This window comes from Taudactylus pleione, unplaced genomic scaffold (assembly GCF_031769625.1).
Source record: "Taudactylus pleione unplaced genomic scaffold, aTauple2 ptg000064l, whole genome shotgun sequence".
NCBI classification, from domain to species: domain Eukaryota; kingdom Metazoa; phylum Chordata; class Amphibia; order Anura; family Myobatrachidae; genus Taudactylus; species Taudactylus pleione.
Genome location: NW_028284466.1, coordinates 6,346,489 through 6,418,577, shown reverse-complemented (window position 1 = coordinate 6,418,577; position 72,089 = coordinate 6,346,489). Strand labels below are relative to the sequence as shown.

General features: G+C 43.2%; 1 protein-coding gene across 1 annotated transcript; it reads left to right on the top strand.

Annotated features, from left to right (window-relative positions):
- The first annotated feature begins 33,360 nt into the window (after positions 1 to 33,360).
- Positions 33,361 to 35,466, top strand: GPR101 (G protein-coupled receptor 101). Its single transcript, XM_088465855.1, has 2 exons — positions 33,361 to 33,438; positions 33,699 to 35,466. Exon 2 carries the CDS (start codon positions 33,957 to 33,959, stop codon positions 35,226 to 35,228), a length of 1,272 nt encoding a protein of 423 aa, XP_088321981.1. The 5' UTR covers positions 33,361 to 33,438; positions 33,699 to 33,956; the 3' UTR covers positions 35,229 to 35,466.
- Positions 35,467 to 72,089: the final 36,623 nt, after the last annotated feature.

The window sequence follows — 72,089 nt, the reverse complement described above, 5'->3', positions numbered from 1 at the left end:
ACAGCAGCCCCTGCCCTGGATGGACACAGCAACCCCTGGATGGAAACAGCAGACCCTGCCCTTGATGGACACAGCAGCTGCTCTTGGATGAAGCACAGACCTGACAGCCCGGGACTCAGCAAGCAACTGGCGCCGATCACCGTGGGGAGGGACTTTTATACAATCCAAAACCCGCGAGAATCCGACAGCGGGATGATGACGCTTTGCCTCGCTTTGAGTTCTGAGTCAGGAGGGAAAACCTGAGCCGGACTCAGTTCTCGCTTCGGAACTGGAAGTTCGGGTGGATCCGGGTTCTCAGGGAACCGGGCCCGCTCATCTCTACTTACAACACAGAAAAGATTCTCTGCCTACCATTACATGCAGGATATACTTGTTCGGTCAGAATAGGCTTTTCTTATGACTGGTCTACACAAAGCTCTCAAAATGAAATCGCTAGTATGCATTATTAATTTGTTAAAGGGGCGTATTTATAATGGGTGCAGGGTATGCAGTACTTTCACTTTAATGATTTTTTATTTTATCTCTCATGGGCTCTATTTATTAACATTATGTTTACTAAAATAAAGTGAAAAAGGGTGTTTTCACAACCTTTTCACATTATTTAATATCACCTAAAGTTACTACAGGGCAATTGGAGTAGAATTTGTAAAATTCTACTCCAAGCCCTAATTATCACTTATTTTTAGTAAGCAGATTGTATTTCCCATAATTGTAATGGGAAATGTGATCTGGCCAAAGTTACTAAAAATAAAATGTGAAAAAATACCGGGGAAAGCCCTGTAATAATAACGCCACCTGGTGGTGGCATTATCCAGGGTCTCCCCCGGTTACCGGACTCCTGCTCTGCTCTAACAGGCAGAGCAGAGCCAGGAGCAAGCCCCAGTGATCAGCTGTGTGGTCTAAACAGACCACACGTTGATCTCTGCTAAAAAAAAAAAAACTTACCTGAGTCCAGGGACCGGTGATTGGGGCTCCCGTGATGTCCTTCCTCCAGTCAGCTGGTCTCCCAGCTTTCACTGGTGCCCGGTCATCACCTGACTGAGTCCCAGTGCAGTATGGGATGTCAGCTGACTGGAGCCACGGAGGATATCACCGGAGCACTGATGACTGCAGGTAAGTGTAATTAAGGAAGGGGGGGTTGCGGGAGTTCCGCAATCACGGGGGCGGGGCTTAGACCGGGGGCAGGGCTTAGCGACGGTCGGTCGGCGCATGCGTCTGCACGTGTTACGGTATTTTGATAAGTATGCGGAAGGGATTCGCAGGGACAGAGCTTTATCGCAAGCTCTGTCCCTGCAAGTAAATAGAGCCCATAGGAACTGAGGTATCAGTAACTGGAAAAAGTCATTTATGAAACAAAAATATTTGTTTGTTACATTTATTTATTCCTATTTCTGGTTTATCTTTGCCTTTACTCTTTTTCTATATTCCTTCCCCCTGTTGCTATTTTCTTAAATTTTTCGGCCTTATCTTAATTTTTCTGTTTTACATTATCTCTCTCTCTCTCTCTCTCTCTCTCCAGACCCCCCCCCCCCCCCGCAAATACCACACAAACCCCCTCAGCAGGGTGGGAGGGGAGATGACATGACACGCGCTGAATCGCGTCATCATGACCCTGCCCCCTACTTCACAATGCCGAAAATATCGGCATTGTGGCGCACGGGCGGGGCCAAGATGACAAGCCCTTTTGGCCATGCCCCCAATACGTCCACAAATGCCAGGTAATATGATCGGCCACGACCTCCCTGCTATGCCAACCTGGCTGCTCCCTCCTGGAGGGGGCAGCCAGAATGTCAGGCCCCATTACCGGGAAGTAGGGAAGTATCCCTGGCCACGCCCCCTCTATCGCATTACACACACCCATTCCGGAGGGGGCTGCCAGAATGTCTTAAAGCATGCTTTGAGTATTTGATGTCCATCAATTTTCTGCTGCTGGAATTCGCAAAGTGAGTGATTGCACTGAAGACTTTTAGCTGCTACAAGGTGGAATGGCTCGAATAGGAGCAGTTCCGTGCTTCTGCAGCTCAGGCAGGTAAAAGTGTGCATCAGGTTATGCTGGAATTTGTGTGGAGCCTTAATACTCAGGGACATTCATTATTAAAGCTTGTTTTAGCAGAAGTCTCTTATTTATCTGCATTTTTATTGCTGGGGTGAACCTTTCAAGTCCTTTCTGGTGTCAGGAGCTTTGAAGAGTTGGTCCAGGCTGGCACCTTCTTTTGTCGATCATAAGCATCAGATCAATTATTTTGCTTTTACCCCATTTGTTATACTTGGTTACATCAGTTTATATTTCTGATTTCAAAGTTTTGCTGTTTAAAAAGAGTTTTGCAATGGCCTCTCATGGTGCCTTCCAGGATAGTGAGCTGGTTGCTCCTTCTAAGCATGCCAAGTCGTCTCCCTTTATTTCAAATTTATTAATAAAGCCCAAAGTCGTTATGTGTCACAGCGTTCCAAGAGGCAGGTAAGGGGCGCTGGCTGTCATTATGACCAATCTTTTACAGTAAAGCTGCATACACACGGTACAATCTGTTCAATGAACGATATAGTTGAAAGATTTCCCTTGAACTTTCTGTAGTGCAGGACAAACGATATTGGGTGTACACACTGATAGATATCTTTCAGTGAAGTCATCTTGCCACATCTCTTAACAGGCAATTCTTGATGATATCGTCCAAGTTGGCCTGCATGTACAGACGACCAAATACATCTTTATCGTCCATGTGGGAACGCACATCGTTGGTCTTTCGTTGGTCGTTCGCTGCATAATAATGAACGATATGAATGATTTATCATTGAACGTACCGTGTGTATGCACCTTAAGACTTTTACAGTTACCTTTGCCATGAGCATGTTTGCAAATTAGAGTGAGGCAGGAGGGAGCATGGTTGAGGCATATAGACGGGTCTCCTGTTAGGTTTTTTAGTGGGTACTCTGGGTACTCTTTGGAAGTCACCTTTTTCGTTAGCAGCTTCCATGGGTCTTTCTGATACAGAGATACTATCACTGGGTCAGTTGCATTCAAATTAATGTGGTCACTATATTTTCCTGGGTTTATTTTTTCCTTCTTCATAGCTAACTATGAGGCTTAACTACTTGCCGACATACTGTGGGGGGGTCCATGAGAACTTTTGTTTTTTTTCCCAGGGGTCTAATTGGCATAACAATTAAATCTATTATGGCGTTATTTAATACACCCTGGTTTTATTTTATGTTTTTGCCTCAGGTCCGGTTATTTATGCTTCAATTCACCACCCACCTCCCCGTCTATGTCTTTCTTTGTGTTGAATGCTTGTTTGTATGATTGAGGCTGCTTTAATTCTGTTTTTCATTGTGGTTCTGACTTGGATTTTATTTTGTTTCATTTGGATTTGATAATAAAGTGGTATAGGGGTTTTGGACCACTGCTATGTCTTTTGGGCTTTTAATTTGCCCATGACCTACGATTGTAGTTCATTCGCACACACGTTCAGTGGTTGTGTTTTTTCGTTGTATGTGTTGGCATGCAGTCTTTTGGAGTACCTCAGGTTCTGATACTGCATTTCAGGGGCAATAATATGTGATTTTCATTTTGACCCTTCTGTATGTTTGGAGCATACTTCCGGGAGGGAGCTGAATGCCTGCACACAGTGGGGGGCGTGGCCGGGCAATGGGTCCGTTTTGGGGGGGTGTCCAGGGGCGGGGCCGCACGATCTCGTCACCGTGGCCCCGCCCCCTCCTCACAATGCTAATAAGGGCATTGTGAAGAAGAGGCCGGAGCCATAATGACGCGATTCAGCACTAGTCGCGTCATTGGGCCACCTGCTGCAGGAGTTTCTAGTAGATAGTCGGGATGACATGCAGCAGCCAGGAGGCTAGCCTGCCTTTCGGGGGGGTCGGGAGTGGCACCCAATATTCGGGAGGCTCATGACCAAATCGGGAGGGTAGGCAAGCCTGGTTTGGAGGGGTGTTGGTTCTGGAACAAGTTTGGATATTGTCAGGAAAACATTTAGAATTGTGAGGTTACTCATTGTGACATTTTAGACGTGACACAAGAAATACACTGTTAGTGAGTTTAGTTTACTCTCATTTGTTTACAATCCGTCACTAGCATTATCCATGAACGCCCTTCCAAATTCCATAAATCTTGTCTTTGGATAATCAGCTTTGCTATTTTCCTGTAAAGTCCCCTCAATATGTTTCCTGAGCAGCCAACTTGTCCCTTTACCTGTCATCTCCAGGGGCAGATTGGGAACTAAAAGTGTCCCTGGAAAAATTTCTTGAAGTGACCCCACGTTGTCACCACCAAATCAACTCTAGACAGAGCCACTTACCAAAGTAGGTGGGATTAATAAAACACTGTACCTGGAGACATCAATGATAGGCAAGTCAAAAACAACAAGTAATGGTAGGTAGAGCTACACCAACAAAAGGCGGAGCATGTCACAGTAGATGAAGCATGTCATTGTGTTGTACCACAAGTAGTACTCACCAAGCAATAGAAAAGAAATATTAACGATTAAGGATAGAAAGGGCACACTTTTAGGTGCCAATTTACCCTCCCAAAACATCCGGGATGCTTCCAGAATATTGGAAGACCTCACAAACTCACAAGACATTAGCGGCTAATTGCACAATGGCCAAGAAATGGGCTGAATACATACTGCCAAGCAGCTCAAATAGTGAGTCCAGGAGAGGAATCCTGCAGGAAGAAGTAGGAGCAACTATTGGAGTAAGCAAGTCACGGAGCAGCTGCACAACAAAGTGGGGCACTGATAGGGGCGTAACCAGAGGTATGGGGCCCTATAGCAAAATTCCTGCGTGGCCCCATAGGTCTAGCTATGTACCCCATTGCCCCACCAGGCTCCGTGACAGGTTGAGCTCGACCAACTTTGTGCAGTACTCCATCCGCCGTGGTAGCTCCTGTAGCTGTTTCCAGCTAACTTTCAGGCTGCAGAGTTCGAGCAGTTGACTCACCTCTGCCGGCAGCTCCTACAGCTAGTTCCCAGACACATATAGCACCCACAGGCCGTGTAGCTGCCCCAGGCTTGGGAGGAGGCTCTGCAGCACGTTTCGGCAGAGGATCAGGGTCTACAGGTGGGAGACGAGGCCGAGGCTGGCTGGCACCTCCTGCAGCTCCGCACAGCCGCTCACCTCCAGGTAGTTGAGGAGGGTGAGGGAGAGGAGGCCAGCCGGTAGTTGTCCCACAGACAGCCGGAGCCACTCATCTGCCGCCTGCAGCACCAGTTCCTGCCACCTTTCCCGCTCCGGTTGCTGGATCTCCGACTATTCTGCCGCCATTGCCACATACAGCACACATGGTGACCGGCAGCACAGCGCGACCAACCACAGGCACAGGCCAAGGTAGCAGTGTTGCCAACTCTGAAATGGAAAACAAGCAACCTATGAGTAACAAACAAGCCCAAAACAAGCCTAAACCAATCCTAAAAAGCCCAATTTATGGGGGTGTCTCTTTGTCCTCACTCTCTACCTGCCTAACTTCCTTTATTCCCCCTCTTCTCTAACCTAAATATTTTAGTGTATGCACAGCCTTATCTGCGTATATTGCTTTTCTCCCTCTACACCAGCCTCCATATTTTTACCTCCTCCTTCTTTTCATACCTCATTCCTTTGCCAGTCTTCAGCTGGGTACACACTTGCCGATGTGTGTGTCCAGCGATGCAACACCTGACCACGCAATATATATCGGGTGGTCAATACATACTGCATGATGTGGTGACCAATCGTCCGATATGTCGGGTACCGGCTCCATCCACTATGCCGGCGTCGGCATCTGGGTTGTTCCATCTGCCCTACATGCAGGCCGACGGAACGTCCCCCATGGACAACCCACGGGAGTGCGCAGGGTCTTGCATAGCAGTTACATGCTGGCCGATGTGGACGATATGTAGACCCAATCAGCAGGATCAGGCGACATATCGTCTAGTGTGTACCCACCTTTCCTGACTCTTCTTCTCCACATTTTTCTTACCCCTCTTCTTTACCTCCTTCATTCCTGGCACCTGTCTAATTCCATTATCCCCTCTTTTTAACAGCCTCAGTAATTTTAACTTACCCCCATGTACCTGCCTCATTTCTGTCATCTAGTTAACCTCTCCTTCATGCCTGCCCCCTCCAACTTCACCCTGTCCACTGACTACTGCCCTCTATTCCCCAGACACAACATTCTCCCCCTCCCTCACACACACACACACATTTAGTAAACCTCCAGGGGTGCCTCGGCAATGCACACAACAAAAACAAGCTAAAAAACTAGCAACCATAAAAAAAACAAGCCCAAAAACAAGCAACAAGCAACTTGCAAAAATAACAAGCCCAATTCTGCTTGTTATAAGCAGACTTGGCAACTATGCAAGGTAGCATCTTCCTGCAACATGGCCAGGCAATCACAAAACAGAGCAGCCTCCAGTCTGCAGAAAACCAGCCAGAGAGCAGGGCAGCCTTTTCCGGGAATGTTACCAACCAATCACAGAGCGGGGTGGACACTTTCCACCACGTCCAGACAACAACATTACTGCCGCTGAGGTGAGCTGGGTGCAGGGGGAGGCGGGCCCTGGAGGAGCTGCGGGCCCCATAGCAACCGCAACCCCTGCACCCACGGTAGTTATGCGCCTGGGCACTGAGTTTGGTGGGGGCAGAGAGCAGTCACAGATCTCAGACTGTAATGGTGCTCCTTATTCAAGCTAGAGAGGAAACATAGCTGACCACCAGAAAAATGAGAGGCACAAAAAACAATTGGCCCAGTATCAGAGAACAAATAGTATATGTCTATAAACAGTGCACACTGAATTTTACGCTTGATGGTCCTAAGTGTGGCCATTTTAGATATAGTGATTTGTTTAGCGCTGGCTGAATGCTTCACACATGTGTCCATGTTGTCTCTCCTGTTATCTATGGATAGATTTACTGCACAACTGCTGCAATAATCTTTCTGTTCCTGCGCTTCTTGTTTAGCTCTGGAAATTGCTAGAACTTTTACAGTAAAATAAAGTAATCTTCTCTTCAGTCCTCCTATGCTATACAACCTCTGGAGGGGTGACACTCAAACCCCTCTGGCAGTGTGCCACCCATATGAAAACACTGTCTGGTGGCATGACACTTAGGAGGGGGGATTTATTAAAGCTTTCAGAGAGAGAAAGTGGAGAGAGATAAGTACCAATCGGCTACTAACTGTCATTTTTCAAAACACAGGGCCTATTTCAGAGATGTACACTAACCCAATGGTTTGCAGTAGCACACATCTCCGATGTTGAGTGGTCAGCGCACACACAGGACCTGTTCTGTGCATGTGCAGAAGCCACAAGCCTCTACCTGATTGACAGGCAGAAGCATTTGGGGGGCAGTGCCGTGCTGGGGACGGCCTCCGTTCCCGGAAACAGGGGCATGTTCCGGGAGGGACGAAACCAGGGTCTGGGTCAGTGGAGGGGCAGTCAGGTCGGCACTGCAGGGGCGGCGGCAATGGCGGGCGGTGTGAGAGCGTGGTGGCATGATTGCATCATCATGGTCCCGCCCCACGCTATACCTATACAATGCTGAGCAGTGATGTGCGGTCAGGTGAGGCAGGTGAGGCAGAGCCTTTCCTGACATACTTCATGCTCAAAAGTTTTACCTATAAAAATTATAAGAAAATATTATAATTATCTTCTTTGTATTATTCTAATCATTTTTATATTCAAAACTCTGGAGTAAAATGTGTATGGCAGGTGAGGCACTGCCTCCCCTGTCTACCTTTTCCACACATCCCTGATCAAAGCACACCAAATTTCCAACACTATATACTGCTGCACCTTTGTATAATGCCCACAAGAACCCTCGGGTTCATATATGTATCTGTAAATCTGGCTCTGATATTAGCCAGTGCCTCCCCAGCCATTTACCTCAGCGCATGTCACTGATGCTGAGAGTACCAGTATTGTAAAGCAATGGGCAGGGTTACAATGATGTATTTCAGTGTGGATCGCTTCATCATCCCCGGGACTGCCCACTTTCGCTCTATACTAAAGTGGGTAAATCACTGTAATTACCTAAATTCTGAGTCCCTGCAAATATCCTTCATGTCTTGTGGATGAATAAAGATCGGCCTTCCCCAGTGAACTTCTGTCTGAGACTATAAGCATACCTAGGGGCGTTTACATGCGCTTTCTGTCAGGCCCGCCTAGAGCCGCGGCGGGCCCGGGTAACAGGGGGCATGGCCTAATCGCGAGAGGCATGGCCATGCCCCCTTCCCGGAAAAAAACAAAACCTTTTGCAGCGCCGCAAAGGGACGGGGGTGCTCTGAGCCCCCTCAACCCGGCTCAAAGCCAGGGGGGGTGCGATCAGTGTGATCGCTCCCCCACAGGCATAGGAGACTGCTGTGGCTGCTGCTCAGTAGCCACGAGCAGTCTCCACTGCAGCTCAGCACACGTTGTGTGCTGGGCTGCTGTGAGGGAGGGGGGGGGCGGTGCCGGACCCGGGCCCCGCTGGGCCCCTCAGGAAGCCCGGGTAATCTGTACCCGCCCCCCTCTTGGCACCCCTGCTTTCTATACATTGGATTGCTATATCATCCCTTTTATTCAGGATACATATGGAGTACAGAGATTCTGTGGCTGGCTGACTTCAAGTTTCCATTTCACTTGACCTTAATCAGCCACGTTGTTTAATTCACATGTCCAGAATTAAAGGGATGATTTGGCAAGCCCATAAATACATAAAAAATGCTTTCTTCAAGATAGAAAGCATTTTTTAATGATTTAAATTTACTAGAAGAACAGGTATTATGGCAATACAAGTACCACCTTCATACTTGTGCAGTTCAAATGGGAAAGCTTCACTGGTGAAAACTGGCAAAATGTTACTGCTCTCAGGGTTTTCGCCAGCGACAGCAGCGTAATAGGGAAAAAATAATTGAAATTGGAAGATTGTCATCCTCAGGTTTCTCCACGTTGCTTCTGATCATTGGCCAGCCTGCGGGGCTCCATCGCATTCAACTGAAGTAAAAGAGGAAGGTGAGGGGTGAAGAAGTGACAAATGGAAGAAGAAAGGGGGTGGTTGAAGGAGGAGCAGGGAGTAAAGAGTAAGAGTAAAAGTGGTTTGAGAAGGGCACAGGGGAAAGGTGAGTGGTGGGGCCACATGAAACAGATTGGTCATGGGGGATAAATGATATAATTAGGTGGGGTACAGAAAAAAAGAAAAAAGTTTCCCTCCAGCACACTGCAAAAAAACAGCAAAAAGGATTGCATGCTACATGATAATTGAAATTCAGAGGTCTTTGTGGCATATATTTGAAAATACATGGTTAAGCGCTGGGTCGCGTCAAGGCTCCTCTATATCGGCATCCCTAACGCTACATAATCACCCACTCTAGGTCATAATTGCATACTGTGCCACCTGATAACTACACATACATAAATATATTTAAATTGAGAGCCAACTCACCTAGGACATACACCAGAAATAGCACTACAGGATCCAGCACACCCTCCCAATGCTGGTCCCATCCATGCCTCTCAGAATAGAGAGGAGCCTTGATGCGGCCCGGCGTTTAAACATGTATTTGCAAATATATGCATCAAAGACCTCTGGATTTCTATTATCATGTAGTATTCAAGCCTTTGTGCTGGTTTATTTGCAGTGTGTTGGGTGGAATTTTTTTTTTTTGTAGTCCAGAAATAGCAAAAATATGACTGGGAGAGACAGACAGGCGTAGAATGTGAGGTATAGAGGGCAGGGACAGAGGAGGGTGCTCAGACAGGAAGCACAGAGGGGAGGAGGAGGAGCACAGCACAGGTCAGGAGAAATAAAACTTACTATAGAGTGTGGCCATCTGTGGATCTCGAATGGAGGAGCCCCGTCATTTTAAGCTGTCCCTCCATCCTGGGGGCAAAACTAAGGTTATACATCACTGTGACAACTCCCCATCAGCACTGGTGGCTCCGACCCACACCACACCCCCACTTAGAGGATTAATGTGAGCCTGCTTCAGCGGCCAGTGGATGAACCACCCCCAATCAACACACCTGCCCACCTTGCTCCTGTACAGCGGCCCTGTTGGCGGGTGGAGGCTATAATTGTTGATTAAAAATAAAACTTTTTTTTACATATTTTGATGCATTAATTGCTTCCACCTCTGAATCAGGCCCTCTATACAGATCATTCTATCCCCAGGAAAAGGAGAAAATTGAAGTATGCATTATTACACTTTGTTTTTGTTTGTTTTTTTACTTCGCAGAACCTTGTTAAACTCTTGTTAAAAATACATTTGCGGTGTAGTTGTCCTTTAAATGATAAGTTTGACCCCCAAAAAATTGTGAGAACCTATCACCCTACCAATAACCTGTTTTTAACTATTCAGCATTGGCCAAATTAATTTTGAATGGCAGATGAGAAAAGATGTAGAGATGAGACAAGACTAGATGTCACTTATATCAGTCTGTGGTGTGAGAGATGAAAGAAAGGAGTGTCGGGTGAGGATGTCAAACAGATGTAATAATGCAACTGAAGTGACATAGCATGCCAGAGAGTACCACCTGCTGAGCCCAGACAAGTGCAACAAATGTGCTCAACTGTTGTCTGGAAGAGCAGGGAGAATGGTAAAACAATGGCGATTAGATTGGTAAACACTATAAAGATTATATATATTGTGCTGTACTTGAAGCTGTATAGCTCTATGTAGTCTTATCAATTTCACGTGAGCGATATACTGTATGTCAGCAGAGAAGAACTTGTCATGACAGAAGATGGATACATTAAAATTGGATACATTAAATAGATGAATACATTAAAATTACCAGTGAATTCATCAGTAGCTCCAATTCTCAGCTGCCTGCTATAGCATAGAAATAGTTTATAATTAATTTTCTATGTCTCAAAATGGTAATGTATATGTTTGTATATAGTTATTTAAACGTTAATATCCATCTATTCTATACTAAATATGTAATGGCGTATTCTATTAGCATCGCACTGAAGTCGAGGACCACTAACATTGGGGAACAAATCAGCTTCCACATTTATAAAGATAACAGTCTTTGTATATGTCCAGAAACATTGCCTTGCTCTTGTTCTACAGCAAGTCTGGCCAGCCACAGGAAAAGTGGTGAAAATGCACATTGAAACAACATAGCACCTATATATTATTAAACATATATGTGTGCTCGAAGGGCTGCAAGGTAACCATTTTGCTATTATTATTTCTTCTTTAAACATTACATTATAGCATTATATATGTTTGATACATTTAGTGACATATGCCTCAAGGTTCTGCCTGTAAATCTTTGCACCTCGCTGTCTGTTGGTGTTTACGCCTGCAGCAAAGTGTCTGTGTTTTTCCACATGGAAAATTCTTCTCACTCCAGGGTAGAAAATACTTTCTGGGACTTCGTTTAAAAAGCAAAGCTTAAGTCAACCCATCAATATTTATGGATGGACTCACAATCCTGCTTAGTGACAGAATAGAGCTGACATGCACCAAATGTTGTTTGCATTTTTAGGCAATGTGCTCAGCTGATTTTAAGAAGTTTGTTGGTAAAATACATAACTGAGTGTTCACCTGACTTTCCAGTGCAATTTTATTAAAAAGAAAATTATTACTTCCTTACTCCAGTATAGGCAGCTAATGATTACAGACCCTCCAACATGACCCGTACCATTAGGTACAAAATACTTTTCTCCTGGACTTCATTCTAATGGGCCCCATCCATCTGTGATGGATTGCTGCAATCCCGTGATGCTGCAACCCTGCATCGCGGGATCACAGAAATCCAACATGTTGGATTTTGCCGATTTGCCGATCGCAATCAAAAAATTATCGCGATTGTCAAATCGCCGACATTTAACTTGGCAAATGTCTGCAATCCAGCGACGGATCGCAGAACATCGATGGTGGGCGATCAGAAGTTTCCGATGGGCGATCGGAAATTTCCGATCGCTTCCCTGCACCGCGACGATCCATCGCAGATGTATGGCCTTTAGTTTACGATTACAAAACACCTTTCTCATCAATTAACTAGTTCAACACAGGTGGCTGCAATCATAAATTAGGTGGGAAGTCCAGGAGCAGAGCATTTTGTACCTGATGGAACAGGTCATGTAGGAGATTAGGCTAATTGCCCTCCATAGTTTCTGCATATTGTCTTAATGGAATCTTGTGCTGGTCAAAAAGCTGTGACAGCAGTACCTTGAACTGTCCCTGTGGCATCACTGACCCTGCCCCTGTGTATGCTTCCACCAATTCAAATAAAGTATTTGTGTGTGCAGAGTTGTCATTCCCTAAGCTGTAATGAATCCTACTGGTGACTGTGAGGCATATATTTGGGGTTCCAGATGGAGTATGGCACACCCCCCTCATGGTGACTCTTCTGCTTTGGCTATGGCGTGGGTATGGTATTCATGAATTAGAAGGTCCCCTGAATGCCCAGGTGCTTAGCACATAGTACTTGGTGGGAGAGTCACATACGGGCAATAGGTGCAGTGCAATCAAATAAGTGTTGGACTCCTGACCACCTTAGGAATGAACAATAACTTTATTTACACTATATCCTCCAGATCAAATGTCTTAATGGGTGTCATTAGTGGCATAACTAGGGTATTTGGAGCCAATGGCAAATTTAAAAATGGAACCCCCCATCCCCCCCGCCCCATTGGCGGATGGTAAAAAATGGGTGTGATCACTTAAAAATGGGGCGTGTCAACTTGACACACACCCCTATCTCATTATTCTGAACATTCCTTTCCATATGCACCTTAACCCCAGAAGTGCCTCTTATACAGTACACCCAGTATGCAATGTCCCCAGTCGTGGTCCCTCTTATGCTGGCCCCTAGTAGTACCCCTTATACAGTACCCCCAGTAGTGGTTCCCCTTATGCAGCCCCCCATTAGTTCCCCTTATAAAGTGCCCCAATAGTGGTCCCCCTTATGCAGCCCCCCATTACAGTGCCCCCAGTAGTGGTTCTCCTTATGCAGCCCCCATTAGTTCCCCTTATAAAGTGCCCCCAGTAGTGGTCCCCCTTATGAAGAGCCCCTTATATAGTGCACCCAGTTGTACTCCCCCCATACAGTGACCCCAGTAGTGGTACCCCCTATGCAGTGCCCTTTATATAGTTCCCCCAGTAGCAGTCCTCCCCTATGCAGTGCCCCCAGTAGTGATCCCCCTTATGCAGGTTCCCATTAGTGATCCCCCTATCCAGTGCCCCTTATACAGTGCCTCCTGTAGTGGTCCTCCCTATGTAGTGCCCCAGTAGTGGTCCCCCCAGTGCAGTGCCCCTAGTAGTAAGCCCCTTATATAGTGCCCCCAGTAGTAGTCACCAGTAGAAGTCCCCCCTCCAGATGCAATGCCCCCAGTAGTAGTCCCCCCCAGTAGTGCCCCCAGTAGAGGTCCCCCCTCCCGATGCAGTGCCCAGAGGAGTAGTAGTCCCCCCCAGTAGTACCCCCAGTATTAGTCCCCCCCCAGTAGAAGTCCTCCCCCAGTAGAGGTCCCCCCTCCCTCCGATGCAGTGCAAACAAATACAAGTTTAAAAAAAAAAAAAACTTACCTGAATCCCCGCTCCAGCTCCAGCTACTGCCCCTGCCGCCATCCGCATGTCAGTCCTCCCAGGCTGGCGCGCTCTGCATTATTACCCACTGCAGGAGCCAGAAGGCAGAGCTCATGAGTGAGCTCCAGCCCGGCTCTTGCAGTGTGCGCAGCAGCCAATGAGAGTCTGCCTAACTCTCATTGACTGCTGATTTAACACACACATCGCCGCCGTGTGGTGGCGATGTATGTGCAGCAGCCAATGAGAATCTGTCTGACTCTCATTGGCTGCTGGTTAACACACACATCGCCGCCGCGATGTGTGTGTAAAAATTCACCAGCCTGAGTCCGCCTCCCACCCTCCGCCTGGCACTATTGGGTAAGCGCTCAGGGGGAGGGAAGGGGCTCAGCTGTGCAGCACAAGATGGCGCTGGGAACAGGGAAGCCTAGCGCCGATCCTGTGTAAATGTGTAGTGCTGGCTAACTAGGACAGGCCACTACCGTGGCCGGCGGTGGGGGCTTCCCCTCAAAACGCTGCCGGTCCTATGGCACCCAGGGCACATGCCCTGCTCGACCCCCCCTTAGTTACGCCACTGGTTGTCATAGACATAATTTTCAATAGTTACCCCAACAACTCCAGCACAGTCTACACCTGTCAGTTCTTTCAGTTTCCACCATACAGCATACAGAGGACTCCAGATCCAAAGTTCTTTGCACCTCTTTTCAACCCACAATGGAGACTCCTAATGCATACCTCACAATATTGGAGGTATTGTCAGCAGGAGGCAGTGTACAGCAGTGCTAACAACCCCAACTCACACCCCCCTCCTCCCACCCCACATTTCGGGACAATTGTCCTACACCCAACGTGAGGCAGTTCTCAAAAAATGGGACTGTCGTCTGCATATGTTTCTTCTGACAGACATAGCAACTGTCCAAATATCCATAGACTTTCCTCCATCATGCTGACAACTTTCTGCAGACACGGCTATCTCATATGCAGACACAGGTATCTATAATTAAAAGGTGTGGACTTGTTTTTTATTTTTATCAAAAAGGGGGAAATATTAAGGAAAATGCCTACAAGGTATATTATAGATGGCACCTGGTACCTGGCCGTTTGCACAGAATGTATCATCTAGCCTCTGACCGATGTTGGAGAGGTTGTGGCGAGATAGGTAATTACTTACACATATGGTGGTCATGCTCCAAAATAGCCCATTTCTGGGATGGGGTTTCCAGTCTCCTTCCAGAAATTCTGAAAGTACCACTGACTAAGTCTTCCTGGTCTTTCCTCATTGGCTGTCCACTTGAGGGCCTTAACACATATGCTGATAAGCTCTCTTCTCATATTTTAAATGCAGCTCGATGTCTAATTGCAAGACACTGGAAAGATATTGACCCTCCTTCTCGCCAACAACACAGAAATAAAATTTGGCACGTGGCGGCCATGGAGAAAGTATCAGCTTATATCCACAATACCTCTCATAAGTTTCTCATGGTTTGGGGTGACTGGTTCCTAAATAACAGCACCACGCCACTTGGGACCCTGCCCTCAGGCTTTTAGAACCTCCTACTCTAACGATCACAATTTATTTATATTATTTATTTGTTTATTTTTTTCTCCATTTTGCTATGGCAAATTTTATTCAGGTTTTCACAATGTACAACATAAACCAGGATTTGGCCTCCTTCCTACTTCCCCTGTCCCCCAATACATTCTTGCTCTTCTTTTTCCTTTTCCTCTTTTTCTCTCTCCAATTTCACCTTCTCTCTTCTATGTCTTCTTCTGTTTCCCACTTGCCCTTTTCTTATATTTTGTATTGTTATCTACAATCTATTTTAATATGTGCTTTGACACATAACAGTTTTAACTTTCTCTATATTTTATCTATTTTTCAGATTAGTTTATTGCTATATGTGTCAGTATGATACCATGCTATTCTGTATTTTTGCTTTTGTATATTCCAAATATTTTTTCTTTGTCTATGCACATAAAGTTGTACTATTTTTTTTTGTAAAATGTAATGTTTTTAACAGGTGCACTTTTTTTTTTAAAGGCGGCAATAATATTTAATATTTTATTTACAGGATAGTATTTTTTATTTTACACATAAGGCCACCAATAAATATATATAATTATTATGGAGGCACAATATTATTATATTACTGGTACCCAAAGCATCCCCTCCCTAGAGAACTGCACCCAATGCTGAATAGCCTTGGTCTATTCTACAAATGGTGGGTAAGTGCAATTTGTTTGTTTTTTAGGGGGTTTTTTTTACTCTTGATGGTACAAGCCTAATAACTGTGATCTCGCTATTGTTCAGTATTTCTTTCTGGGGATTTTTAATCTCTCATCTCTAATCTTATTACATATGAAGACTTGAACATAAAGAAATAAGTGTTTTAATATAGAGGTTTTCTGGCAATTTTATGGCTAGTTCTTCACTATTACATATGATGATTGGCAACTTAATGGAAAATTTACATTTTCACAAAATCAAAGGCTCTTGCATTCCGGCTTCTACATCAGTAACTCGCTTACATTGTGCTCAACAATATTTACATGCTTACATTTGTTCTATACGTGTATACATAGCAAACATGTGCAATTATGGAACACATTCTGATTGACTACAATTTACGCTATACTGAGATATTTATCTAAAAAGAAAGTTGGGATTGCCAATTCATTACATATAATGAAAATGTTAGATTTAAATCACAGTGAGGTAACAGTTTTAGAAAATCTTACTACAAATAAGAAAGCAAAATTCAGCTATACATTGAATTTCTGTTTTCTTGAGCTGAACTATGCAGTTAACAGTACAAGTACATTGACAGGAATTGCAGCAAACTATTGCAGGGGGCTAGCCTGTTTTAAACTAGAAATCCCCATAGAAGTTATTTCCTGGTGATCAGTGTTCCCTTTTCAGATGATGCAGATCCCTTTCAGCTACTTTCTGTGATTACCAGCCAATATTATCCTACACTACAGAAGTATGCTTTACGTATATGGGTCAGAGACTACTGTGTGCCCTCTTACACCAATATGTAATTGCAGTAGTTTATGAAAGGACATCACATAAGAAAGAGGAGAGTCTGCTCCCTCAAATGATGTGGCCGTTAGCAGCAGTCTGGTGATCACCTGTGATCACAAGACAATATCACCCAACTCTATGGCAATAGTTCATTTTCCATAAATGGGGAGGTACAACAAAAGAAAGAGGCCCAGGCTGTTTTACTGGGTGTAGTCGGCATCCCAACAGTCAGGATGCCGACAGTCATAATACCGACAGCGGTATCCCGACAGATGGTGGAGGTAAGTATTAGTGTCAGGGGGAGACATAGAGTTAGGGGCAAGGTTAAGGATAGGCACTAGGGGGGTGTTAAGCTGCAGGAGTGGCGGGTTAGGGTTAGGCTGCAGGAGGGGTGGATTAGGGTTAGGGGGAGGCTTAGAGTAAGGGTTCCAATACTTACACAAATCTGTCAGGATTCTGACTGTCGGGACTCACTCTCTATATTCTGACCATCAGCATCCTGATCGTCGGGATCCCGTACCCAACCCATTCTACCAGCAACAGAAATATGCACCTTGACAAAAACCATGTGGGTGTGCCGATATATAGCCAATATATAATATATGAAAAATATCCCACATAGCTATAATCAACTACAAATCTATGGAGAACACGTCCCACAGGACTGAGATCTCGAACGTCACACAATATAAAGAGCATTGTTGTGACAGCCATGGAATACAGAGCCCATAATTGTGACACCACACAGTACTGCGATTATGCTCCATAGCCAAATCCATAGCATCAGAGCCCTAACTAGACTTTTTGGTGCCCTGTGCCAGAAAGAGCATTGGCGCCCCCCTCATTTTTCAAAGGACATGATGCACCCAAAAAAGGGCCATGGCTTCATGGGGAAGGGCCAGGGAAGAGATAGGAGAGGCCAGGAGGTGCTGGGGATGAAATAAGAGGAAGTTACAAGCAAGAATGATAATAAACTGGAATTTGACAGGCCCAAACAGCGCCCCCTGACCTGTGGTGCCCTGTGCGAAGGCACCGGCCACACTACCCTAGCTACGGCCCTGAGTAGCATGTGCAGTTGACTCCGGGCACACTCTAGAGTCTAGTGCCAATAGTCTATTTCTGCTGTCAGTTCGCTGACGGGGAGAGAGGAGGGGGCCCCAGATGGGGAGTGAACACGTGCCTCCTCCTCTCTTAATATGCCCCTGCCGGGTGTAATGTCACAGCCAGGGTACCCTTTCACCGGGTCACCCCGGTCAAAGCATTAACACCCCAAGCTAGTCAGCCCAGGCTAAGGATCTCAGGGGAGGTGGGGATCCCCCAATAAAGGGGTCACCCCTCTCCTAAGCAACCCAGGCCTAGGCTGAAGCCCGGGGCTCTTCCCTACACCCCTGGCCAGTGGGTGCAGGGTTATTAGTGTGAATAATAAATGGATACTGTTGTTTTTTGCAGTGGGACTACAAGTGCCAGCGGGCCTGCTCTTTGGCACTTGTGGAAGTACAAGTGCCAAAAGGCGGCTGGCACCCGTACCCCCACTGTAAAAAAAATAGTAAATTACCCACAGTACACAAACACTCTAGCTATCTCACTGATATATGCAGGCTGCTTATTCGGGCATGTGTTAAGCTAGGGAAACACGGGGATGAAACACGGGTAGGAACGATCACATACACCATCGGAAAACACGATCCTGTCAAACACGAGAGCTTAGTAAATTTCCAAATTTCTTTAAGAAAACTCCCTGTGTATGATCGTTCCTACCTGTGTTTAATCGCAGACAAACTCAGGCAAAACACGATTTTCAGTAAATTTACCCCAAAGTCCTTAGACAGTTTATATAATTAAAATCATGTTTCTTTTGGTTCACTTTCTTGACATTTCAATTAAAGAAAAACATTTTTTGCCCATTTTTGTAACATTCTATTTCAATGATATTGACTGGATGAGTGCAAGCATAAAAAAATGGCCTCAGCACACAAGTGAGAAAACGCTCAGCAGCTAAGGAGGAGTTAAACTATACTATTATTATTATTATTATTATTATTATTATCAACATTTATTTATAAGCAACAATAATTTTCACAGTGCTGTAGATAGTGAAAGTAAAAAAGAGGGTAAACAAAAGTAAAAAAAATAAATAAATAACATTTTACATAAAGTAATAGTTACAAGTATACATTCAAGTGAAGGCATAGTTGTAACATTCATATTGGCTGAGTTAGTGGGCCTAGATCTAGGAGGGGACATGAAACAAGAGGAGAGAAGGCCCTTCTTCCAGGATGTAGGGGGGGAGAAGTTGGGGTAAAGTGGAGAAACAACAGGTAATGGTTGGTGAAGGGAAAACCGAATCAGGCAGAGATCCGTTAGGCTACCGTAAATAATTGTGTTGTTAGGGAGCGCTTGCAGCAGTGGATGGTGGGTCAGAGTCTACTAGATAGTATAGAGACTAGATAGTATTCTATAGACTAAGGGCAGTACAGTAGAAAAGAGAGGTGGTAATCAATTGAGTCATGAGGCGGTGGTCCCTGGCTGACCGTAGAGACTGGGAGGGGATGTGGAGGGAAATCATATTGGAGATGTAGGAGGGAGAGGAAAGTGAGAGAACTTTGAAGTTTAGGGTGATAAGTTTAAACTGGATAATGTAGGAGATTGGTAGCCAGTGGAGGGATTGGGGGAGAGGGGAGGCAGCGAAAGAGTGGTGTGATAGAAATATCAGTCTAGCCGCAGCATTAAGGAGAGATTAGAAAGGGTAGAGGTGTTTGAGAGGAAGACCAGAGAGTAGACAAAGTTTGTAGTAGTCCAGACAAGAGATATTGAGGAAATGGACAAGTGTTTTGGCATTGTTGAGGGAAAAGGGCAAATTCTGGCAATGTCCTGGAGATGAAATTAACAGAAGTGGTTGAGTGACTCCATATGGGGAGTGACTGAGAGAACAGAATTAAGGGTGATGCCCAGGTTTGTGATACCCAAAGGATGGAAGACATTTAGCTCAGTCTTGGACATAATGAGCTTGAGAAAGCATTGAGACATCCAAGAGCAGATGATGAATATACAGATAGAAATGCATGAGAAGAGGGTTCTGAAGACCAAAGGAGCAGATAAGTTCACCAAGTGAGGACATGTAGAGTGAAAACAGTAGTGGGCCTAGCAGCCTTGGGGAGTGGGGGAGGACAAAATGGTTGTTGTGATGGAGAAGGAACAATTAGGAAATCAAGAGATGACTATGTCATTTAGACCAAAAGAGTGCAGAGAGCAGAAAAGAAGTGGATGGTCAACTGTGTCAAAGGCAATGGAAAGGTCAAGAAGCATGAGGATAGAAAAAGGACCCTTGCATTTAGCAGAGAGGGGGTCAATGGTGTCTAGAGTAATGGCGGATTCAGTAGAGTGAAGTTGATGAAAGACAGATTGAAAGGCCTAGGTGGAAGTTAGCAGAGAGAAAAGTGGAGTGACAAGAAGAGACCAGCCTATAAAAAATGTTAGAGGCAAAGGGAAGGAGAGAGAGTGGATGGCAGTGAGACAGGGATTTGGGAAGAAGAGAGAGTTTTTGGAGAATAGGGGACATGAGTGTATGTTTTAAGAAGGGGAAATGCCAGAGGAGAGAGAAAGGTTAAAAATGTGGGCAAGCTGCAAGCAGATTTGAGATATGGAAGGGAATTGGATCAAGGAGGCTGGTGGAGGGGGGAGAAACTAAGATAGGAATAAGTAGGAATAAATTAGTTTAGGGAGGGGGAGTTGCAGAGGACAGGATGAAGGTGGTGGAAGGGGTCGGGCAGGAGGACATTTCCTGGCTAATCGAATCAATTTTGGAGATGAAGAAAGAGATGAAGACAGAGGCAAAGAGGGATGGGGGGGATTAGGAATGGTGTAGAGAAGGGAGTTGAAGGTGGTGAAGAGCCATCAGGGGATGGAGTATTGGGAGGGGATGAGGGCCTTGAAGAAGTACTGTTTGGCTAGAGTGAGGGCAGAACTATAGTAAAAGAGTATACTGTACATTTAAAATTTAAATTGAGAAACTCTGTAAGAAAGTACGATTTCCATCACAGGCGCTGTGCCATTCGTGAGCATTTTTTTGAGGAATCTGGTCAACTTGAAGTTACAGGGTTGTAGTTTGGTCTGTCGGAGGCTAACCAAGTTGACAAGACAAATGATTTAAGGGCAGAGGCAAGAAAATGGTTGTACGGTGTAACAGCTTTGGTTTTGCGCTCAAGGTTATTTCTCAGCAAAGTTAAACAAAATGGTGTTTATTAAAATTACATTTAGTCGAAATACCAAACAGACACTTTATTTCATTGTTTAGATTACATTTATACAGATTAAAACCACATTGTTTGTTTGATTATATGTTAATTGATTGTTGCTGTTAACTGCAAATTTCACTATTTGATGTAATGTGAATGTTGAAAATGTTTGTTAGTTTGTATGCCACACCAGGCCTACTTTTATTTAAGGATATTAATTCTTTCGAAGTTGCAGATTTTCTGTCCTATTAAAAAAATATCAGGAATAGAACTTTTGTGAATTCTGGGAGTGATGCAGCAAGGATCGTAATTGCAAAGCTGCACCCCCTGCTGTATTTGCAATCCCAGCACTGCGACGGTAGTCGCAGGCTGGGATCACCATCGCGACCAGCTAACTTAGGCTGGCCGACTTGCGTGCACTGCTGAATCAGCCCCTCTGTCTACAGTAAGAAGAGTCTAGGACTCTATATCCTGCATCATGGTGTGATGCTAGAAATCTATTCTTCCTATGACCTAGACTGATTTATCGGATATCTGAATTATGCAACCTGATGTTTCTTTAAGCCGTAGAATATGTTTTGCCATAAGGAATATATAATTAAAGTGTTCTTGCCAATATTCAGGGGAGCCAAGAGGGGGTAGGGAAGCGTGTACTAATTACCCGGGCCTGGGCTTGTTGGAGGAGTTTGGCGGGTGCCTGCGTCCGATGCCGCCCCCCCTCCCTCTTAGCTGTCAGCAACCCAGCCCATGCTGCTGTGTAATGGGCTGCAGTGGGAGACGAGGAAGGCTGATCACTGCAGATGAGCAGCAGCAGCAGTCTCCTCTCCTCTGCCTGTGGGGAAGCAATCACACTGATCACGCCCCTCCTGGATTTGCACTGGGCTGAGGGGCTCACAGTGCCCCCCTCCCCAGCATACTTTGCAGCGCTGCAAATAGGTTTTTTTTTCCTAAGGGGATGTGGCCACGCCTCCCACAATTAGGCCATGCCCCCATCAGTAATGGGGCCTGGGTGCAAAGAAGTGGTGCAAAGACAGGGATAGGGCTCCATAGGTGTTATTTATTAGGGGTCCTATAGTAAAACCGATGATGTCGGTATATGACATAATGGGGTTCATGTACTAAGTGGAAATAAGAGGGATAACTAAAAAAGACAGATAAAACTCCTGTACATATAACTTCTCTATATATACTAAAGGCTTGTCTCTGCTTGCTGCATACTAGCGCTAAGAGCAGGCTAGAAATTGCTTTGCCAAAGGCACTTATGGCAGCACTGTGGCTCTCATTCAGAGGCGGTCGGAGGATGCAAGCGGTCGCTCAGAAACTGGGCGGCCGCTTGCATCCTGACCGGCCGCCTCTGTTTCGGTCGTTAGGCTGTGGGTTAACACCCACAGCTCTAACGACCGCTAGGGTGATGGTCGCAATGGTCATTGACCATAGGGGCTTACGACGAGACCCTAGGGTAGGGTCTCACTTGTCATAAGCTCCGGAGAGCTTCTGGCTCTGTCAGAGCCGGAAGCTCTCCACTGACATCACTAGTGATGTCAGTGGGGCCTCCGCCAAATGGCAGGCATTCCCATGGGAACGCCTCCGTTTGGGCTGCCACCCCCCGGCCCGCCTTCCAAACGGGGCGAGCTATCAATCAACATTGACAGCTCGCCCCCTTTGGAAAGAGACCCGCTACGACCGGCGCTGTCGGCCGTAGCGGGCTCACGCATGCGTGTACAGCCCCTGTTTTGCAGGTACAGACCATTAAAAACTGGTACTGTACCGGCCAAATCGGTATAGTTGGAGGGTCTGCCCCTAGCTGCCGTTATCTGCTTCTCCTCACTGGAGAAGCAGGAAGTGACCACTCTGTCACTTTGGCCGCTTGTCAATAAAGTTTTGATAAAAGAAAATTCTCTCTGTTGCAGCTGCATGGGACGAGAGAGAGGTGAGTTACACACAGTGCGGTCAGCACAAAATGTGTCCCTGCTGCCACCGGTGGTGCTATTCCTAGTAGCAATCGCAGTAGCCGCCTCCTGGTTTGCAACCATAGCAGGAGCTATTTTTTGCTCCACGATAAGTGGAGTTTTAGTACTTGGACCCCAATGTTTCATTGGTCCCTAAAAACTAAACATTTCATAATGGTTAATTTTATTAATATTATTATTATTATTATTAGTAGTAGTAATATTGCTTTCTTATACAGTGCATCCGGACACTATTCACAGCACTTCACTTTTTCCACATTTTGTTATTTTACAACCTTATTCCAAAATGGAATAAATTCATTTTTGTCCTCAAAATTCTACACACAATACCCCATAATGACAACGTGTAAAAAGTTTTTTTTAGATTTTTGCAAATTGAATAAAAAAAAATCACATGTACATAAGTATTCACAGTCTTTGTCATGAAGCTCAAAATTGAGCTCAGGTGCATCCTGTTTCCACTGATCATCCTTGAGATGCTTGAGATGTTCCTACAGTTTCATTGGAGTCTACCTGTGGTAAATTCAGTTGTTTGGACATGATTTTGAAAGGCATACACCTGTCTATATAAGGTCCCACACTTGACAGTGCATGTCAGAGCACAAACCAAGCATGAAGTCAAAAGAATTGCCTGTAGACCTCCGAGACAGAACTTTCTCAAGGCACAAATCTGGGGAAGGGTACAGAAAAATATCTGCTGCTTTGAAGGTCCCAATGAGCACAGTGGCCTCCATCATCTGTAAATGGAAGAAGTTTGGAACCACCAGGACTCTTCCTAGAGTTGGCCGGCCATCTAAACTGAGCGATCGTGGGAGAAGGGCCCTAGTCAGGGAGGTGAACAAGAACTCGATGGTCACTCTTTCAGAGCTACAGCATTCCTCTGTGGAGAGAGAAGAACCTTGCAGAAGGACAACCATCTCTGCAGCAATCCACCAATCAGGCTTGTATGGTAGAGTGGCCAGACGGAAGCTACTCCTTAGTAAAAAGCACATGGCAGCCCACCTGGAGTTTGCCAAAGTGCACCTGAAGGACTCTCAGACCACGAGAAACAAAATTCTCTGGTCTGCTGAGACAAAGATTGAACTATTTTTCATCAATGCCAGGTGTTATGTTTGGAGGAAACCAGGCACCACTCATCACCAGGCCAATACCATCCCTACAGTGAAGCATGGTGGTGGCAGCATCATGCTGTGGGGATGTTTTTCAGCGGCAGGAACTGGGAGACTAGTCAGGATAGAGGGAAAGATGAATGCAGCAATGTACAGAGACATCCTGGATGAAAACCTGCTCCAGAGCGCTCTTGACCTCAGACTGGGGTGACGGTTCATCTTTCAGCAGGACAACGACCCTAAGCACACAGCCAAGATATCAAAGGAATACTTTCCGGATGCACTGTATAGCACATTTCTCGGAAAGGACTCAGTGCTTTACATTTGCAAGAAAGAACCCATTACAAATGAGGATCCCATCTAAATTACAATGGTTACAGTGGGTAAATGCAAACTATGAGCTACAGGATTTAAAAAAACAAATTATGAAATACAAGGTATAAGATAGTTCTCACTACCACAGATTATCCATCCCATCCACAAAAGTGATAGACAAGGCAGCCATCTTGGGCAGAGCCGTAACTAGACATTTTAGTGCTCTGGGCCAGAAAGAGCACTGGCAGAGTGCGCGGTACACACAGGGTTGGGGGGGCACACTGCACACATTGCACCCATATTTAATACTAACATCTCTGGAGTCCCGAGTCGGTGCTGTGGTGCTGTAGCCATGTTTCCAGATATTTGCTCATGTACAGTAGAGAAGACTCTTGGACCATGGTGCGGACACCATGTTACCGGAGACCTGTGCATGTGCAGTAGACTCTGGCACAATGTGGGAAGATGGCACCATGCAGTGAAGCAAACACTCTGGCACCCTGCTAGAGCTTTTGCTCTTTTCTGCACATGCGCCATCTTACCAACTGCCTTCACAAGGTAAGATGTTGGTCTACGTGGGGGGACACTGCTCAGACAGGGGATCTATGCTAATATGCCCCTTTTGTCAAGGAAGTGTTGTGGGCATGTAGCGTGCTATTCTGACTTGTGCGTACGGAGAAGGGAAGCCGGTTTCAGATGGATCTCTTCCGCCTAGAAAGGGGCTGGTGCAAGTGGCAATACTAATGATGATGGTTGCGGCTGTAGACGGAAAAACAGTGGGCGCAGCAGCTTCCCGCTTGAAGCCACACAGATCCTCGCATTAGCCCTATGGGAAATCACATTAGCATAAGGTAGCAAACACGCCCACTTTGCACCTGACCTAGAATCAGACACATAAGGAACTCAGGACGTGATTCAGACCCGCTCGCTCGATGCGTATGCAAATTCGGGAAGTAAGGTGATCGCACGGCAAGGCATTAGCACGCCCACAATGTCTTGGCATGCAATCGCTTTGTGTATACAGATGCCCACCAGCCAGTCTAAAGACGCCCACTTGCGCACGTCATCTCAATGAATTTTATGCAACCATCGGTACATCGGGTACCATCGCAAGTGATTGCAGCACTTGTGGCTGACCATACCCTACCGCAAGCACTGCGAACACTTCAGTGTAAAATTCAACCAAGTGACGTGTACTATGACTCTGCCTCTTAATTATGTACGTCTCTGAAACGGCGTTAAGACGCTCAGCAAACCAGTGGCCAGCTCCTATTACCACCCACAAACGGCTTCTCCTATCACTCATTCAGCCGGGCTGTCTATGCGCAGGGAGTGAATGCTTCCCGATCACCTGCACTGGTTCGCACACGCGCACTGCGATGCACACGTATGCGCACAATGCAAACATTGGCAGCCTGCGTGCGAACGCTTCCTAGCGAGCAGGTCTGAATCAGGTCATCAGTGTAGGGATCTCTAGCCCCATTCATCACAGTAGGACCCTGATAACAAAGGAAATTGTCATACTTGTATATCTGTAACATAAGCATATGTGGAGCATAGTTTTATTGTCAATTTAAAATGTTTCATAAATTGTATGATCTGAGAAATACATATGTACAATGCATTCTGTTCTTGGGTCATTTTTTCACATTTTGAATTTTTGAGTATTAGAGCAAAACCCTCTATGGCACTTAGGGCCTGATTCAGCAAGGAACGCTGCCGCAAATTTGCATGCAACCGGCCGATTGCTTCGCACTGCACATGTGTCCGCATTGCAGTGCGCGAACATTTGACTGAGACGGGGAAGCGATCGCAGTGAGCACGCAGCATCATCATACAGTGATTGACAGGAAGTGACTGTTCGGGGGTGTGACAGGGGGTTGGTCAGTGAAATTCAGGCGTGTCGGTGCGTTTGAGCGCCGTTACAGGAGCGTGCATATTTAAGCCCATGCGATTGTATTTGCAGCCAGAGGTCTAGATGGCAACAGGAAGATTAGCAGTTTGTACGGGAGGTCATGATCAACCACAACTGTGCGAATGGGTCCGATGTTACTTGATGTTACAGATGTTTTCGCTGAATTGTGGATGTATGCAATGGGAAGTGGGCAGCATTATACAGTGGTGTGCGTCTTGGTATAGCACTGCGGTTGCTGTGCGGTTACATTCATTAACATATTTTGCAGCGGGTGCGTGCAAACGCAGCCTTGCGATTCTTGCTGAATCAGGCCCTTAATGCTTCACTCTACTTTAATATTCCTGTTTAGCAGGGCTGACACATGTGGTCATTCTTCCAGTACCAATAGCATGGGGTGGCTATTATGCTAGAACACTACTTTAAGGAATCTGATGTCAGCCAACCTAATGCGAGGAGCTTCCATATCCTTTTTCCTGCCAAGTCAAGTGACATTGGGAGGAGACCATATTAAATGGTCTTTATGGGTCTATTTACTAAGCAGTGTTAGGAGACAGAGTGAAAAGTGAAAAGGTGCCAGCAAATCAGCTCCCAACGGTAATCTCACAGACTGTGTTTGAAAAATGAAAGTTGGGAGCTGATTGGATGGCACCTTATTATTTTTCACTGTCTCCTAACACTGCTTAGTAAATAGACCCCTTTGTCAGAGGTCCAAAAGTCACAGTCAACTGCAGATACCAAGATTGATCCTACATCAGTGATAACATTCGGTACAACTAATTCCCTTTTATTTTATGAGCTAAAGGTTTCTCATGTTTGGAATCTGTATCTGGCACTATGAAATTCAATAGAATTCAGCAAGCTCTGCTAAACTGTACTGTACTCAGCACTTACATTCTCTTGGGGCAAAGTTGTATGCATCTATACACCACCCCTCTGAATACCCTAGTGAAAGTAGCTGTCATTAGCATATCTATAATGGGTGCAGTGTGTGTGGTGCACACAGACCCCTGGGAACAGCCGGGCCCACACCGCACACCCTGCAACCACATATTTATCTTACCTTTCTGGAGTCCTGCCAAGCCGGTTGGCGCTGCAGGCACAATCCACCAGAGAAAGTCGTTGCCATTTTCCGGGAGATTTGCACATGTGCAGTAGAGAAGACTCCGGAAATATAGTGCGTGCGCCATGTTCCCGAAGACCTGCTTGTATGTGAAGTAGACTCTGGCACAAAGCCAGAGTCTTTTGCGCTGCTGGAGAGGAGAGGGCCCTTACAGAAGCTGCACATGGACCTTCTCTGCTTTTAAACTGCCCCTGGTGGTCATCACTATCACTATCAGAGCACATTTATACCAGCCATATACCTGGTGCAAGAGATCCATACCAAATCAGACAGATCTCTGCGTACACTAAACTCTCCATAGCCTGCAATACCATCTACACACTCTCATAACACTAAGGGGTATATTTGCTAAAGTGCAGGTTTTTAGAAGTAGAGATGTTGCCCATAGCAACCAATCAGATTCTACTTATTTATCTAGCACAATCTAGAAGATAATAACTAGAATCTGATTGGTTGCTATGGGCAACAACTCCACTTCTAAAAACCTGCACTTCGGTAAATTTTCCCCTAAGCCTGCATGCAAACGTCCCATTACCGTCCAGTTACACCCAGTCAGCCACATATGGAGATGCAACTGAGCTGCATACAACCTGGAATTGCTCATAGCTGCGTATGCTCAGTGTGAAAAATCACAAGATGCAGCTGCCCGTTACTATTTCTTTAGTCCTGTATGTTAGATACAATTGTTATTACCTGCTATCACCCTGCCTGGTAAATCAGCTAAGATCAATTCAATGCCTACTTTAAATTTAAATAGCAACATATTTTTAATATGTTCAACAAGTCATACCTTCAGGTCTTATAACCTGCATTCATCTCAATGGTAATGTGTGTGATGTGTACAGGTTTTCCTGACCAGCCTCAATGTATCCCTGGAAACTGTATCTAAATGTTGGAAACTATTATCTAATTACATTGTTACATGATCCTGGTATTTTATATCAGTGGTTTTCAATTTAGACACTCTCTAATAGCACTAAGGTTATAGAATCATTTTGTTTAGCCAGACTATTCATTAAAAATACAATCCTTACATCAGCTGTGGCACAATATGTAGGTGTGTGCACACAGTGTTATGGGATGATTCATCCGGCTCTGCAGTTCTATTAACGTGGCCACCAAGCTCTAATTTGCATCAACTAGAATAGAATTGTCCCATATTATTATGTAGAATGATGACAGATCACTGTTTGCCATACAGTGGAAACCCAATACATATGGGTCTTATTATAATAAACCACAAATAGTTGTAGTTTAAAAGATAATTCCAATTTAATATGTTGTAAAGTTATTACCGCTCAGTGCTGCATGCTCATTTACCTGGCCATAACTGTTAGTGTAGCTCTAGCTACTATACCATCACAGTAATGGCCAGTGACCCTCTTCATGTTGTTCTGGTTGCCAAATCGCATCGGGATAAAGATAGGCATCGGATATAGAAGGACGCCAGCCCAAACTAGGTAAGTCTGGGGCGCCCATATTGTTAGCCGCGTGGGGGGGAGGGAGGCTTAGGTTTAGGCAGTGTAGTGGGGTTAGGGTTAGGTATTGGAGGGGAGGTTAGGGTGAGGCACCACTGGGGGGGTTAGGGTGAGGCACTAAGGGGGTAGGGTTAGGGTTAGGCACAAAGGGGGGAAACTTAGGTTTTTGCAGTAACGGGGAGGGTTAGGGTGCGGGGTGGGGAGGGTTAGGGTTAGGCTGCAAAAATGGAGGGTTAGGGGGAGAAGGGGGAGGGTAAGTATACTTATCCGACCCCTGTCGGCATACCAACCATCGGGATGCCACTGTCGGTAGTGTGACAGGAGGCATCCCGACAGCTGGCATTACATACCCATTCCATCTATCCACCCAGATCATGATAAAGGGGCACAATAATAATTTGTATTTAATCACCACTAATTAACATTTAACTAAGTGGCTCAAACAATAAATATATTTAGGGGGAACATGTTTTTATGACTTTATCACTGGTGGACAAATGAATAAAAAATAATAAAGAGCAACATTTTTATTACACATTCAATATAATATTAGTAGATACTAATGGGACAATATTATTTATAAATTAAATAGTGTGGGCAAAAATATTTTTATGTTAAATGAGGCCATCTTATTTATTTAATGAGGGAGGCACATGCATGCTGGCACTTGTAGTGCTACTAGTGTACAATGTAATTGGTGCCTCCATCATTAATATACTGGGCCCGATTCAGTCAGACGCATTCACGGATGCTTTTCCGTTTGCCCTCGGGAGCCTACTGACTTCCTTATGCTAATGCGAGAATCTGAATATGTATGCTAAAAGTCTGTGCGCCTGCGTGTGGAAGCCTATCCCGCCCACTGCTTTTACGTCTGCAGCCTCATCCATCATCATTAGTATTTGTACTTACACCCTCCCCATGCTGGGTACATAACATCCATCCAATTTCTATCCGCACGCTATGATGAAGCATGGAAGCCACCACCATACATTCCTCCGACACTCCCATAACACTCCCATGAGACAGAAGAGCTAGTGCGCTCACATTGTCACCGCCCAGAAACACCCATTTCTTGGACAGTGCGGTCTGTTGACAAATGAGTCAATCCGCATGCACTAGCTGATTCTTATGGTGCGTACACACGATACGATCAGTTAGCAATACCGCTGACTGATCTCCCTGCACCTTCCCGATGTGCTGGATGATCGATATCGATCATCCAACACACCACCATATCACCAACGACAAGCCAGCGACCGACGATCAACGATTGCGGGTCCCTATGTAACCTGGTCGATATTGTCCATACATGCCCGTGCATCGCTGGTCGTTTGAAGGTTTGTAGGCACCATAAAATGAATGATCTGAACAATAACCATATGAACAATATAGTTATCATTCATATTGTGCATTTTTATCATACCTTGTGTACGCACCATTACTGTGGCGCTTGCGCAGGATGCTGAAATCTGCAAGATCTGTGCTCATTACAACTTGCCTGTGACTCAGAATAAGCCCTCAGATCTTTCAGCATGTCACTGAGATTTGCCTACAGGAGAATGCCCCCTGAAAGCCCAGTTACATCTATTCGGTCAGAACTATAGATGCAATGGAAATGCATGCTATGGAGCATGAGTAGTGCAAAAACACAAATACAGGGGAAAGAGGTGCTACCATGCTGAGAATTGTAGTGCCAAGCAGGAAAAATAAGATGCCCATTGTAAGCACTAAAAGCAATGATAAAACAGATATAATAAACTCTGCAAATAACATGGAGTATAACTGAGGTTCTTAGCTTATGTTTGGTTAAACACGTGGGTCCATCCACCGCAATAAAGTTGAATCCCATCAAATAGGTCCCTAACATTACTAATACTAACACAATATGCCAATATATCAAGGACTTACCATGTGCTCCAGTCAGCGCTGTAACTTGTGCGCCCATTGCAGACCACATTCCCTCCGTGTGATGTCACGTGATTACAGCAATGGCTGGAGCATCCTCAGGATACTCCGAGGGTGCCATTCTAGGCACCCTGCTAGCCAGATGCAGGGAGTCGTGGGTGAGCGGCGGTGCCGCCCATAGAGCAATGCGCTCTGTGCAGCCACACCGCTCGCACACTCCTAGTTATGGGCCTGGCTCCAGCATCTGTTTCCTACTGTTCAGGTTTTAGAGATATCCATGGTTGAGCAAAGGTGACTTAATTAGTACCTCAGACAAATTGATTTAACCACCTGTTCTCAATCATGGACATCTCTAAAACCTGACCTGTTGGGGAGCCTTGAGGACTGCATTTGGGAACCTCTTGGCTACATAGGTCTCAAATGGAGCACACCTGAACAGACCCTGAGAGAGCATTTGTATATGTGTTCCTTTCTGGGATTGTTATGTCTTATTCATAGAGTGCAGGCTGCAATCACAGAAGTGCAGATTTAAACAGCCATGTGTTTGATCTGATATAGATGATATTTTTCTGTTCCACTTTAATGTACATGAAGTGCATGAAAAATGTGCTCATTTATATCTATGCATTACACATCTATAATCCTGCATTGGACAGTAAGAATAAATATATTCAATATACATATTTGATGGTAGCTTTGTACTGTTCTTGAAAATATTTTTACATACAGATGTCTGTATGAAATCTATGAAGTGCTAATGAAATTTGTAGCTGTCACATGGTAAATTTGGTAGCAGCTCTAGGCTTCAGAATAACACTTTAAGTCCCCCATTTAAAAATGATCGCTATTGCAATGCAATCTGGGCATGACATTCCAGAGGAACCCTCCGCCGGCTAATTATGCGCGATGTCACCTATAGGCTACAGTGGCTAACGTCATCTTCAGATGGTGTTAGCTGCGGGAGCCAATATCTGGAATGCATCGCATTCCGGATATTGTAAATTTGGCAGCATCGCGTCCCCCATAGAAACCTATGGGGGATGCGGCTGCCTGCGGGAATGGAGGAATGCGGTCCCTCCTTGATACTGTACATCCGGGGGGATACTAAATATTTGTGGTTAACCCGCGAAAACTGGTGTTTTCAGGGATTATACCTCAAATATACAATGATAAATGGGCCCTTAAGTAAGAAACTGGTGGTGTTGCCCACAGCAACCAATCAGATATTAGCTAGCATTTGTCTTTTCCATGCTGTGCAATACCACTACTTGTCTGTTTTAGAAGCTTTAATAAATTTACCCAGACTATGAAGGACTACTTGGAATTACTAATGCAGGGCATACACTATACAATTATCTGTCAGATACCTGTCCAATACGGCTGGTTGGAATGAAATTCTGGTAATGTATGGAAGCAAATGACAATCGATTATATGGTTTTAAACACCAGAATACAGACAAAAACGATTGTGCAAATTGGTTAAATTTGTTTTATTTAACCAATTTGGCTGAACGTCCATTTTTGTCTGTTTTCCATTGTTTGTGAACAATGTTCGATTGTCATTTGCTCCCATACATTACCAGATTTTCATTCCAACCAGCCAGATTGGACTGATATCTGACAGATAATTGTATAGTGTATGCCCAGCATAAGTATTACCTTCCTTGCTATACTTAACAAGATGCCTACGAAACATTCAGGGAAATATTTAATAAATCTGTGCTTTGTGCATAAATGTTACCTTAACAACCAAAAGTAACCAAATGTTTAATGTCATCCTCTAGACGCACTAAGCAACATGAAGGAATCTTATTGGTTACTATGGGTTACACACCATTTGTGCACATAGTACCTTTTTTATTACATAACTGTGTCTTCAGTACTGTGTGTATTTTTAATAAAATGTACAGGCCCGTAACCTAACAAAAATAAATCCTCTTTATTACAATCACAGTAATGATTACAGTTTGTCCTCTTCAATGTCCATTTAGCCATTTAGCTGTATTGGTATAAACACACGATATCTATGTAAAATTGCTTTATTGGCAATATTTCATATCCATTTGTGTAAAGATTACAGTCTAGTAATACAAAAATATGTCAGAAGATAAGTGCTGTGGGAAGCGAGTGCTTACAATGAGCCAATCCATCCCCAAAATGACAGCGCTAAGGAGTACATAATGAACCAAAAACGTACTTTTCCAGGCAGTTGTGAAGACCGACGTGTGATAATAATCTGTGGGTTTGTTGGTATCTGTGAGAAAATGAAATAAAAGTAGAAATTACGCTGTCATGGCAAACGACTTAATTATTATATGACTGCTGGTACTCCTAATGGCAATGTGTGTGATAAGTTATCCGCTCAGATGCAGAACATCACATGTAATTAGTCCCAGTGTCGTATAGGGCACATTTATTAAATATGTGTCACATTAGCCGGGTGCAGGCACACATTGGCACGGCCTGATAGACAATGAGACAAATCTGTACTGCACAATGGCTACCGCCAGGGGCTGAGGAAACCCTGCCAACTTCATTATTTAACATTGAAAGTCATTAGAGAAGGAAATATGTAAAATGTTTTAATGCAGCAATCTGCTGGTGGTGAGAGAAAGACTCTGCTCCCTCTGCTTGCTAAAAAGCATCTCCATAGCTTCTGAGTAAGGGAGCATTGGGGGGAGGGCTGGAGAGACAGGGGAGAGGAGGGGGAGGAAGAGGAGGGGGGGAGAGGGCTGATTTCTCTCCAGCACCACTGAGCTGTCCAAACCACAGAAATAGACACAACGGGGAGGGGGTATGAAGACAGATCTATCATTGTATCACCTTCCTCAGGACTACAGGGGATAAGACAATGCTCATCAACAGGTAAAGAGACTCTTGTAGGTTTCCTTCTTACCCTTATTATAGATCAACAATGCACGAAAGGGAAGTTCTATCTAGGTATAGTGTATAGCCCTTACCATTAGGATATATATATATATATATATATATATATATATATATATATATATATATTTATTTATTTTCATCAGTGACACTGGCATTGCTTTTTAGAATAGTGCAGATGTATATATCCTCAAATCCCTGCGTTTCACAGTTTTATAATGTCTGCATTCATTACATAGGCCTCTCTGGAGAAGAAATGACCATGGGCACCCTGTGAAGTACCGGTGTATGTGCTCTAAGTGCTCCTGATGCAGTGGAAAGGATGATGGATGTACACAGCACATGATGGACGTACACAGCACACTGCGTGCCATAGAGCATGTAAGGATAGAATAAGCCCCATCGCCAGCACTCTCCTGTCAGCTGCGGCACACAGCCCGTCGCCCCTTACCAGATGATGGAAGAGGAGGTGTGATCGGGGGGCTTTGGGGTCCACCATGCAGAGGCTGGCTGAGCGGAGGGCCACCGGGAACCAGAGCCATGACTACCCAGCAGATGCAGCAGCATCACCCTCCATGCCGGACACGGTGCTCAGGATCGCCCTGATTATCTCCCTGCTCTGCCTGTCTCTCTTCGGGAACATTATGTTGCTGGTGGTTTTCCATCGCAAGCCGCAGCTGCTGCAGGTGGCCAACCGCTTCATCTTCAACCTGCTGGTGGCCGACCTCCTGCAGACGGTGCTGGTGATGCCCTGTGTTATTGTCACCTCCCTGCCAGACATCTGGCCCCTGGAGCACGGCCTCTGTGGGGCGGTGGTGGTGCTCATGCACCTCTTTGCCTTTGCAGGGGTGAACACCATCACGGTAGTCTCTGTCGACAAGTACCTGGCCATCATCCACCCATTGTCCTACCCCACCAAGATGACCCCAAAGAGAGGGAGCCTGCTGATCTTCTTCACCTGGCTCCTCAGCCTCCTCCAGAGTACCCCTCCCCTCTATGGATGGGGCAAAGTTGAATTTGATTTCCAAAGCCACTACTGCAAAGTCTTGTGGGCTTCAAGTTACTCCTACACCCTGCTCAGCGCCTTATTCTCCTTCATCCTACCAGTGGGCATCATGCTGGCCTGCTATGGCATGGTGTTCAGGGCAGCCAGGAGGCAAAATGCATTAGTTCATCCAGTGCAGGCAAATGGATGTGACAGGTCAGATGGGACAAGATCTTCTGCATTAAACACACACGACAAAACAAATCACCACAGACCACTGTACCATTGCAAAGCAGCTAAGGTGATCTTTGCTATTTTGTCATCCTATATTATTAGTATGGGTCCCTATAGTGTTCTGAGCATTGTCTCCTCTTGTGCCGGTACAATCATCCCCAAGTGGGTCACCTCTATAGTCCTGGTTCTATTTTTCCTACAGTGTTGCATCCATCCCTACATATATGGATATATGCACAAGAGCCTGAAAAAGGAGTTTCTTTTGTTACTGCATGGGTTTTTTTGTAAGCAGGTGCATCCTCAAAATGCCATAGTAGACAGTTATATTATTCTCACAGATGGCAGAATATTTCAGTCTCACTTCTCCACTGGCCCTACAGTAAAATTCCTGGAGGAAGAAACTACTGTATCGGTAATCACTGGGAAAAGCCTAAACAATCTAAAGATAAAAGACAGCAAAAAGGAAATCAGTTCTGCCAATATATCTCCAGAAAAACAAACGACTGAGCAAAAGACAGACTTTGATTTACCACAACTCATTAGCTGCTAAACAATTGGCTTGAGTGAAAAGTTTCTAAACTATGTAATGGAGTAAATATGTTGGGATTTCTGTATTAAAAAAGTGGGTATAAAATGTAGTGGTACTGTGTGCAGTTTAACCACTTCATTGCTGGCAAAAAAGAAGACTGTAGTGCGAGGCATTACATGTGGGGTTTTTCTTGGCAATGAAAGAGTCAAATCTGTTAAATTGTGGGGGCAAACATTGTCTTTCATAGTAGGTGTATTAAATTGACAAACTAGTTTTGTAATAAAAAGAGAACCAGAAAATTCTAGCTATATAATAAACTTGATATTGTTACAAATTCTGAATTATAAAGGGAATCTGTCTGTTTGCAACATTTAATGGTGCCTGTAAATACATGGTAGAAATATGTTCTTCCATAGTATAAGTGCTATATTTTATTTTTGTTAGTTTTTGTCATTTTTATGTATTTTTACTAATTATTAATGCCTGTGAGATGGAACATAATTTAACTTCAAGCCAGAAACTTTTAATTGCAGCATTACAGGGGCTTGTTCAGATGAGCATATAGCAAAAATGTACTTATGTCATTTTCTAAACGCAATGTGAGATGAGTAAACTGCTCTTCAAAATGTGCAGAAATTTAGATTATTGTTCACTATATATGTACCCGTCTGCCTAAATCACAGCAAAAAGATGGAAAATTGTCGATCAACAAATTTCGGGGCCTATTTATCAAAGTGCCAGACCCATAAAACATGCAGGAATAACAGCTTCTGCATGTTTGCTTTATCTTCAAGTGTAGTATCTGTTTACCAAGCCATTAACGCAGGAGATATCATTGATATTTGCTATGTAATTTTAGACCAGATGGGAATGTTGTAATTATGCAATTTATCAAGTTCCGAAAGCTGAAAGCTTTCTGAGCTTGACTACAGGAACTAAGGCAATAGTCAGATGATAGCATCAACCTGCTGTGCCCTGCGCCTTCCTATAGAAAGAGGGCTCCATTCGGATTCCTCTGCCTTCTCCAGCCCTCACAGAGCACATGTGACCTAATGTCATGTATGATCAGTACCACTGGTTGGATGGACCCTGGCAGTGTACACATTCACCCCTAGTGTTAGTGGCAAAACTATCAGAGTTAGGCTTTGCTGTGACAGCAGCTTATCAGAGCTGCTGTCCCAGCATAAGAGCAATAATACATTTCTCCAATGGATTAGTTAAACTTGGGTTTGTTTGATAAGTTGTGCAGCCTTATTGCGTATTTTGATAAATAGACCCCTTAGTGTTTTTATCTTACCAGTAGATTATGCAGATCAGGTTGGAATGCAACAATGAGCTTATTCTTGTAATAACTCATCAGAACAAGCTCCAAGTAGTGCTTTAAAAGTGTTTGCTCAAGCTGTGTTGTATAGTAATAGTACAGTGATACAAGCAAACTTCTCTGAAAATCATGCAAGTAATGGGGTCGTTGTTTCCTGTGCCCACATGCATCTGCTGTTTACACAAGAAATAGCCAGGAATATTGATCCTAATAGTTGCATCTGTCTGATGTTCACATGGGCGATAGTGTAAGCCACATATCTAGCTGAACATTGAAAAGCCATATATTTTGGCCTGACTGTCTATGTAGATAACAGATAGTTGCAGTCAGCGGTGTAACTATTAAGTAGCGTGTGGACCATCTTCTCTGGAAGCCCTCACTCTTGTCTTTTCAGCATGAGCGAGTATCAGGGTACTCACAGTGGGGCCCATGTGGGCTTTCAGTTCCACTGCCATGAAACCTAATGCCTAAATGAATCTCCTATGTGCAATAATCTGGTCCCTGAATATATATAGAGGGCCCTTGGAGCAGTGCTGGGTACCCCACCATTAGAATTTGCTGTGGGGCCCTGTGACTGCTAAATCTGACTCTAGGTGCAGACACTGGGATCAATATTCTTGGTACTTGCACAATGTTCCATTGTCTTGCTCTGACTGTGAGTTACACTAGTGCTCATGTAAAGCAGACTCAATTAGGCACTGGGATCAATGATCAATGATCCCAGTGCCTGCAATATTTTGTAAGCAGTTTGCCTTTGTAGTAGTCAATTTAGATCACAGTACTTTTTTTTCTAAGTGCTCCTATGAATGATACCAGAGACAGGCCCACTGTACCTGGAACAATGTGGAAATTCTAGGACTTGCTAGGAAAAGTCCATAGTGCATGGTTGTACTGAACAAAAAAAACTATCAATGTAGCTGTGCATAAAGGAACTATCTTTAGATGATCTTTAAACCAAAGATGAAGTTTTGACCATCTTATTCTACTTAAAACTTTTGGCTTTATAAAATGATGGAATATGTGTATTCTTTGTGACATATTCAATTGGGCGCAAGATTTTTGCAACAAAAAATTTGGATTAACATGGCTATGCGTGCTCCCGATTCTCATGTTATCCAATTGTAAAAAAAATTGTCCGCATTCATTTTACCTGCAAAAACCCGCGGGAAAGTAAAAAAAGGGGAAATAAGCCTGTACCGTAAAAACAGGCGTATTAATATTGGATAACATTATGGATATCTTTTACTGACCAAAACAAAACTATTTGGTGCTTTTAAAAGCTTTAAAATGGATGATTTTTAAATTTTTTAAGAACAGTTAAACAATCAGAGAAATATATTTTTTAAGCAAATAATTGTTATTTTAGGGGTGCATAAGTATACATGTAAGCTAATTTTTAGTAATTTTAAATCACTTAAAAAAATTGTTAAAACCTCTTGTCCCATCCATACAGCACCCCCATATACCCTGGCTCACATCTTTGAACCCATTATTCTGCACTTTGCAGAATTTCACCCCAACAACATGTAATTATGACTTAAATGCTCACACGCAGAGGGAAAAAAAATAATAGAGACATTTGAATATGCTCCTTGGTATATACCACAGAGACAGGTTCCAATACCGCACATTGCTTAGTGATTTGATCCCCCCAAACTTCAAATGCTGACAACAGAAGACTTAAAGTTAAAATTAATGAGAAGTAGACCCTAAAGGACTGAACTAAGGGGGTCATTCAGACGGAGGGAGCTCCATCGTGCGCATGCGCGAGACCCGGCGAGCGATGAGAAATACGTCGCTCGGGGTCTCGCACCAAAGGGGGCGTGCTGTTGATGGTGACTGACAGCACGCCCCCTTTGGTGGGCGTGCCAGGGGCATGGCGGCCAGACGGAGGCGTTCCCATGGGAGCGCCTACCGTCTGAGTCCGGCCCCACTGACATCAGTAATGATCTCAGTGGGAGTGACTTTGGCTCTGATAGAGCCAAAATCACTCCTGAGCTTGCGGCAGCGAGACCCTACCGCAGAGTAACGTCGCAAGCCAGATGGTCGCGATGGTCTTTGACCATCGCGACCATCATCATGGACGCTCGCATAAGCTGTGGGTGGTAACCCACAGCTATGCGAGCATCCATGAGGACGCTCCAAAAACAGGTAGGAGGGCCCTGATTCAGAGCGAGCGCTCTGGTCAGAGCGTTCAGCTCTGAATCAGGCTCAAAGAATCCGCACTCCAGTGCAAGCAAGTACAATGGACTTTCCCTGGAAATTACATTACATTTTTCAACTATAATTTCCAGATCAATAGACTCAGAGGAAGCAGTGCTCACAATAAGTCAGGTATTTGTTGGCACTAATGAGCCTAAAACAATCCATCCCGATTAGACAGAGTGAGATATTTCCGAAACACACAAGATAGTAGTGCAAAAATAAAGTAATAAGACTTTAATAAGTACATTTCTTATAGGACAGCTGTCTTCAAATCAATTGATAATAAGATTATTTGCAGATGTTTTATTATGTATTTGCAATATGGGTGACAATCAACATTTAAATTCAACTTCTTTGCAGCTTTACATAGAACATAGAACTTACAGAGTTGCAACAAAGAATACAATTATAATAACAAATTTTATGTACATTATTTAACAATGTAAGTTTAAAGCGGTCGGCATTCTGACCGCATCCCGTTTAAAGTATAACGCCATCTAAAACTAAAAATATAGTTTTGTGAGTTTTGCACAGGATAAATAAATGAATGCTTACATGCCTTCCACACTCCGTCTGCCAGAACTGTGGGGGTCCCAGGTGCGTCTGATTGTCTCACTTTATTTTACATTCTCAGCAAACTTGTACCCCTTTTACACCGGAGCTAAAACCTGGGTTATTTCAGGGTTAGCCCGGGTAGCTCCTTGGTGTAAAAGGGGAGAGAGTTGGATCGCCGGGTTGAGTGACCCGGCAATCCAACCCAGGTAACTAGCAGGGTTTAACACGGGAGTAACCTATGAAACCCTGCAGTGTGAATGGTGTGCTGCGGCTCACGATGACCTGGAGCGCGCCGCATGCCGGCCGATTGGTCCAGCATCAATGGCGCTTGAGATGACATCATCTCCAAACGTCCACTTCAACGCTGGAAAAGCCGGGTCTATGCAGACTAGCCTCCGGTGTGAATGGCGCCGACTCGGGAATATCCTGGGTCGGCGCCGGCTAATTTCCAGGTCTGATCCGGATTGGAACCCTGTTCCAACTCCGGGTCAGACCCGGAATTTAGGTGTAAAAGTGATATAAGTGAGTGTTAATCCCCTGACCCATGACCTTAACATTCACGGTGGAGGGGGATATACACCCACTCGTGCTAAGTTAAAGTTTGTTCTATATTATATCTAATTTATCTCCACCGAAATTTATACTTTTTTTGTTTTAGATGGTGTTAATCTTTATTTTTTGATAAAGAATTCTCTTTATATGTTAAAAAAGGGTGTTCCTATTACTCTTATACAACCCATACACCAATTGCCCGATTCCTCGATCTCTATTTCATTGATGATCTGCAAAATCCAACAATCATGAATTCCTCAAATCACTGATTCCTAAAAATTTTTGGATCAAAATCGGTGAACTGAGGATTTCCAACATGTTGGTTTGTGCTGATTTTTTGACACAATCATTGGCAAAATGCAGAATTGGGCTGATTGATTGTTGATGTATGGGCCCCTATAGACTTGGGTGATTTGTGGCACCCCAGCTATTATGCTGTGAATTAGAGTTCCACATAGAGATACCCAAAATTGTATCTCTCTATCTCATGGCATTCAAACTGCTTTTTTATGCACTTTATACGAAAATAGCATTTACTGGTGTAAACTACAGGACAGAAAACATTTGTACTGAATTATTCAATAAACAAAGTATCTGATTTAACAAAAAATACTGTCAGTTGTGCACAAAATAATAACAAATTAACTATGTTTTCTGGTGTATTCCTGGTACATTGTGTGGCAATATGGGCAGCATCTCTGGGTTGTAAATTAAAACATTATTTATTACCATTTATCTGTATAGTCCTACCACATTACGCAGAGCTTCTGGCAGGACATTGCATTAGTCTCATCAGTCCTATTTTATTGGAGCTTACAGTCTAAATTCTATACTGCACAAACCCTGACACACACTAGGCTCCTGTTTTGTCAGAATCCAGTGAATTTACCAGTATGTTTTTGATGTATGGGAAGAAACCCAGAGCACCCAAAGAAAACCTACACAATCATGGAGAGAACATACAAACTCAACACAGTTACTGCCCTGGTCTGAATCAAACCCATGGTGCCAGTGCTGGGTGACAACAATGCTAACCACTGTATCGTCATGCTGCCACAGAGAAAATAATAAGTTCCTAAATCATTCAAATAAAAACATCAACATATACAATAAAGATATATATAAGCTTGTAGTTCCCGGCTAATATGAGATGGTAATTTCCTACTGTTGATGTGGTATCGGGCCTAGCAACTCATCTGTAAGAGATTGTTCATTTAAGCACTTTTTCAGAATTTACTCACACCAAGTTTTAGAGAGAATGTTCTGTCAGCAAACAGGTCTGAAAATCATGTGGATACTGTTCCCAGACTATACACGCCTCTTCTGTTCACACTAGAGGCAATGTAATAGCGAGTCATAGCAATGATCTGGAAAGTCATGCGTGTACAATCTTCAGCATTTCAGTCTGACTGCATTTCATTATCCCAATAATTACACAACCAGTGTGCTCACATCTTGTAATATCTGTATTGGAGCATGACAAAGTGATTGTATGAATGAGCCCTTAATTAATTATACAATTTATCTGGTTAATAACAGCCAGGTAAGATATATGGGGATAGTAAAAGCAAAGAGAGTGTCTCGCACAGGCAATTAAATATAATTATAACCAGAGTACAAGATTTCATCACACAAATTATAGATGTCTATATATAAGTCCAATGTGTCAAATGCCATCAACAAATAAAGCTGGCGGTGCTTGATAGCAGTCATCATTCCGTACTGCTACATACAGTAACATCGACACTACAAGTACTGATCTGTTCTCCTACTCTCCATCTTTAGATACTTTATATCAGCAATATCCTCTGGAGTGAGACATTGGACCTCATTCAGAGTCGGTCGTAAGTGGCCGCTCGGTCGTACCCAGCGATGTTCGCTAAACTGCGCATGCGTAAGATTCGCAATGCGCGTGCACAAACTAGCTGTTGCGATCGGAAATTTCTCACTCCTAGAAAACAGCCAGGTCGTTAGTTTGAGTGACAGAATGAGCCGTGGTCAGCCTTAAGCTCTGCGATCAGCTCCGATGGGCCCCGATGGTCTTGATTAATCCTTATAACCCCAGAGATGACGTGTGTTGCGATCGAGTAGGGGTGCATTTTTAGTCTTATGGTCGATTCTTACCCTTGTTCATTCAGCTAACGATACCATCTTAGCGACGCAACTTGCGATCACTTCATTTGCATATCCGGCCCCTTTCCCCTACGACCTATCGGCCGCTTACGACCGACTCTGAATGAGGTCCATTGTTCCATTTAGTGGAACCGTCAAAACTTTTGTCCACCTGCACAATATGTGGATGTTCATTTTGTATATTTTATGAATTAGATTGCTATACAATTTAGAATGCCTATGTCTTGCCCTACATATTGGATTCTATTTTACTACATTTATGATAAAATAATATCTATATTATTATCCCTATAGTGACTTTTCTGTATGCAGCGCTTTCTCCACCTATTTTTCTAGCTCATTTAGCACTGTGTGTGTTTTCTTGGGAGTGATGGCATTACTCCCAGGTGGTGGGCAGCAGCTTACACAATTGGATCCTTGTATATTGGAAAATACATCCGTCTGGCACTTGTTTTTTTTTCTCTTTTCTTATACAGAAGGGGGAAAGGAAACTCTTTTATCTGTTAAAAACAGAATTTATTAAGTTGCCTTTTTAAAACATAACATATATTTTCAAAAATTAAAGCACATAGAATGTCTCCCAAAAGAGAAATTATTAGTCTCACCATAAATTGATCATGTTAGTTCCCCAGAACATTGTTCTCATTATTCACTCTATCATCCCTGGAGATATCATCAGTGTGATCATAGTATTTTGTCAAAGGGTGAAAAATAATAGGTGTAGTCAAATTTTCTACAACACCATAACATTCAAAAATAATTTGGTCCCACAGGTTAAGTATGTAAAATATGCTAGTCCTTCAATCTCCTCATTCATAACATAGATAAATATTGTAGCTCAATGTTGTCTCTCTCATATCTGATGTGATAGAAAGAAAAGCCTGGTCTAAAAGAACTGCTCATACAGCGGAGTGAGATTCTACTTTTTACCATCTGCTAAAAAACATCCGATGACAAATGAGTGTTCCACATCCTCAGTGGCAGTTATAATAGTAGGAAAGATGTAGTAAGTAGCAAATATGAGGAAAAGAGAGAACTAATGAAATCATGCATCTGCTTTGAAATCTCTTGCTTGCAATGTCCATGCAGAGGAGATATGATGAGGGTATATTAATGGACCCCACAGTTCACTTTAATGAGTGCTTCTGCTGTCGGATAATCTGTGTTTGGTTCCTGCAGATCAATACCGTTGAGAGTGCGAAACAAAGAGTGAAGGCTATCACATATCAGAAAATATACATTGACTGAGAGAGGCAATTGTACCATAACATTTTTATGTCTTTATATCCACAACCATAAAGAAGGACACTTAAATTCTGTAGGTCTGATTGTAAACCATATACGACTTATTCATTTGATAAATTACATTTGTTCTTTCCTAATGTACAACTTATGTACACATTCAACACCAGGTTATCCAAATTTTCTGAGCACATATTTCCATCTTTGTATTATGACATTTTAATTGCATAAAAAAAATCCAAGATATATGGTGAGTTGTATTAATTATCACAACTAAAATGTGATAATCTCCCCCTCTGTTTACATACCAACATTTTAAATCACCGGCAGGGCTGATCCGACACTCACACTTAGCAGAACTCCTGTGTAGCATGCCACGGTGCCCTCAGTAGGGGGATCAACGTTTCAGAGTTTATTAGTTATCAACGTTTCAGAGTTTAAGTATGATCCTTAGCCTGATGAAAGATGAAACTCTGAAACGTTGATAACCAACTGTGGTGGTGAACAGTTCCCTTTGTGCCACTTTGCAAGTCCACTGAGTACCCTTTTTTTCTGCAGTGATATATATATATATATATATATGTATATATATATATATATATATATAATTATATATATAGCAAAATTTTCCCAGAACGGCACTCCTAGCTTAATGCAGATAACAAACACCCTGGGACCAGGTGCGGTTTCTTCAAGATGTTTTAATCTTTTCGTCAGGAATACAAAGAAGCTGTAGCATATGTGGAGTGACAGTCGCTGATGATACTTTATATATATATATATATATATATATATGTTTAATTTTGGTTTGTGTTTTGTTGGACACTAAATGCACTGCTGTTTATGCTTTACAATAGTCTGGTGAGTGCCATCATTTCCATATAGGATCTATGTGGGTACATTGGGTCTGTTCTAATTAACTGGAACAATAACCTTTCATGCAGATGCTTATGTTAAGATATGAGTGCAGAATCTTTCTCTCTCGTTCTCTCTCTCTCTCTCCACACTATATACACGAAATCGATTGGACATCCCCATGAAAGCGAAAAGCATACCATGCATACTATGGCACACGAGTTCCAAATGGACATTAATGTGGCATTTTTGACAAGAACATTTTATAGGGAGGCTCATGCACTTGTAATTCTATGGAAACAACATATGTTTTCATCAGGACGATAATGCCACCTGTCATGTTTCCACGGTGACGCTGGACTGGTATACGGATCTTGACACCACTGAGATCCTCTGGGATGAATTGGAGTGACGGGTGCGTTCTAGGTTTGTCTTCATAGTGTATGTATACAGTAAATACCCAAATATATAAAAGCAAATGCTATCTATACACATATAGTGTGCGTGCATATATACATGCTTATCTGCCGTCAAATTCTATGTTTCTATAGGGTTGAAGTTACCAAAAGGTAAAAAAGGGCAGACTAGATGGGCCAAGTGGTTCTTATTTGCCGTCAAATTCTGTGTTTCTACTTCAACACATGCGGTATATATGTATATACAGCTATATATATATATATGTATATATATATATATATATTCGTATTTGAAATTCCAGTTTATTACATTTTCTTTAAAAAAATATATATATTATTTGTGAAAAATAGAGACAACAAGGGCCTCCTGGTGCAATAAATCAATTAAACTTTTAAAAGATTGCCAAAATAAAATCTCTATTTTTGCCTATTAGAGATTTTTCAGATATATGTTCATGTGATGAGGACAAACCCAGGATTGGTGTAATCGATATAAAACAGATTTATTACACACACACAAAAAGAGTACATGAAGGATAAAATAATGGAGCTTATCTGAACATCAGGATAAGCGCAGCAACGAGTTTCATCCGTTCACACAATAAAGGACTTCACTAGGAGGATCGCCGCTGCTCCCCGCTCATAATCCAGTCTTGATCGCTGTTATGCAGGATGACCTTGTCCGCAGTAAAACTTTAGTTTACCATGGTTTGAGTTAACGTGCCTATCGCACTGTAATACCCCTTTTCCACCAAAATTCCGGGTCTGACAGGGAGTTGGAACATGGTTCCTATCTGGATCAGACCCGGAATGTAGCCGGCGCCGACTCGGGATATTCCCGAGTCGGCGCCACTCACACCGCAGTCGGGTCTGCATAGACCCGGCTTTTCCGGCGTGAAAGTGGACGCTTGGAGATGACTTCATCTTGGAGATGACTTCATCTCCAAGCGCCACTGAAGCCGGACCAATCGTCCGGCTTGCGGCGCACTGCAGGTCATCAAGACCCGGAGTACGCCCGTGTTAAACCCTGCTATTTACCTGGGTTGGATTGCCGGGTCACTCGACCCGGCGATCCAACCCTCACCCCTTTTACACCAAGTAGCTGCCCGGGTTAACCCTGCAATAACCCGGGTTTTAGCTCCGGTGTAAAAGAGGTATTGTTTAACTTTGCTTAGTTATGTGCACTCCCGCTTACAGACCAATCCAATTGTAAAAAGTGGTCGCACGGTAATTTTCTATGATATTAGATGCATTAAGTGTGGTGAACAATAATGATATCAGCCTGTACTCCAAAAAAGCGCTAACATTGGATAACTGTATAGAAGTATATTAGTGGTCAAATGCAAAGTAAATGGGGGTCTTAAAAAAAGGTGTCAAATGGTTATTTTGTGCATTTTTCAATAACATTGAAAAAAATAATAGAAAGTAGGTGTTTATCAGCAAACAAAATGCTCTAAATGCTCTAGATTAATTTGGGGTGTGTAAAAATATCTGTAAGTTGATTTTTGTGTTATTTGAAGCCAGTTTGTGGCTTGCTGTGCCGCAGGACTGCAGCGCATTTCATAAGTACAGTATGGCGATTCATACTGTATGTATTGCAGTAAATGCCAGTTTTCAGAGTTTTTACCTTTTGATACACGCCCATAGACATCGAGGGTTTTTTAAGTAAAATCTTCAGCGTTGTAAATCTGCACTAAAACCATAGCAACTAATCAAACAATTGCTTTCTTTAATTTACACTAGACAGATAAAAGTTAATTGATAATTATAGGTTGCTTTGTTTTAACTTCAGATTTGCACCTTTGAGCAATTCCAGTAGATAACACTTTGAGGTTATATTCTGATTATGTATTAGTTCAAACCTATAACACAAATGCTCGTTTTGCAATGTCATTAGTCTACTTTTGTGAATATTTGCAGGCCAAGATGGTAGTATCGGCATGGGAGCAAAGTTTTGCATTGCTTGATGGGAGGCTTTGGGCAAATCGGGATGTTCTCTGCTGAGAGTGGATTAGGTATATAAGTGCGTCTACGCTTGCAAAATTTTGTGTTTTGTGTGTCAAGATTATTTAAATGAGATGAAGGTGCGGAGAATGCACATCAAGGGGGGAGTTCCTAGCTTGTCCAATACTTAGCATGTATATATACAATAAGAAGAGTCCCGGTGATTTTTATTAGAAATTAGCGTTTCGGGTTTGACTCAGATCTTTTCACCAAATTAGCGCAAGTTCTAAATAGTTAGGATTTCTCTTATTGGCTATACATAACACGTGAGAGCCGGATAGCCAATATGATGCTGTTTTTGACAAACGTACATAACCAAGTAAAACCGTACAGCTCATCTCTAATTTTTATGTTATTATAAAGTCAAATCAGCCACAGAAACAATATAATTAATTAAAGGGACAGACTGGTAAGTGGTAACCAGCAGCGGCTCCAGAGGCGAGGCTGCAATGCAGTGCAAAATTTAAATAAGGGAGCCACACCCAGAAATGTCGGGGCCCGGTACACTGATGTCTCTGGGGGCTCTACCTTCTCACCACCACATCCCTCCCCTGCATGTCTGATATGTGAAGCATGGGAATGTTAACTGAAAGATATGCCAGCCTTTACATAAAGTAAAAATACACTATGACTTACCACACTGTCTCTCTGTCACTGATGATACAGGCTGTAGTTCTTGTCTTCCGTCTCTTGCAAGGTCTTCTTAATGACAGTGCTGTGAATGCCTCAGGGGTAGGAGGGATGGTGTCTGCAGCCAGCCATTCTCAGTCCCTCATCACCTTCCTCAAATTCAGCCTCTTATCACCATCCTCAGTCCAGAAGCCTCCATCACCTTTCTCTGCCCCCAGCCTCATCACCTTCCTCTGTCCCCAGACCATGTCGCCTTTTGCCCCCAGCCCCCTTCACCTTCCTCTGCCCCAAGCCCATGTCACCTTCTACCCAAAGCCCATGTCACATTCTGCCCCCAGCCCCATCACCTTCCTCTGCCCCAGACCATGTCACCTTTTGGCCCCAACACCTTTCACCTGCCTCTGCCCCCAGCCCATGTCACCTTCTGCCCACAGCACCTTCCTCTGCCCCTTCATCTTCCTCTATCCGCAGCCCCATCATCTTCCTCTGCCCCAGCTTTTGTCACCTTCTGCCACAGCCCCCTTCACCTTCCTCTGCCCCCAGCCCATGCCATGTCACCTTCTACCCCATCACCTTCCTCTGCCCCCAGCCCGTGTCACCTTCTACTTCCAGCCCTCATCACCTTCCTCTGCTCCAAGGCCCTATCAGCTTCCTATGCCCTCTTCACCTTCTTCCGTATCCAAGTCCCACTCCCATCATCTTCCCCTTCCGCAGCACCTATTCCTCTAGCATCCCCTCCACACCGCAACTTATGACTGACGTGCGGCGATGTGACCTATGACGTCACGCTGCCGCATTGCTTAAAGGTCAGGCTCGGGCCACAGCTGAGCCACCTTTAAGAGCCCAGAGCTGTCCAGGCCAGGCTTCAAGGGACTTGGAGCTGGGGCTGTGCGGCCGCTATGGGGCCTGCCAGCTGGAACAGTGTCCGCCGCCCGCGGCCCCGTTTTGTGCACGTCCGGTCCTCATGCAGGGTTAACTCGGGTAGCTCTTTGGTGTAAAAGGGGACAGGGTTGGATTCCTGGGTCGAGTTACCAGGTAACTTGCAGAGTTTAACACGGGAATGACCTGTGAAACCCTGCAGTGTAAACAGGACAATCCGGGTCACGATGACCTGGAGCGCGCCACATGCCAGCTTGGCAGGCTTCAGTGGTGCTTGGAGATGACGTCATCTCCAAGCGCCCACTTCCACACAGGAAGAGCCGGGTCACTGCAGACCCGGCTCCGGTGTGAACGGCGCCGACTCGGTAATATCCTGGGTCGGCACCAGCTAAATTCTGGGTCTGATCCAGTTTAGAACCCTGTTCCAACCTCCGGGTCAGACCCGGAATTTAAGTAAAAAAGTGGTATTAGGTAGCTAATAGCTATCCACTTATTATAACTAGATCTATTCATAGCACCTGAAACTAAACCTGTGTTCTTAATAACTACACTCACTATGTAAATTTTAAGTAACTCCTATAAATTAATTGCAGTGCCAAATATTAAAGTAGAGGTTGCAGCAACATCAATGCATGGCATAGGAGCTGCAGTGGAGGCTGCTATTCACTGCATTACTTTGTCATACCATTCACCTGGCTCAAGTCATCTGCTCATATTTCTGGTTACTTTCCTATCTCAGCTTCCCGCAAGCAATTCATTTTTTATAGTAAAAGTATTTATTAATTTAATAACAGTCAGCAGAGGTGACAGTAACAGGATAATAAGAAAGTGTATTCATAATAATGAGTACCTGCTAGCTACAGGCTAAAGTTATATTTAGGGGGGAATACAATTATCGTAGTTGTGATAATGCGGTAAATTTTTGCATCTATGCCCTCACCTGTTTTTCGTGCAATTCAATCCCAAAGGACGCAAAGTGGAATTCACGTAAAAATTCTTCCTGCTTTTACCTGCGATAAGTATAGGATCAAACGGGGAAAACTGTCTGTACCCCATAAAAAGGCAAAGTGATATAGGATAAAAATATATAAGTGTATTAGTGACCATAATACACATATTTGGGGTTCTTAAATTGTGCCCAATGGCTATTTTATCCATATTTCTAAGACAGACAAATAATAATAGAAAGGAAGTGTTTTTGTCAAAATCAATGTTCTATTTAAATTGGGGGTGCATAAAAATGGCTATAAGCATATATTTGTGTCATTTAAGGTCACTTTTAAAGAGATGCTGTCATAACACCGACCGCGTGGATGCCGGTGCCCGACCGACAGCATCACCGAAGGCAGGTAGCAGAGTTAGGGGGATGATTAGGGTTAGGCACTAGGGGGAAGGTTAGGGTTGGGCACTAAGGGGGGAGGGTTAGGTTTAAGGTGCTGGAAGGGGGAGGTTAACTTTAGGCACCGGGGCGGGAGGGTTAGGGGTAGGGAGAGGGTTAGGATACCGACCGACAGGTGTCGGTATCCTAACCCTGTCGGGATTCTGACCGCCGGGTTCCTGAGCGTCGGGATCTCGTACCCAACCAACTTCAAAGTATGCCTATAACACCCACATACAGTCTTAAAAACACCTGTCCCATTCATATTATATAGATTGTAAGCTTGTGAGCAGGACCTTCCTAACTATATATCTATCTGTTATAACCCAGTTTTGTTCTATTTGTTCTATTAATGATTCCAATTGTAAAGCACAATGGAATATGTTGCGCTATATAAGAAATTGTTAAAAAATATATAAATAAATATAGCACCCCCATATACCTGTTACACATCAATTAAACTATTTTCCTGCATTTTGCACTTTTTCACCCCAAAATGACGTAATTATTTTCCAAATTAAGCTAATTAAAAACTTATTTTTGCCTAATTAGTCATTGAGGAGGATGTCCCAGTGGTTCTAAACCAAGTTCAGACATTTTTACCTTGAAATAGGGATTTTTCCCAACTTTTCACCTGCTCAGGTGGTGATGAAAACTTTTCGCAGTTTAATGCTATGGAGCATTTGCACTGTCAAAAACCGTGGATAAGAGGATAGCACAATAAGTACTAATTTGCACGATAAGCCATTTTTTCGCAAAAAAGTGGCTTATCACAGCTAATTGAATTTCCCCCACATCCAGAAAGGTAAGGTGTTAGTCATACTACAGATCTCACTGTAACAACATCACAAGATCTAGGGGCCTACTGTATTTATTAAGGAATATTTGTAGGATATCCCTCGAAAATGGGTGTGCTGCAAATATTAAGTATCCCCTGAATGTATCTACAGGGGATCGCAGCAGATACCTCCGACCCCTTTCCCCCCACCATCCTCCATATTCAATCTCAAAAGCAGCCCCCATAGGTTTCTACACTGAATTGCAGAATTTACCAAACTCCAGAATGTGAAGCATTCCCTGGTTACTAACACTATCTTTGGAAGGTATCCATGCACTATGGCAGTGGTTCCCAAACATGGTGTTGTGGCACCCTAGGGTACTGCGAGGCTTACAGGGGTGCCATTGGTTGGTGGTCCAAGACCAAATCAAATTTATGGTCTATATCAGTGGTTCTCAAACTGGGTGCCAGGACACCCCGGGGTGCTGTTAGAAAAATTCTAATACTCTAGGGTGCCAAGATACAAGAAAGTTTTGGGAACCACTGAACTATGGAACACATGTGGAAGAACATCTGAACAGTCAAAATGGCCCACAGTATGAATTATTTATATTTGAGTTATATTGTCCTCCATTGTCAGACTTCACACAAATAAAACAATTTCTAGGAAAGCAAAACACAGATCATAAATATTAAAAACAATCCTGTAATAAAAATAGATGTATTAATAGGTACCAGCTGACTATTATCCTGCCAGAAAACAGAAATACAGACAGATATGAACAAAACAGTGGAGACTGAGTATCAAAGGTTTGTTTATAAAAATAGTCTTCAAAAAGAGAATAACCTAATATGTGCAAGAAAGAGATACACACATTAGCTGCATTTTTTTTATTATTATATAGTTGGGGGCAGTGTGGTACTAGTTACTGCTTTAGGGATATCATAAAATGTGATAGGTATGGGATGCCGACACTTGGGATCTCGGCGGTCAGAATCCTGATGTCGGCATCCCGTCAGGGTTAGGATACCGAAACTTGTCGGTCAGTAACATAAATCTCCCCCTCTTCTTACCAGACCCTAAGCCACCCTTCCCGATGCCTAAACCTAACCTCCCCCTCCCCGCTCACTAAACCTAATCCTCCCCCCATAGTGTCTAACTCTAACCCTCCCCCTAGTGCCTGATCCTAACCCCTAACACTAACCCTAACCCCGCTACTTACCTTCGAGATTCTGGCGGTCTGGATGCTGGCGCCAGGATTCTGACTGGTGTCGGTATATTGCCCACATCCCCTATAAAATATAGAATCAAAGAGAGATGAATCATAGGTACTCTTTGGTTTCCTAAATATGTATTTTAATGTGGAGGGGGTCTTGCAGGGTTAACATCCTACCAGAATAGATTATAATAAATCTTCCATGGAATATTTACTGTGTTTCCTCTATATACTGCTCTTGATTATACAGCCACCCCTACTTATCACCAGTAAAGGGCCATATTTATCAATTATTGGGTTTTAGATCCTAAATTTGTAAATATGATAATTTCCCTCCTCTTTTGGGACAACGCAGTGCTGCTGGGCATATGCGGTCTGCGGACCACGCATGTGCGACGGCCATTGCTGGTAATTTGTGCAAAGTGTAACCCATAAGCTACAGTAGCTAATGCCATCTAAAAAATAGAAACCTACTGAGGCTGCATCTGCCATCCACAAAGGAGGGTACCTCCATGGTGCATTCGGGAGACCTTTAATATTTTTGGGCACCACCTGAAAACAGACGTTTTTGGGGATATTTCCTGCAAATATTGTTTAATACATTTTTTGTTATTTTATGGTCTATTAGAAAGATGAGTTAAACTTTTCTGCACAAAATAACAATCCTGCAGCTCCAAAAATCACAAACATTTAAGTAATACCAACTCCAAAACAGAAATCTTGCAAGAACATGGGTATTTAAGATAGCGCTTATTGTAAAAAAGACCTTTTAAAATCGGGATTATTTATAAATTACCCAATATTGTTCAAAGAGTGATATCATTTATATCACACTCACATAAAACAAATTAAAAACATTTATAAACAACAATAACAGGACAGAGGAGTAGGGTTCCAAAAACAGCCTCTCACCAAGATAAGGTGGGCCTCAGTAACTCGGCATCACCGCAGAAAGCATAACAGTCCAAGAGTGGCTGGGTTCCCAAAACGTTCCTCCTGGTCCACAAACTTTCACCTCCTAAAAAACAAGATAATGGATCATTTTGTTTAGCTCTATTGTTTGATCTTTACATGATACACAGAACATTTTAGATCTCATACAGACATTTTAAAACCATAAATCTAAAAACTTACAATGGCAGCCTACAATGGGGAACTGAAAACTAAGAAATATAGATGTAACGTCACCTCAATCAAAGTTGGTATTGGTAATATCTAATTTTCATTAACTTTAGGATAGATATCTGTGGAAAATGTGTGCAGTTAACAAAAAAGCTGCATGCATGCAATAACTGGGAAGCAATCGGGAAGCCGACTGCCTAAATACCAGCAGCCGGCTTCCCGACTGTCATATCCCGGCAATGGTGAAATGCCGGGCATCTAGATGTAGACGCCCGCACTTCCCCGACGCCGGGAGACCGGCGGCCGGCATCCCGATCGTAGTGATGCCGGGCGCCGCGAGCGGACAGCCGCGGGGGGGGTTAGGTTTAGGGCTCCCGGGGGGGACTTAGGGTTAGGCACCCTCCCAGGAGGGTTAGGGTTAGGCTAGTGGGAGGGAGGGTTAGGCACCCCCGGGGGGGACTCAGGGTTAGGCACCCCCCCGGGGGACTTAGGTTTAGGCAGCGGGGAAGGGGGTGGTTAGGGTTAGGCACTTAGAGGGGGGATTAGGCACTTGGGGGGGAAGTTAGGGTTAGGCACCCTTAAGGAGGGTTAGGGTTAGGGGGGTTAGGTTTGGTTAGTAGATACCTATCCACGATCGGGATTTCCAGCGCTGTCGGGCTTCCACTGCTTCTAACTCTGCTCTTGTCGGGCTGCCGCTGACGGGAATCGAACCGCCGGCCATGCAGTCGGCGGTATTTCTTACTCATTCCCAATAACTACCAATGCTAATCCCTGATACTATGACTAGTGCGACATTGACAGGGGAGTACAAATCCAAAGGTTGGAGTGAAGTTGGGGTGGGAGAACCTCGACTTGCTTACTAAACAAGCTGAGCTGTGTCTCTTCAGAACCAGCCTTCCTCCTGCATGTCAGCGCTTTCAAGGTTTCTTACTGGTCAGCAGTGGAATGGAGTTGATGGAGTGGGCATAGAACACCTACAATATGTAGTTTAGCATATGGGGAGCTCTACAGTGCAGTTTTAGAACGTTTATCAAGTTCAGTGTGGTGTTGATGCTGTAAAAATCTGTGGATTTACTGAAAAACGCTGCTCCATGAAACAGTGGTGGAACGACCCTGATCTCCTCTTCGGAAACAGAGTTTTTATTTCGACATAATTCGGGGGTCTCAGGAGGTTGGATTGTATCACTTGTCCCTGCACCCAATATTTCTATGGGGCCCCACAATGCAGTGTTCACTCCTGCTGTGAACTATTTAGTATGTTTGTGACATAATTAAGGCTACGTATTGCAATATCCCAATGACATGAATGAATTGATAAGTGTTTTAGTTAAAATTTGTGATTGGATTTTTTTCACATTCCGGGGGAAATGTACTAACCCTCGGAGAGAGCTAAAGAGGAGAGAGATAAAGGGGTCGATGTATCAACCAAGGAAAAGAGTGGAGAAGTTGCCCATAGCAACCAATCATCTTGTGCCAATTATTTTATAAAATGCATTTGATAAATGCTACTTCAATGCTGATTGGTTGCTATGGGCAACATAACCACTGGTCCACTTCACTCTTTTCATCAGCCCCAAAGTACTAACCAATCAGCTCCTAACTGTTTGAAAAATGACAGTTAAGAGCCGATTGGTTGGTAATTTATCTTTCTCTACTTTATTTCTCTCGAAGGCTTTGTACATCTACCCCCAAGGCTTAGTACTACTCCTTAATGTCTCTCTATGGTTCCATTTGTAACAGGAATGATCCCAGCTTCAGAACTCCAAAGATATGTTAGCTGTATAGGGGTGGAATGTTTTTGTTACAGTTTTTGATTCTTAAATATTGGGAGGTGCGTTATCCAGAAATATAGACTGTGACAAGTAGTGTATGTGTAAATGTTGAAACACCAAAGGACAAAAGACAAGATTAGTATATTTAAGTTTAAACAAATAAAGCCACTATTTAAACTGAATATATAGCAAAGGCTGTGAGCTGAATGACATACAATGAGTGTTTAATACTTCGTTTATAATATCCACCATACTCACTTTCACTACTCTGCTGCTAGTTACCATGATGTGAAAGAGTCGTTACTGTAACTGAATAGTCATAGATGAGTGACAGATTTGTTATCTTGCAAAGATGCACTGTGTGACTTTGTGGATTCATACAAGGCCTCAAGAACAATGATGTCACATATACTGAAATGACTCAATTTTCAGCTTTTTGACCTGTATGATATCCCATCAGACAACTGTCCTTAAGATGTTGGAGGCGTTTCATTTGCCTGTAGTACAGTGTAGAGATAATATTTTTATATTTATTAACAGAACTGCAATAAGTAAAATCATCTTAGAAATATATTTAACTCAGTAGCTCATATATTTAAAACATTGTTGTTTAGTTTGGTTTAGTGATGCTTTAATCAAAAGAGAAAAAAATGTTACTCGTTTTTTTATTTTCCACCATGTCTGGAGTACAATTTATTCTTTTATCTTGAATATGTGACATTATTGGTATAAATTATTTTTAACAGCTAAGAGAATGGCAGCTTTGTAAGAGAAAATTAGCCTCTATGTTGGAAAAATGTGTAAATGCGTGGGTGTATGTATATCTAAACAAATAGTACACTCATAAAGCTTCAGTGCTTCAATCTGCTTGTCTTTTGTTATCCTTTGTTATGAACATACTGTGCATTATGACATAATGTAAAGAAAATTCTGGGGGAAAATATTTCAGGGTAATTTACTAACATTGTTGAAAGGTGAAAATATGCATAGAAAGTCATAAAAAATGCACAGTTGTCAGTCTTGTAAAAAAAATATAGAAAACACATGTAAAGGATAATTCCAGCTAAAATGTTTAAAAGCTTTAAACTGAAAGTTCAGTGTGTCAGTTTGTAACATATATGGGAGAGATGTATGAAGCTCTGGAAAGTGATAAAGTGCAGAGTGATAAACGACCAGGCACTCAGCTCCTAACTGTCATGTTACAGGCTGTGTTTGAAAAATGATTGGTTGGTCGTTTATCACTCTCCACTTTATCACTTCCCAGAGCTTCATACATCTGCCCCATATATCGCCTTATTTATCAATGAGTTTTATCACTCAAACCAAGGGATAAAACTTGCTGTGTATGATAACTGGGGTTCCAGTCAATCAGCTTCCAACTGTCATATTTCAAACAGATGGCAGTTGGGAGCAGATTGGCTGGAGCATCATTATAACACACAGTGAGTTTTATCACTTGTTTGAGTGATAAAACTCATTAATAAATAAGGCACATAAGGGTCTATTTACTAAGCAGTGTTAGGAGACAGAGTGAAAAGTGATAAGTCGTCTGTGATAAGATGCCAGCCAGTCAGCTCCCAACTGTCATTTTTCAAACACAGCCTGTGAGATGGCAGTTGGGAGCTGATTGGCTGGCACCCAGGGCCGGCGCTAGGCTGTGCTGCGCCAAGCGCCGTCCTGTGTTGCCACCCCTTCCCTCCCCGTTAGCTTAAATATGTCCTATAGCACTGGGAGGGAGGTGGGCGTTTCCTGCACCCTCTGGAAACAGTAGCGCTCCGGGCGACGGACCTGCTTGCCCATGCCTGGAGCCGCTACTGCTGGCACCTTATCACAGACTTATCACTTTTCACTCTGTCTCCTAACACTGCTTAGTAAATAGACCCCATAGTTTTTGATTTGACAGAGCTTTGTCCAATCAGCATTTGTGTTAGAAACTGTCAGCTGTCACAAACTCCCAAAGACAGTTCCCAGTTATAATTATTTATCCGGATTATAATCTGTTTACAGTTGCTGACATTTTAACTACTTAATTGGCTATTGTCAGGGCTGGTAGGCGATATTGTTAGGATTGCCAATCACAGCTAGTGTCTGTGGCCGCAGCTGCTCTGAGCCTACTAGGCACGGGCATATTTATAATGGGTGCAGGGTGTGCGGTGCACGCGGGCTCCTGGGTCCAGGAGGGCCCACACCGCACATCATGCACCCATTTATTAATACTTACCTCTCCAGAGTCCCACATCGGCGGTAGCATCGCTTCACAAATTGCCTGAAAAATGGCTGCCGCAGCCATTTTCCCAGCATTTTTGCACAGGCGTAGTAGGGAAAATTCCAGGAAAATGCCTGTCACACCATAGATCCATGCTTGATATGTGGATTGTGTGGTCCCTTACCCCACTCTCACAGGGGACTTCAGTCTCCTGACAAGCACAGCTTCCTCTCCTTACTCTTCTACATGTTGTCCTGCCCTTAGGTCTCCTACAGCTCCTCCCTTTTCCTCCCTCTGCTTCCCCTGGCTGGGCTAGACAGAAGCACTTAGAAGTTGATCAGCTGTCCTCTGCTCCTACCCTCCCCATATGTGCCTCTAAGCCCCCTCCACTATGTGTGCCTCCTACTGTATATTAGTTATGTCTCTGCCCACCCATGTGTGCCTGATAAAATAATGGTGAGTTCATGAAAGGTAAGAGGAGCATCTTACCTTTCAAGAACTCACCATTATTTTATCAGATAAGCCGCAGAATCCTTTTTTAAAAATTATACTGATTGATATGCTTTTTATAGTGTTTATTTATTTGTGCATACTCTTATATATTGGTCTGTAACTGACATGTGACTGTTGTATAGCACGTCCAGTTCTGCACAGTATCTTTCATTTATTTATATTTTATTTTTATTGCTTTAAAATAAATTTTGTCATTTTTTATGTATACATTTTAGACAGAGTACAATCTTATTCTCACTTGCACTTTATTAGGTGGTAACATTGATTTACATTTGATACTAAGGAACTTGTTCCACAATTGCACTATGCACTTTTTGGTCTAAGTACCACAGATAATTTAAAATCATTTTTTATCATTAATATTTATATATGCACAGCACTTTGTTTAGCACATAGGCGCTTTTTAAACAGATTTAATTTTTTCACAAGTTTAATAACAGCAGATCACCACTGCTGTATCTCTTCTGTTTGAGCTGACACCCATATTATAGGGGAGTGCTATATGTAAATGCTTTTTATATTTAAAAAGGTATATACGACTTAAATTTGACTGTTTGATGGTACAGGTTTTAAGGAGAAGGAATTCTCCCTATTTTAACTGAGTAAGGGTTTATATTATATTTTGGCGCTGTGTTCTTTTATTTCTATATATATACTGTATATATATATATATATATATATATATAATATATGTATATTATATATATATATATATTGTTGAATCGTGCAACTGAACCTTTAGTACATTCCTTCCTATAAACCTCTAAGATTCACCTGCCTAGAACCTCTAAGACAAAACCTGCCTATACCTCCTAAAACCATAAGGTGTCGCTAATTAGCGCTGTGTTTTAAATATACCATTAATAAGACTCTAAGACAGTGGAATAGCGGTCCAACGCGCTAAAGATTATTATTCAGGTAAAAGTACAGATGTTACCACGCTATGATCTAACAATGAGCGCAAACTAAATTGTACAAACATTTAGGTCATAAGGTACAGTCAATACATACGCGTGCGCTCTGGGACCAGATACCGGCATCAGTAATGAAACCTTCGTCGAAACAGCATAACAGGACCACCGCAGACTGGCATCTCGTTTCAGAGCACTCGCATATATACCCGTACTGGGATAAGCAATACAATAGAATACGTTGGCAGGTTCTCATTGGTTCCTCTTCTTGCTTCTTCCGTTACGGTACAATTCATAGGTCAGTGCAAAGACTCAAACCAGCCTCTAACAGCCTGATTGTGTCCACTTTCCCGCTGCATAATAAATCTAGTCTAAACTATGGCATACAACATTTCAAGAAGTTATTCTCTCTATCATTCATATTTCATAGCCGCATGTTCTGATCTCCTCACCGATGCCACCGGAACGCTGTGGGAAAAGAGTAGATCAGTACGGCACCAATCACGGTCCATTTGCCATTTACTAAACCATAGTTACAGAAAACATTAATTTCTTCATATGCTGACATTGCGATTAAACCAAATAATAATCATTCCTTTCGTGCTGCGGGACCATTGCTTTTAAATGTGTATGCAGGGAGAAATGACATCAAATTATGTTGTGCGTTTGAGGGTCTGTGGGGCACTTAGCGACCAGCACTAAGTTGGAAAGGCTTCTGTGTATGTGTGTGAGCATGCCAGTATGGGTTTGGGAAAGATCACTAAAAAGCTGGCTGTGCGTCTAAATAGCTATTTTGCGTTGTCCTATGTTTAACATGAAGTGCAGGGAAAACACCACTAATTTGCTACTTTTTGCTACATCGCGTATGTGTTAATGTGAATGCAGGGGAAAACACCACTACTTTGCTACTGCTCAAATATGTTTGTGGTGATTTTAATGTGTTGCAAAGTTATTTTATGTCTGCTAAACACCGTCGGTAGGTGTTTGGGGAAGATTGTGAAAAAGCTGTTCGTGCTACTTTTTAGCAACTTTGCTACTTTTCAAATATAAGTCTGTGATGATTTTAATGTGTTGGAAAGCTTTTTTATGTCTGCTAAACACCGTCGGTAGGTGTTTGGGGAAGATTGTGAAAAAGCTGTTCGTGCTACTTTTTAGCAACTTTGCGTTGTGAGTAGCAAAATTGCTACTTTTAGCAATTTTGCACTGTGGATTGTGTACTATGTATTTTTGACAAAATGGCGCTTGTGTAAGCTTTCTTTTCTAAAATGGAGTCTTGCTGCCATTCACAAGATGGTGTCTTGAGGCCAGTCGCAAAATGGCGTCGTCGCGATTAAATTTTAAACTGAACTTGTCTCAGCCAATTATTCAGCTTCGACAGTCCACCCTTTGATAGCAAACAACATGCTATCACAATCTGCTATTAGGATTTAATTTAGGTTTACATTTATATATTATTTAGTGTTATTATGGGATGGCACAAGGTGATTCTTAATCCATCAATAATGTGTCTCTGGGTGGGGACATAAAACTACTATTATACGCACACCGCGGATCTTGGGAGATCATGTGACAGGTGTGGGAATGCACCAGTCTTATAACAGCAGTCTTGAAGGGGAATTTGAGACTTTACATTTTCTGGGTGTTCTATAAATAACATTTCAATAATATCCTCTATGCATGTCTAAATATTACACATTTAAATGATGGTACTTCCTAGCTCAGGGTTGTAATGCAGTTCTGTATCTACCTCGGTATACATATTATCATTTCTAACACCATCACAGTTTCATTCCTTCGTTTCACTCTGTTTTTACATTTTCCACACTTCAACACAATAGGAACACACCGGACGCATATGCCAATTTCTATGATGACAATCAGTATAAGGATCAAGAATTTGCCTATGCTGGCGATCACTTCCTGGACCCATTCCCCTAGACCCGAGAACCATTTCACTGGGTTCAGCCATGACACCCATCCTTCTATCTTTTCCCCTGCTTCAGCCACTGAAGCGTTATGGTTCTTGCGAAATTCCCACTTTAGCTGCAGAATTTCATCCATCTTCCGGTCTATCACCTCCTTAGGGTCGCTGGTATCATTGGTGACATAGGTGCAACATTTTACTCCAAATTGAGTGGCCAATGTTATGCAATACCCTCCAGTAACAGCTGTTAAATAATTCAACACTAGCCTGTGTTGCACCAGTTCTTTCTTGTACGCTTGCAATTCTCTCCCTGTGTACCTGAATGTGTCATCGTATATCTCGGTGATATTATCTATTAATTTAGCAAGTTCTTGGCTATATCTAAAATTTAATGTACCCCTCGCAATTCTGGTGGGATCCAGGGTGACTAAAACTTGGAAGCCAGTTGTCTCACTGATTAACTGAGCGGCTTTATGCATATCACAAGGTATCATATTTCTCTTGCCTCTGTGTTCATATTGAGTGTGAAGATATGGTGACGGTGTGTTTTTATGTATACTCAGCATTTCAACATGTGTGAGGGTCATAACTTCTGGGACTACTCTTCCCAGGTAACACAAACCATCGGAACTCGGGGAGAGCCATTTATACGTTTTTCTTCCACATATAAAATATACATTATCAGGGAGAACATAAGGAATGGTATGCATCATTATCATTAAACACATTTCTCTTGCAAACAATCCTATCTCAGGCTCTTCAATCTGGTATATGCAAGTTTCTGGTTGTATTATTTTAGCACAATAACCATCTGGTACTTTACCAATCATTTCTTTGGTGGAACTCAATGTATACCGGTACCTAAAATATTTCCCACTTGATTTAATTAAGCATAGCAGATCATAGTTTATGGACTCATTATCAGCTCTTTGTGAGAAGGTCATCGTCTGATTATTCCCCGTCACTTCCCAACCTCCGGGTTTATTGGGGTTGGTTATGTTCAAACACAAAAGTGATCTATCTACTTGGAATTGATGGAGTTTGAAATGAGGTGGTTTGGATGAGAGGAATTTTCCATCCAATGTTTTCCCTTTTTGCAATTCTAAAATTTCCGTGATATTCAGCGGAAATGGCACCAACCCTACATTATGCTGTCCCTGTGGCACATGTGAACACACCCAGCAATCAGTTTGATTTAACACTTTGCCTACCATGCTGTGATAATCCTCTAAAGGATACCCTCCCCAGTACGGATTATATTTTGGTTGGCACCGTTGGATACAGTTCTCATCAACTAGGGACCCACAAAGCTCACAAATACAGGAATCCTCAGACGATAACCCTCCACACCTTCCCCGAGTATCCGGAATGATAGCTCTTTTAACAATAACAGTACAAAGATTGGAAAGACACTCCCCTGATTGGCATTGCACTCCTCCTGTCTCCACTCCATCGGCACTGCCATCAGCTCCCGTTTCCTCAATCGGTCCCCGATCACAGACACTGGATATCCCTGGACTGACCAGAATGGTGAACACTCTAAAAGAGAATATGAAAATGAACACAGCAGGCCTGTCCATTTTAACAACAAGTCCTGCAAAATTTCTCTCAGTTCAAGTATCTCACTACGACCTTTTCAATCCTCCCGGAACAAGCTCGCGAGTGACAGGTCCACACTATCAGCCTTGTTTCCGACTTGTTTCTCCACCGGTTGATTGACCTTTTTGCAGTGAGTCGAATGGACCCAGGTATCTCTCTCAGCCACCTTCAAAGATGTAGTACTCGTCAGCAGCACCTGGTATGGACCTTCCCACCAGTCAGTCAAACAACCTGAACGCAAGAAATTTCTGATCATTACATATTCTCCTGGTTCAACATCATGACAGTTAGTTTCAGGCATATCATTAGACAACAATTTCAGTTTCTGCTGCTGTTGCTTTAACTGCCTACTCATTGATATAAGATACTTTACAGTTACCTCGTTGTTACCCTTTAGATCTTCCTGTGGACTTATAATCAAATGAGGTTGTCTACCGAACAATATTTCAAATGGGGACAGATTCAGAGGAGGTCTAGGAGTGGTCCTTATGCTATGTAGGACCAAGGGTAATGCTTCTGGCCATCCTAGTCCAGTCTCTGCCATGATTTTACTTAGCTTATTTTTAATAGTCCCGTTCATCCTCTCTACCTTGGCACTGGCTTGCGGTTGGTAGGGGGTGTGAAGTCGGCTATTAATACCCATCAGCTTACACATATTTTGGAAAACATCACCTGTGAAATGTGTACCCCTATCACTCTCGATGATTCTAGGGATACCATACCTGCATACAAATTCCTGAACTATTTTCTTGGCAGTAAATGCAGCAGTATTAGTGGCCGCTGGGTAGGCCTCAACCCAGTTAGAAAATACGTCTGTGCACACTAATACATACTTAAGGTTCCTGCAGGGTGGTAATTGGATGAAATCAATTTGTATCACCTGGAAAGGTCCATCAGTCGGTGGAATGTGGGACGGTTCGGTAGGGATCGCTTTCCCTATGTTCTTTCTCAAGCAGGTCAGACAGGACATTGCTATCTTCTCTGCTTGTGAAGAAAAACCTGGTGCACACCAGTATGCCCTCACCAACTTGCACATACCCTGTTTACCCAGGTGAGTCAGACCGTGTGCTGCCTCAGCCATGCTGGGGTAATATGCCTTGGGGGCTACTGGTTTACCATGTCCGTCCCTCCAGAGCCCAGAGGACTCTTGCCCACACCCCTTGGACTTCCAAATGGATTTTTCCTGAATTGAACACAAATTTTGCATCTCAATTAATTTTAGCATGTCAATGGTTTGGAATGACATAATTGTTTCAGTTGGAGAAAACATTTTTAATCCTGCTGCCCATTTTGCAGCTTCATCGGCTCTGTTGTTGCCCAGTGACACCGGGTCATCCTCACATGTGTGGGCTTTACATTTAATTACTGCCACTGCCTTGGGCAGTTGGATTGCTTCTAAGAGATGTTTTATGTGTCGGGAGTGTGCAACTGGTGTGCCTGCTGCTGTCATAAAATTTCTCAGACGCCATAGAGCCCCAAAATTATGCACTACCCCGAACGCGTACCTCGAATCAGTGTAAATGTTAGCAGATTTGCCTGCTGCCAGTTCACATGCTCTAGTCAGTGCTACTAACTCTGCCACCTGGGCCGAGTGAGGAGGACCGAGAGGTTTAGCTTCCATGATGTCTGTGTCATTTACAACAGCATAACCTGTACATAACTCACCTGTGTCTGTTTGTCTATGACAACTCCCATCCGTATAAAAAGTTACATCCACATTCTCTAAAGGTGTGTCATGTATGTCAGGTCTAGCAGTAAAGGTCTGATTCAGATATGTCATACAATCGTGCGTATCATTATGTCTGCCGAACTCACCTCCCGCCAGCAACTCTTCTCCTTCCACCCTTTGTACATCATGTTGTACATATGGTAGGTATGTTGCTGGATTCAGCATACTGCAATGTTTAACAGTAACATTTGCAGGAGCGATTAGGGCTAGTTCCCATTTGGTGAACCTAGCTGAGGAGACGTGTCTGGTTTGAGCTGAGTTCAACAGAGCAGATACAGCATGGGGAGTGTAGACAATCATATCATGGCCCAATACTACGTCCTCACTTTTACTCACCAATAGAGCGGTAGCTGCTACACTTCTCAAACAAGTGGGGAGTGATCTTGCTACCATGTCCAATTGGGCACTGTAGTATGCTACGGGCCTACTGGCATCACCATGTTTTTGTGTAAGGACACCTGCAGCACAACCATCAGCTTCCGTACAATACAAATCAAAAGGTTTTTCATAATCAGGTATTCCCAATGCAGGAGCTCTTGTCAGACTATCCTTAAGATTAAGGAAAGCCTGTTCTGATTCCTCTGTGTGTATGACACGATCGGGCTTTGAGGAAGAGACTAATTCCTGTAAAGGTAAGGCCAAAATAGAAAAACCTGGGATCCACATTCGGCAATATCCACACATTCCTAAGAAGGTACGAATTTGCTGTTGATTCTGCGGCAGTGTCATGTTTTGTATGGCTTGTATTCTATCTGTTGTAAGGTGTCGTAACCCCTGGGTTAGGCAGTGTCCCAAATATTTTACTCTGGATTGGCACGGCTGTAGTTTGTCCTTAGCCACCTTGTGTCCTGTTTGTGAGAGATGAAGTAATAAAAGTTTAGTATCATTCAAACATGACATAAACGAGTCAGAACATAGCAATAAATTGTCCACATATTGAATTAGAACAGATCCATTGGCAGGTTGAAAAGATTGTAAACAGTCGTGCAATGCCTGGGAGAAGATACTGGGGCTGTCTATGAAACCTTGGGGTAATCGTGTCCATGTGTATTGTAAACATCTGTATGTAAATGCGAATAGATACTGACAGTCAGGATGGAGAGGCACAGAGAAGAAAGCAGAACAGAGGTCAATGACAGTGAAATGGGTTGCATTTGGTGGGATCTGCATCAAAATGACAGCTGGATTTGGCACTACGGGGAATTGGCTCTCTATACTACCTTATTAACACCTCTAAGGTCTTGTACCAGCCTATAGCCCCTCCCACCACTCTTCTTCACTGGAAAGATGGGACTGTTGGCTACACTAGCTGTACAGACTAAAATTCCTTGTTGTAACAATCGCTCAATTATTGGAAACACCCCTAATTCTACCTCCTGTTTTAGTGGGTACTGGGGAATTTTTGGAGCTTGCCTACCGTTTTTTAAGTTTACCATTACAGGGCTTACATTTGCCATTAAACCAGTGTCCTGTCCATCCTTAGTCCAAAGGGAATCTGGAATTAGGGACAACATTTTGTCTACTTGTGATGGGGTTTCATTTACAACTGTAGAGTGATACATTATCCTTTGAGGAGTGTCTAACATATCCCGCACCTCGTATACCATTCTCTCTGAGATATCTAAATATACCCCATCAGGGGTGCAATATATAACACATCCCATCTTACATAACAAGTCTCTGCCCAGTAGGTTAGTAGGAGCCGCAGCAGCCAGAAGGAATGAATGTCTGGTATGCAACGGCCCAATAGTAACCTCTGTGGACTTTGTTAAAGGATAACGTTCCACTTTACCTGTTACACCCATTGTTGGTACTGTCTCATTGGTCACCTGTAAATTAACGGGAGATTTCATCACTGACCTGGTCGCCCCTGTGTCTACAAGAACAAGAAAAGGATATTCAGTACCAGCTACATCAACCATCATGACCGGTTCTTCCCTAGTACTTCCCGTTAACCTGACTATCTGTAGACTACAGGTATGACCTGACCCCTAGCGTTGGCTACCATTCTCCAATAAAGCATTTACAGCTACAATTGGAGTTGGTGCCTGTTGAACATTTGCTGGCCTTTGTGCATATCCTTTATGGGGATATCTAAATTTTCCCTGATGTGGGATTCCTACTCCTTTTACTGTGCAGTTTCTACTTAAGTGTCCTGTTTGTTTACAGTTAAAGCATGTTCGTGTTTCGGGTGAATACATGTGGTGTTGTGAGGTTTGCGCAGAGGGTAAAGGTGGTGGATATGGGTAAAGATAGGGAGGGTAAGGGTATTGTGGGGGATGAGAAGTTGGTGGATAGCCTGGGACCTGTGGTTGCATCGGGTTAGTGGGATAGAGTTGCATTTGTTGTTGAGTGGGGTTAGTGAGAGTGTGTGTGTGTGCAAGTGCAAGCGTGTCTGTTGGCTGTGATGTTACCGTCATTCCCTCCAGAGCTTGTATACTGACAGCCATCAGTTTCTCACTCTGGGCTTCTCTCTTTTTGGAGATGTTCTTATCATGTTCAATGGCGGTTTCTATGAGGGTATCTATTGTAAGTCCCCGCCAGCCAGGCTGTGAGGTCTGTACCCGACTTTTCAAACTCTCTTTCAGACCGTCCACAAGTACTGTGACTATCATTCCCCGGTGGTGAGTGCTATCTTTAATATCCTCTATCCCAGTGTACTGGGTGATAGCCTGCAGAGCCCGATCGCAGTAATCTTCTGCAGTCTCACTCTCTTTCTGTTTAATTGTGAACATTTTGTTCCAGTTAACTACTACTGGAAAATATATACCCAATTGAGTTACTATGCGGGAAATGTTACCTTGGTTTACTTGATCTGTTAAGGGGACGTCACCATCCAATACACAATCCGTGATAAATTTTGTCACGTCGGTATTGCGTGGCAGAAAGGCCCTTAACACCACACGCCAATCTTTATTAGTGGGCTCATGTGAACTACCCAAATTTCTCAAAAATCTTTGACATTTGGCTAATTCCTTTTTGGGATCGGGGAAATCATTTATGATGGAATTTAGTTCTGCTCTTGTCCAAGGACAATGCATTACTACTTCCCTCGTGGGCACTATACTGTATGCGTCTGCATTTCCATTTGGAACAGTTATTGTACGAATGGGATGCAGACCGGTAGCGCTGCTACCTTTGACCTGGTTACCTGGCTGGGGGTTTAATCTGCTGCTGCTACATATGGTATTAACAACTTCCTCTATGGGTGCAGAGTGTGTTAACACTTCCCTTGCTGTTACCAATGGAGATGGCAGCACCACCCGTGATTGTGGTGATGCAGCATCTATCATTTGCACAGCATGGGAAATGGCAGACATTACAATAGGCTCATCATCCACATCATAAACATTTTCTTTAAGGTTGCTTAAGAGAGGGTACAATTTGTTTGTTACATTTTTATGGGTTTTTTTTTCATTGACTGCACCTACACCCCCATCCGCATAGGGTGGTGGTGGTGCGCGTGAACCATCTGTACTACCTTCTGCGATGCTACCTTGCAGTGCGTGCGCGCTATCAAGCGATGCGTCTGTGGTGCTATTTAGCGTTACCGGCGCATTGCCCGAGACTGTGCCCGCGACGCCTGCTTGCGTCGCGGGTACCTCCTTCAGCCACATTTCCCCCTCGTGCTGCCACAGTTTTAAACATTCAAAATATTTAATCTTTTTCTCTCGGGATCGCATCAAACTGATGTGATCCCGGACATTATCTAACACATTTTTATCAAAACTACCAATTCTGGGAAACGGTCTGACACTCTTCCTCGTCATATTAAACCATAAATCACAATACCTTATTGCATAAGTACCATATTTGGTATGCATGATACGACGGGCCGATCCGATCGGCGCCTCCATTAGCAGCACATCATTGCCTAACATTTCTACTGTTTGCATGGCTCCCATTCTGGGACAACTCCTACGCTTTCCAATAAAAATTTAAACCGGTGAAAGACAATCAAGTTACTTTCACTTATCTGCGGACGATTTAATTCGGCGGCGCCCACACACCTGGATAAGATTTAGTAAGGCAACTTCCACACCTGGATAAGATTTGAAAAAGGCAACTTCCACACCTGGGTAAGATTTAGTAAGGCAACTTCCAAGCCTATGAGAGTTTATATGTCGGCCACTCTCACGCACCTCTATACAAAAAAAGACAACATGTACACCTGCTACTGTGTATAGAACGGTAAAGCTGCTTACCGAGCGACTAGGCTAACCCTTGCACCTAGCCCTTAAGGATCATACGATACCCTTAACTTTGTTCAACAAATATTCACTGTTACACACTTTTTTCCTGCACAGAAAAATACACGTTTAACCCAGATATTGGTAATAGAAAAAAAAATGTAAACCTCAATGGATTTGTTCAAACACGTGGCAGCACAACCGGAAGTACGTGTACACAATTGTGCGACTAGTCGCATACACAGTGATGCGACCAGACCCACGTGTTATTACCTTAATGCTATTATGCTACTCCCTCTAAACTTTTATCAACGAGAGAAAATAACTTTTCTCTCCTTGTCCCTGGAATCTGATCAGCGCTTCCTCTACACAATAACCGGCAGTACGCTCTCAGCAACACTGTGGTAATGAAAGACTAATGCGTCTCTCAAAAGGCGCCTCCACCCTTTTGCTGAGAGGGAACTGACCGAGTGTTACCGTATATCAGATAACGTGATAAACCTACAAGCCCCCAACTGTTGAATCGTGCAACTGAACCTTTAGTACATTCCTTCCTATAAACCTCTAAGATTCACCTGCCTAGAACCTCTAAGACAAAACCTGCCTATACCTCCTAAAACCATAAGTTGTCGCTAATTAGCGCTGTGTTTTAAATATACCATTAATAAGACTCTAAGACAGTGGAATAGTGGTCCAACGCGCTAAAGATTATTATTCAGGTAAAAGTACAGATGTTACCACGCTATGATCTAACAATGAGTGCAAACTAAATTGTACAAACATTTAGGTCATAAGGTACAGTCAATACATACGCGTGCGCTCTGGGACCAGATACCGGCATTAGTAATGAAACCTTCGTCGAAACAGCATAACAGGACCACTGCAGACTGGCATCTCGTTTCAGAGCACTCGCATATATACCCGTACTGGGATAAGCAATACAATAGAATACGTTGGCAGGTTCTCATTGGTTCCTCTTCTTGCTTCTTCCGTTACGGTACAATTCATAGGTCAGTGCAAAGACTCAAACCAGCCTCTAACAGCCTGATTGTGTCCACTTTCCCGCTGCATAATAAATCTAGTCTAAACTATGGCATACAACATTTCAAGAAGTTATTCTCTCTATCATTCATATTTCATAGCCGCATGTTCTGATCTCCTCACCGATGCCACCGGAATGCTGTGGGAAAAGAGTAGATCAGTACAGCACCAATCACGGTCCATTTGCCATTTACTAAACCATAGTTACAGAAAACATTCATTTCTTCATATGCTGACATTGCGATTAAACCAAATAATAATCATTCCTTTCGTGCTGCGGGACCATTGCTTTTAAATGTGTATGCGGGGAGAAATGACATTAAATGGTGTTGTGCGTTTGAGGGTCTGTGGGGCACTTAGCGACCAGCATGCCAGTATGGGTTTGGGAAAGATCACTAAAAAGCTGGCTGTGCGTCTAAATAGCTATTTTGCGTTGTCCTATGTTTAACATGAAGTGCAGGGAAAACACCACTAATTTGCTACTTTTTGCTACATCGCGTATGTGTTAATGTGAATGCAGGGGAAAACACCACTACTTTGCTACTGCTCAAATATGTTTGTGGTGATTTTAATGTGTTGCAAAGTTATTTTATGTCTGCTAAACACCGTCGGTAGGTGTTTGGGGAAGATTGTGAAAAAGCTGTTCGTGCTACTTTTTAGCAACTTTGCTACTTTTCAAATATAAGTCTGTGATGATTTTAATGTGTTGCAAAGTTATTTTATGTCTGCTAAACACCGTCGGTAGGTGTTTGGGGAAGATTGTGAAAAAGCTGTTTGTGCTACTTTTTAGCAACTTTGCGTTGTGAGTAGCAAAATTGCTACTTTTAGCAATTTTGCACTGTGGATTGTGTACTATGTATTTTTGACAAAATGGCGCTTGTGTAAGCTTTCTTTTCTACAATGGAGTCTTGCTGCCATTCACAAGATGGTGTCTTGAGGCCAGTCGCAAAATGGCGTCGTCGCGATTAAATTTTAAACTGAACTTGTCTCAGCCAATTATTCAGCTTCGACAATATATATATATGCACACATAAATATATAATATATACAAATATACACACACTGCAGTCACTGATATATGAACGTTTCAATCTGTATTAAGATTGTCATCAGGATCATCAATACAGATTGAAACGTTGATATATTGGTGACTGCAGTGTCTTTATTGTTCTCGTCCATGACTGCCGCACATCCGATTGTTTGTATGCTGTTTTACTAAGGAGGCACCGTACATAGATACATTCGTCACATGGAGTGTGCGTAGATTTATATTTATGTGTTTGTATGAATATATAAATGAGTAAATATCTTTCTTTTTGTGCAAATAAACTAATATTATTGAAACAGTATATATATTTAAAACAAATCCTTAATGTGCTATTAAACAGACATATATAAATAGATAACAACCAAAATTGTATAACGCTGCTCCGCTTTTGCGATCCTTGCCAACCAATGGAGATAGAATAGAGATACAAACGACAAGACAAGAAGGCACTGATGGTGTTGTAAATAAAAAAAAAACCTGTTTGGTTTTAAGGTAAGTATTGTGCGTACATTTAGTAAAAATGCTCAAGCTAATCTCAATTCCACTTCAACCAGCGGTGTGATGAATCAAGACCCAAACTTCATAAAGTCTCCGATTTCGGAATGCAGCCCAGCACCAAAACAAGATCAGAAAAAACTCATAGGGTAGTATATCAAAAAGTTTATAAAAATAAGGATTAAGAACATGTACATAAAAACCACTTGACACAATGCATATCAAACAAGTGTAGGTCACCCAACCTGGAATCTGGACAGTCCGATCAGAGTGGTACCAAATTCTGTGAACTTCCGACAGCTGTGGTATTTCTTCAATGGTTGTAGACTTGAAAAACTGTGAGCAGGAACCTCCAACACTTTTCGTTTGAACCAAACTTCCTCCCTGAGGAACCTCCAACGTGTTTTGTTTGAACCAAACTTCCTTCCTGAGGAAGTGTAGTTCAAATAAAACGCGTTGGAGATTCCTGCTCACAGTTTTTCAAGTTTTATAAAGTTTTATAAAATATACAACCCTATGAGTTTTTTCTGATGTTGTTTTGGTGCTGGGCTGCATTCTGAATTTGGAGACTTTAAGAAGTTTGGGTCTTGATTCATCATCACCAGTTGAAGTGGAAATGAGATTAGCTTGAGTTATTTTAGTAAGTGTACGCACAATATTTACCTTAAAACCAAACAGGTATTTATTTACTACACTATCTGTGCCTTCTTGTCTTGTCGTTTGACACACATATGTCTCAGGTAACGAGCACGTCTTGCGCCCCAGCTCCCACTGTGTGCACCACCCCCTGACAGTGAGGTGACCGTTTAGCACCCGCACTGAGCAATAATAACTTGCAGCAGCCTGGCCGGGAGGTATGCCCATTTCAGGGGAGCACTGTGGAGAGAGTTATCTCTCTAGCAGCTGGGGGGCTTTCAAAATTTTGCTATGGGGTCCACACACTTTTTTTCTTAGGCCCATGAGGGATTTCTTTATTATGGCACTCTCGTGCCTGCTTTTTCATGCCCTGGTCTATACCACTCAAGGCATGAGGACTCCTGCATGAGACTTAGTTTGCATGTGCTATATTATATAGATACAATTACTAGTGAATATGGTTCTGGTAATTGCAACTTTCTACCACTTTCCTCTTAATTTGATCACAAATTGTGTGAAATTACATTTTACATATATTGGGGCATTACATATAAATATAGAGTGTCATCACCGTATACTGTATATACTGTAAATAAAGTGTAAGCCCTGTCACTCTGTGCAGCACCTGTGAGGTGCCACTGGGCCTCACCAAATATTTATTTAAAATATGTAGAAGTAGGCACACACTGTCCGCCTACTTCAGTGACATCAGAAGTTGGAGAGAAGTTGTCTGGCCTAATGAAATAGTTGGTTAGTTGTGTGGAGCACTGTTTTTATCTGCGTACACACTAGACGATAAGTTGGACGATATGAATGATAACGATATTGTTATCATTAATCACGTCCAATATTGTCCAGCGTGTATGCAGTGAATGACCAATGATGCGCGCTCCCACAGATCATTGACAATATCTTTCATCGCCTGAACGCGCAGGCCTACCTGATATCGTCAGGTTGTGCATGTTTAGGGATGAGGGAGGGTGTCGGCACTGAACAATATCATTCAGTGTGTATACTCAATGTCGTTAACGACATTGAGCCCAGCAGTTCAGGGGAAACACTAGACGATACAGCTCATTGAGCATATCGTCTAGTGTGTATGCGGCTTTAGACAGTTGGAGGGTTGGAGGAAAGTTGGTTGGGTGTATGGCCCGCTTTAGCCATGGCTATCAACAATGTCTCCAGTTATAGTGATGTACTAACCCCACCTACTTTGTTGTTGGTTCCGCCTACAGTTGATTTGGTGTCTTCTACGTGAGGCCACTTACAGATTTTTTTCCAGGGCTACTTTTAGTCTCCAATCAGCCCCTGTGCACAGCACATATATTTTGACCCGATTCTTCATCCTGGAATGATTACAATCTGTTATAAGATGAAGTAGACCACACAAATATTCCTTCAAAGACCACATGCTATCAATCATCCATTTAATTACAACTGTTCCAATTTTCTCATCAAATATTGCACACCTTATTTATATCTTTAATAAGGCATTAAGGTAAGGTGTTTGGGATCTGTCCTTATTACGCTT

What these genes read in the sequence shown, in the direction of transcription:
- GPR101 (XM_088465855.1), top strand. Translation starts at nt 33,957, where the DNA reads ATGCAGAGGCTGGCTGAGCGGAGGGCCACCGGGAACCAGAGCCATGAC.